This window comes from Camellia sinensis, chromosome 5 (genome assembly GCF_055761805.1).
Source record: "Camellia sinensis isolate YWXY chromosome 5, ASM5576180v1, whole genome shotgun sequence".
NCBI lineage: Eukaryota > Viridiplantae > Streptophyta > Magnoliopsida > Ericales > Theaceae > Camellia > Camellia sinensis.
The window spans coordinates 187,346,177-187,412,559 of NC_138965.1; the positions used below are offsets into that span (position 1 = coordinate 187,346,177).

The 66,383-nt window shown below is 33.6% G+C and overlaps 3 protein-coding genes and 2 long non-coding RNA genes across 18 annotated transcripts; 1 reads left to right on the forward strand and 4 right to left on the reverse strand.

Moving 5' to 3' along the window:
• Positions 1 to 14,805: 14,805 nt before the first annotated feature.
• On the reverse strand, positions 14,806 to 19,399 carry LOC145791055 (enhancer of mRNA-decapping protein 4-like). 14 transcript variants are annotated; one of them, XM_082870811.1, is made up of 9 exons: positions 19,320 to 19,399; positions 18,926 to 19,102; positions 18,629 to 18,739; positions 18,134 to 18,215; positions 17,696 to 17,799; positions 17,439 to 17,606; positions 15,939 to 16,145; positions 15,741 to 15,860; positions 14,806 to 15,103 (listed from the first exon to the last, which is right to left on the reverse strand). In XM_082870811.1, exons 6-9 carry the CDS (start codon positions 17,529 to 17,531, stop codon positions 14,906 to 14,908), a joined length of 618 nt encoding a protein of 205 aa, XP_082726937.1. In that variant the 5' UTR covers positions 17,532 to 17,606; positions 17,696 to 17,799; positions 18,134 to 18,215; positions 18,629 to 18,739; positions 18,926 to 19,102; positions 19,320 to 19,399; the 3' UTR covers positions 14,806 to 14,905. The 14 variants fall into 14 exon arrangements, with proteins under 14 accessions (XP_082726937.1, XP_082726936.1, XP_082726930.1 ...); XM_082870810.1 differs by lacking the exon at positions 19,320 to 19,399 and having other exon boundaries at positions 17,696 to 17,746; XM_082870804.1 differs by lacking the exon at positions 19,320 to 19,399 and having other exon boundaries at positions 15,939 to 16,279; positions 18,926 to 19,096.
• Positions 19,400 to 19,665: 266 nt separating this feature from the next.
• LOC145791056 (uncharacterized) lies at positions 19,666 to 21,200 on the reverse strand. The gene is made up of 4 exons (XR_014330707.1): positions 20,996 to 21,200; positions 20,486 to 20,565; positions 20,021 to 20,212; positions 19,666 to 19,905 (listed from the first exon to the last, which is right to left on the reverse strand). It is a non-coding gene; the product is annotated as an uncharacterized LOC145791056 (long non-coding RNA).
• A 1,821-nt stretch (positions 21,201 to 23,021) lies between these two features.
• On the forward strand, positions 23,022 to 31,813 carry LOC114319267 (abscisate beta-glucosyltransferase). Its single transcript, XM_028266271.2, has 2 exons — positions 23,022 to 23,614; positions 30,690 to 31,813. Exons 1-2 carry the CDS (start codon positions 23,138 to 23,140, stop codon positions 31,674 to 31,676), a joined length of 1,464 nt encoding a protein of 487 aa, XP_028122072.2. The 5' UTR covers positions 23,022 to 23,137; the 3' UTR covers positions 31,677 to 31,813.
• A 4,436-nt stretch (positions 31,814 to 36,249) lies between these two features.
• Positions 36,250 to 37,399, reverse strand: LOC114297097 (uncharacterized). The gene is made up of 4 exons (XM_082872401.1): positions 37,180 to 37,399; positions 36,821 to 36,913; positions 36,578 to 36,718; positions 36,250 to 36,525 (listed from the first exon to the last, which is right to left on the reverse strand). The coding sequence occupies exons 1-4, from the start codon at positions 37,303 to 37,305 to the stop codon at positions 36,250 to 36,252; spliced, it is 636 nt and encodes a 211-aa protein (XP_082728527.1). The 5' UTR covers positions 37,306 to 37,399.
• Positions 37,400 to 40,150: 2,751 nt separating this feature from the next.
• On the reverse strand, positions 40,151 to 45,001 carry LOC145791059 (uncharacterized). The gene is made up of 2 exons (XR_014330710.1): positions 43,463 to 45,001; positions 40,151 to 40,668 (listed from the first exon to the last, which is right to left on the reverse strand). It is a non-coding gene; the product is annotated as an uncharacterized LOC145791059 (long non-coding RNA).
• Between the last annotated feature and the right edge of the window lie 21,382 nt (positions 45,002 to 66,383).

The window sequence follows — 66,383 nt, forward strand, 5'->3', positions numbered from 1 at the left end:
AGATAGCTCCAAGTAAACGAACAGAGTAGGCAATTCAGATATCTTATGGCATGTGACAAATATAGAACGAATACGTACTGAATTACACACTTGGAATCATTAACTTGGTTCTTTCTTGTTTTGGTGTGTTTCTAATTCTTTATTCTCATTATGATGTTTTAAACTTGGCGTAGGTATGCCCAGGATGGAATGAGGATGGAAAAATGCACCTGAAAACACTTAACAAAAATTGCTGAAAATAGGGTCCTCGCTTGAGCGTAACTTCCTACGCTCAAGCGGACATGCAAAATGTGAGTGATCACACGAGCGCAAGATTTGTCGCTCGAGCGGTTTGTAAACTTTTGTAAAAGTGCTAGTTGCTTACTTTTTCAGCTCGATACTCGCTCGAGCGTGAGAGACATGACCATACTCGAGTGCAACTTTTGTCGCTCGAGCGATCTGCAAAACATAAGAACTTCTGGGAGCATCCATTTCACGCTTGAGCAGACCTCTGGTCGCTCGAGCGGAAGTGCACGCACTCAGAGTGGTCGCTCGAGCGTAGGAGCAGAATTCTGGAAATTCCAGAATTGCTCCTTAGTTCAAAACTTAGATTCAAAGTTGTAGAACATGGTCTCTTGAAGAAGCTATAGGGAACACTTATAAATGGTAAAATCATGGTGAATTCAAAATCATTTCACAAAACCAAAGCTCAAAAGCTTGTCAATTATACAAAAAACAAACTTGAAATATTGAAAATATAACTTGCATGTAATGGTATGAGTTTTAACCTCCCAAAACATAATCAAATGAGGTAGAAACATGTGAAATGTGATGAACTTCCAAAATCAAACCATGATCAATGCATGCATGTGAGACTTCCTCAAAATCAAGCTATAAATGCAAAAGAATTTGCATGCAAGTATGATAATCTTCTTAATTCTTCTTCATAAGCTTAATTCTTGGCTTAATTAACCAATTCTCTTGAATTCATGCATTAAAGACTATATATATACAACTAAATCAAGCCTTGAATTCTCACGTATAAGAGCTTAGTTGTCTAAGTTCTCTCCAAATCCTTTTCTTTTCTAGCAATTCCTTTTGTTGAGCTCAAATCTCACAAAATTCTCAAGTTTGGAACTCAATCTCTCTCTCCCCCTCTCTCTCTCTCTCTCTCTCTCTCTCACTTTCTCTCTCTCTTTCTCACGTTTGAGTTCAAAGATGTGAGTGAATGAGAGTGTAAAGTATAAAAGAGGTAATGATGGTGGCCTTACATAGGCTTACCTAGAGGTGGTTCATTAAAGCTAATCAAATGGGCATTAAATTAATCTAATTTAATCGTTCTGAATCGAATTTCAATTAAACCTGCCATAAAATTCTAAAAATTCCAATTAATACATAAATCAAGTCAATTTCTGAATCGGATGCCGATAAGGCCTCCAATTCGCAAACTGAAACGAAAACATGAATAGATCTTCCAATCTTAAACAGATATAAACATACATAAGACAACATATGATGCAAAATTTCACTTTAATTACTTATTAAACATAATTAAACATGGATTAACGTCAATCATAGGTCGAGGTTGTTATAACACCCAAGAAGGGTCACTAGGCATTTTAACCTGCCAAAAGCTCTTGCCTTTGAGTAAGTATGACTTAACCCATTGGCACCACATAGAGCCCTCTCTCCCAGAAACAAAAACCATACATGTTTCGCGATGGCAGCCTTATTCCAAACACCCATATTTTTGAACCTTAAACCCTCTTCATTCTTGGGTTTGCAAATATTGTCCCAAGCAATCTTCGTACTATGTTTCTTCAACTTAATCCCAGACCAAAGAAAAGATCGTAGGAGATTTTTAATTTCTCTAATTACCTTTTTATGAAGGATAAAGACAGAAGACCAATAAACTTGCATCGAAAAAAGCATAGTTTGGATGAGTTAGGATCTACCCGCATAGGAAAGAGGTTTATTAGTCAAACTCCTAATCCTCTTGGTGATTCTATCGATTAAAGCTTGACAATCAGTGGCCTGCTTAGTGGTAATCAATGGAACACCCAGATATTTCACAGGAAGAGTGCCCTCAGTGAACTTAGCAATGTGAAGAATATCCTCTCTAAGCTTCCTGTTGCAGCCAGAGAAATAGATGTTATTCTTACTAGAACTAGGGGTAAGGCCAGATAAGTTCTTAAACTCCTCCAACCCCTGCATAATGAGACTCACAGAAATCAGGATCCCCTTTACTGAAGATCATTAAATCATCAGCAAAGCAAAGATTAACAATTTTAGTTTTCTCGCACCTCGAGTGGAACTTGAACAAAAGATTGCTAGCTTTTTCAATAAGAATTCTAGTTAAAATCTCCATAGCCAAAACAAACAAGTAAGGGGACATAGGATCCCCCCGCCTAAGCCCTCTGGCCCCTTTAAAATACCCGTGAAGCTTGCTACTATGCCAACTCCTTATCTTCTCTTGTGTTTTCCATTATCTAATTAAATCTTCATATCTAATCTCTCTCTCTCTCTCTCTCTCTCTCTCAATTACCTTAAAAGTCGTAACAATAACCATAGTAATTATCAAGTTCCAAATCCAGCTCCCAAAAAGCAAAAGAGCAATTAGGATCAAAAGCTTCAATAGCCTATGTGAGGTCTAATAAATTTAGCAAGGACTTTGAAAATCCAGGTGCAGGAAAGGCAGTTACTTCTTACACCCTCCTCTACCACTGGTAGATTTAACATTATTTTCGAGATTTTGAGTAACTGACCTAGTTGTAGCAGCACTTTCTTCTTCTACCACAAGTCGAAAAGCAACATTTCAGATAAGGCCACCATTATATGGAAAACATAAAAGAGGATGCAGAAGCTAAAAACAACATACCATGCTGAAGCTCTTCATCAAATTTTTTTCAGATATTTATCAAGTTGTTGAACTTGAGCATCTACCTATTTCATAATCACAATATACACTCTAACCAAAAAACAAAATGAGAAAATTTTCAACTCAATCCATGAGATACTTACAACTGATGCAAAAACAAGATCTATGAAATGTTCCATTGCTGCATAAAAATTCAATGAACACATACATTCTAACAAAAATTCATTCATCAAAATCTCACAATGACCATAATGAAATATAGATGTCCTTACACATGCAGGAAATGATATATGGGTAAAAGAATTTAGGGAAATTCTACTTTACACACCCTCTACCATATGCACCCCTCTAAGATATGCCATTTTCTTCTTCACTTATGACCAATTAACTTCTTTAGTTATGATATTATTTTAGTTATGACTACTCTTGAGATCTTTGGTTATGCCTCATGTGTTGTTTGGTTTTTTTTTTTTTTTTTTTTTTTTTTGTGACTCAGAAAGTATGAAGTTATGCCATTGTCTTCTTTAGTTATAAGGTGCATATGAGTGTATATGGTACACACTCTTCATATGTACCATAGTCTTTCCCAAGAATTCAATCTACTTTCAAATAGAATCAGGATCGGTGGATGTCTGGAATGGAGAGTCTATGTGAGACTCAATCCAATAAAGACCAAGAAATATACTCAAGAACAAATTTAATTAAGAGCTTCATTGTAGAAATTAGACATAATCATTAAACAAAGAGTGATGAAATCCCTAGGGGCCCTACTTGTAGAATTGTATGGTGTAGAAAATCAATATATTCCTCAAAAAGGACATGACTCCAGTTATATTCAATAAACAATAGGCAGGTTATAAACAGTTGACTATTACTTGCAGAATAGGTTACAAATAATAAAATACTTGACTACAACTTAAAACATGTCTAAAGGTCACTCTTCCACACGTGGCTTAACTTCATAAACACTTACCCCCTAGGTTAATTGGAATGCTTCCCAAATACCAACTAGGCTTCAAAATTATTATCCAGTTAAAAAAATAAGAAACTGCACTCAAGTAGTTGGGATGTGGCTTTGAATAATGCCAACTAATGACCAATCCATGTAGCCAACCCAAAGAAAATGGGGTTAAGCCTTGTTGAGTTGAGTCGAAAGGAAATTCAGGAACAAGATATCCACTAAGATATTTTAGCCTCTAACAATCAATGAATTAAAAAAATAAAAAAAGCTAAGAATTATGGAACCACGAGATATGCTAATCATCAGTATAACAAATGTGGTCACTTAGCAGAGACAGAATGACAGAGTGTCGTGTTTTGTACCAACTCATATGTTTGAACAGCCAAAGCCACCTTCTCATCAGCAATTTTGATGGCATGCTTTTGCTTATCAAATACCTCATTTGAGAACCTGATATTTGAAGCATCTGGTGTAACGTTACCAGACTTGATTCCCCTCTTAATTTCCTCTATTTCCTATTCACAGTGTAGTTCATTTTGCTGCTGGATATCTGTTCATAAACAAAGTCAATAAAAGCTTGTTTAAGAGTTTTGTGGGGGGAAGACAATATGATCACATGCATTGTCCAAATAAAAATAAAAAAAAAACGAGCTGCATACACTGATATATATGGAATAGAGAAAAAAATAGCTCTAAGGTCTTGGCCCAGGTCATCAACCGGTGGGGTACAGATTGATTAGGGCCCTAGGCTTAAATCTTGCCTAGCAGCATGAGAACAAGAGAGAAACACCAACAATTGACAAAATTATAACTTCATATATGCAATTACTATAACTAATATTGCTTCTCCATATTACACTCCTAAAAAGTTTTATTATCTTTATTTACTTATTTATTATTTATTCTACGTTTTATTTATTTATTTTTGGACGGGTGGAGTTCATCCATCACAGCGCAATCAGTTTGTCAATTGCGTCTCTGGTTTCTTGCTCTAACCCAATATGTTCTTATGTAGTTCAAGTTGCAGCTGCTGAATGCTCTTCACAGAGTAATCAGTGTGGTGATTCATTTCAGTATGGAGATGGAAGCGGGACATCTGGTTATTATTTAATGGATTATCTGTATTTAAAATTTTTACACAAATATGGGGACTTCTTTAGTCGCTAACTCTTCTGCTCCAATTGTTTTTGGGCAAGTTGTTCATGTTAATACTGTTTGACACACATTATGTTATCAACTCAAAAGTCTTAATTTTACCAAATATTACCAAAAATGTTCTTAAGCGTGCCAGTAAGATCAATCAGTCCTTACAGAATTTTTAATTGCCAACTAATTATTAGATGATTGTATTGAAGATCTGTCAGTTTCAATAAAGAGGACTTTTACTGGTGACTTGTTTGAAGAAAAACTTTATAAGAAACAACAAATACAAAACAATTCAGAAATTGAATTTCATTAAGTAAATAGGAACTTACAATGCAATAACCCAGCCTTGAAAAGGTTTATAGCAACGACTACTTGAAACTACTCCTAGGAAACGAAGTACAGTATAGGAATTGGAATGTTGAAATGTAAAGAACTAGAAATGTAAAACTGGAAAGAAATATGAAGTAAATAAACTAGTTTCTGGATCTGAGTTTGGGTCCTTCTGTTTAGCCTTCTCTACTATTATACTTTTTAGTGGTAACCGTCGAAGTGGCCTTCTAACCGTCGAAACACACTTTTACGATCTCTGGTCATGGCTTCGCTCAACTAACTTCCACTACGCCTCTGTTGCAGTTAGGCTTCCCTTTTGAATTTGAATTTGAATTATAGGTAATCGTTAGGTTATGTCATCTCGCGCCTCTTGACTATTCTGATGCCACGAAGATCCGATACTACTAATATGAACTGCCACGTGTCTGTCTTTGATTGAAGACTTGCATTAATTTCCCAAATTGCCATTTAGGTGCCAGGTGTCACTCTGCGATTGGCTTTTACAAATTATACAGCCAACAATTACTTCTCTATTTTTTTACATATTTTTTTAAAAAAATATCTAGTAGAAAAAGTCAAAAAGTTAACTTTTAATCTACTTTCTAAAAACAACCCGAAGAATATCTGTTAAGCAGTTGACCTAATTGATAGTCTCACCACCTTTTCTTTGTCCTTTTTTTTTTTCTCATTCAAAACTTAGGCAGCCACGTATTTGGTAGTCTCTCCAACTACTTAAAAAAAATTATAAATAAATGAGACAGTCATAAAATAATTACACTGTAGATGAAAATATATTTTTAGTATTATTTTAAGATCCAAGAAAGACTTGCACCAAGACAGGAATAAACTTGTATCATCCACACGAGATTTATATCACTATAAAAATGCAATTTCCTCGAAAGAAAATATTAAAAAGAAAAAGTTTCTATATGCATGGAAATTTCTGTTGTGTGCTAGGACCATTAAAAAGTACAAAAAATACTTGGGAACTCTAATTAAGCACTTTTAATTTATCCGTAATGATGTGGGGTGGATCCCACTCTTCACTCCTCATACTTCATCTCTCTATCTCTCTCTACTGTCCCTCTCTTCCACTTCATTAGAAATCGAAATGAAGGTGATTTATCAAGAAATATAGCACCACTCTTGTTGTATGATGTGGCTGGGTATCAATCACGAAAAATAGTTGAGAGCAGTAAAAGTAGTGTTCCAATAGCACCACTAATGATGTGGCAGTGAGTCTATGCTTTTTTTTTTTTGACATTCTCAATGCATTAGTGCTATTAGTGATTTTTTTTTAGTAGTGTGAATCATTGTTGTATCAATCACTTAAGGGTTGGTTTGGGCCTGTTGGCTTTTTTAGGGTCTTGTTGATTTTTTTTATTAAAATAAAAGATGAAAAAAATTGAAGTGTTGGAAATTTCTTTTTAATAAAAAAATGTGCCAAAAATATAGAAAATGGAAAGAAGTTTTTACTTTATTTTATTTTATTTTTGTATAATTTTTATTTTTGATTTTTTGACATTTTTAATAATTTTTTTAACTATATTAACCAATTATGAAATGTCTCAGTTTGATTTTGAGTTATTAAATACAAATTTTAAGTTTTTTATTTTTATTTTTCATGTTTCGTTATTTTTAGTGAAAATTTTAATTTATATATTTTTTAATTTTTATTTTTTAGATGTACTTAGGGTTGTTTGAGATGATTTATATAAGTGCACTTTTTGAATTTTTGGCTAAAAAAATAGAGAGAAAAAGATGCCTGCTTGGTATAACTTTTTGACTTTTTATAAAAAATGTGTAATAAAATATTATATCAAATATCAAAAATACTCTTGTACCCTTTCTAACACATACTATATGCATTCTGTGCATTTCAAAATTTTGTTGACTTTGGGAATTCGTGGCTTACAATTAGCCACGTCAGTCCATTTGGTAAAATGTGTATAGATAGGTACACATTGCAGCTTTGACTGTTGAATTCAAAATGATAAATTCGTAATTTTTTCTTGTGTCTATTCAACATTTTTTTTTTTCTGTCCAAACATGTGAATATTGTTAACTTTTTTTATTTTTTCAATGACTTTTTGATTTTTTCAAGGGATACCAAACATCTACTTAAATATTTTTAAATAATAAAATATTTTTTTTAAGCACGTCTAAATTAAGTGTATCTAAAAAATTTAAAAAGAAACTGATTAAAATATTAAAAATGTTAAATAAAGACATAAAATTACGAAAAATTTAAAATTCAAAATTTTAAAAATTGCATTTGAAAACTTCAAATCAAACGAAATAAATAACGTTCAGTAGTGGGGGTTGATTATTCATAAAATATCCGGGGTACGTGAATCCCGATATCTGCGTCAAAACACACATCAGTCATTAATTGATATCATTGAATATATAACCACGATTGATTGACGTGGGCACATAATAGTCAAATTTTAAGAGCAAGGATCGTCTAAAATGGTTTTTTTTTAAAGTTTCTTAGAGTGTTATATTGTGTGGTTGAGATTTATTTGCAAGTCACATCAGAAAAATTGATGTGACTTGCCAGTAAATCTCAACCACACAATGTAACACTCTAAAAAACTTTAGGAAAAATTCACTCTAGAGGATCTTGGTGACATTTTAAAGATGCTTGACCTGTCCTTTTTCGAAATGAAAATATATTGCATTCACATTGTTTAGAAAATAGTAAAATTTTGGGTAACTCGAGCATTGAGGTGTTTGACAAGGTTTTTTTTTTTAAATTTTTTAGATTAAAATAATATTAAAAGATAAACTTGGTTAGGATTCGTTTGGGATGTAAGTTGATTTTTTAATTTTTTAAATTTTTTAGTCTGAGATTAAAAAATCTTATTTGAGATGAACTTTTTGTTTTTTTAACTTTTGTGAGAAAAAAAATGTAATCGTTATGATTTGAATATGACATTTTGTCTTATTGACTTTTTAGACTATTTTATTTTCTTGTAGTTATTTTAGCCAAAACGTCCCAATTTTCTCTTCTTAAACGAGGTTAGACTTGGTTTGGCATGTTTAAAAAAATTAAAAACTCATTATCCTATTTAAGTCAAATCATCTTATTTAAGTTACATCACATCTCTAACACATCACTTCAAACCCAATCCAAACCTAACCCATATTTCATAAAAAATCAAAAAATACACTTATTTAAATCATCTCAAACAACCCCTAAAAAGATGGAATGTCATATTAAATTCATAATTATTTTATTTTTCTTTTACAAACATCATATCCAATTATAAAAAATCTAACTTTTTTTTTTCTTCCCAAACATAACTATTTTAATTTATTAAAATAACCTATTAAAATAACTAATTAGCAATTGTATCATTTTTTAAGTTTTAAAAAAAATGTGATTGTTTCCACTTTTCAAAAAACACTTTTCAGAAAATTTTACTTTCTTATTTTTCGTATTTTTTTGTTTTTATTGAATTTTTTTAATATTTTAATCAATTTTTTTATTTTTTAGACATACCTAACATAAATACACCAAAAAAGTAAAAAAATTGTAAAAAAAATCTTTTAAAAATTCACTAAATACCAAAAATATAAAAAAATACAAGAATTCGGTACATTTTTTTTGTATTTTTATGTATTTATTAATTTTTTAAAATATTTTTTCACAAATTTTTTATCTTTTAGATACATCTAAGTAAGGTGCATCTAAAAAAGTAAAAAAAAATGTTTAAAATTTAAAAAATATTCACTACAAACAAAAAAACACGAAAACTAAAAAAGTCAATTTTCAAAAAACTTAATCCAGAAAACTCAAACCAAATACACTAATTTTTTAAGTTTTTATTTGATTATATTGACCTTTTTTTTTTTTTTTAATGAAGTTATAACAATCAAAATTAATACAGATAATCGATAAATATTAAAGTAAACAAAGGTATATGTATTTTAACAGAAAATATAAGATAACATCATCTTTTCACATATATGACTCATGTATTACTAATGAGAAAGGATTCATGTTTTATGTAAATGAAAATCTAGAGAGGGACAATATAATTAGGGTAATGTTTAAGTGTGCAACCCCTTAAGGTTGTACACCATATGCAAGGTGTAAATGTAAAAAATGTCGTATAACCCAATATATAGAAGATGTAAATGCAAGATCGTAAATGCCTTGCATACCATATGCAAGGCACACTTAAGAAAAGTCCATATAATTATATTGAAAGTATAAATTTAATTATATTATTTTTTATTTTTAAGGAAGTAAATGTTATTTATTCAAACAGTAATGCTTAGTGGTTCGAAAATTTATGATTCGAATAGTTTGAATATGTCAAAATAATATCGTTTTGATGATAAAAGCAACGTTGTTTTGATACATTTGAGTCATTCAAGCTACACAAATTCGGGCCACCAAGCATTTTTTTATCCAAATATGTTCATAAAAAAATTATAATTAAAATGGTATGACAATAATATTTTTATAATTATGACTCAATAAATTACAGTCACTTTTTAAAAGATGTACACCATTTATTCCCAAAAAAAAAAAAAAGGTAAAAAATATTCACTGTGTTTGGTTTGAGTTTTTTGGATTAAGTTTTTTGAAAATTGAATTTTTTAATTTTCGTGTTTTTTTGTTTTTAGTAAATATTTTTAAAATTTTAAACATTTTTTTTACTTTTTTAGATGCACCTTACTTAGATGTGTCTAAAAAGTAAAAAAATTGTGAAAAAATATTTTAAAAAATTAAGAAATACATAAAAATATAAAAAATGTACTAAATTCTTATATTTTTTTATATTTTTGGTATTTAGTGAATTTTTAAAAGATTTTTTTTATAATTGTTTTACTTTTTAAGTGTATTTATGTTAAGTATGTCTAAAAAGTAAAAAATTTGCATAAAATATTAAAAAAATTCAGTAAAAACAAAAAAACACGAAAAATAAGAGTGTAAAATTTTCTGAAAACTGTTTTTAAAAAATAGGAACCAGACAAAGTGATTAAAATTTCAACAAAACTCTTTTACTTATTTTTAATATACCTTTGTATATTTTGATTTATATATATATATATATATATATTTTAACCATCTTTCAAAATTAATGACTATATATGAAACTGTTATTAGCATTTTTATTCTATTATGATGTCGTTTGGAAAGTAGGTTGATTTTTTGATTTTTTTAATTTTTTTGATTATTTTAACTTGGGGGCTAAAAAGTCTTATTTGAGAAAGACTTTTTATTTTTTGACTTTTTTAGTTTTTTTATGAGAGAGAGTGTGTAATCACTATGGATTTGATGTGATATTTTACTTATTAAACTAAAAAATCTATTTTATTTTTTTGTGACTATTTTAGCTAAAAAAAGTCCTAAAAACCTCTTCCCAAACTGAGGCTATGATTGCTCGTGGGAGAAGTTCACCAAAAAAGCGGTTGAAAATGTTTCTTGACGTAAGTAAATGAGTAATGTTATATATAATTTTAATTTTTTACTTCATTTCCTCACTCTTAAATAAAAAATAACGAAACTTATTAATAAATGCATATAAAACTTTCTCACTTGTGTCTACGAGTGAGAAAAATAAGTAAGAAAATTGATTATATATAGGATTTCAACATTTTCTTAAATAAATGGCAAAGTGTAACCCACATGGGTGGTTACTCTCATAACTAAAAAAATTTGAATGAAATGTTGTATTTCACATCAATAAAGTTACAGAAAGTTAACAGAAAATTTATTTAAAATTAGTAAGTATGACTGAGATTCAATAACTGTTTTGTGGGTTATAGGAACAAAATAAATTAAATGACATATTAATTTTTTAAAATAAAATTTCAGATAAAATTTTTGGGTATATAATATGTTATTTCACGTAGGCAATTTAAGAGGGGTAAATTGGGTTGTTAAATTTTTTTTCACAATATTAAATATAATTATAAAAAATATTCAAATTTTAATAAATAAAAAAAGGGCAATAATATTCAATATAAATGTAAAAAAGATAAGGAGAGAAAATTAAGCACAACGATTTATAGTGATTCAGCATGCCAGATCTATATCCACTCCTCAAAGATCTTCCTCGAGAATTTCTTCACTATCAAAATGAAGTAATACACCACTAAAACTTCACCAAGCTTGTGGATTTTACACAGGCCTTATTTTTATTTGTTAAGTCTCACTCAATAATAAATGTCTCTTATTTACAAAATTCTCTCACAAAATAATCAATAAAGATAAGAGGTATTTCAACTATCTTTTATAATAATTCTTTCACAAAGAGTAAATATGAAAGTGTAAGAACAAAAGCAACACTTAGATTAGAAAGTGAAAGAGCAAAATGAAAAATACAATCAAAATTTCAGAACACGCATATTTTTTTCTCTTCAAATTCTTAATTTGTCTCCAAACACAGCACTTCTATTTATATCAAAAAATATTTCCGTTGGGAGGCAGCTCGTGAAAAAATAAAAGGTTTGAATTGATGTGCCCTGCTAAGTCCATTTTTTTTCTTTTGAGTAATGTAAGAGAGTCCAAAAAATTTATCAAAATTTCTACCAAATGTTTTATATGAGTGTGGGACTTACACCTATGTGAGACATTTGGTAGAAATTTTGATAGAACTTTTGAGACCTCTAGCATTTTCGTTTTCCTTTCGTTAGAACATTTTCAATGGTGTATCTTATTATTATTATTATTATTATTATTATTATTATTATTTATCAAATTTGATTAAAAACTCCATCTGATATCAAGTGCTCTAACGGAGGTTTTTAAAGTTTCATTAGAATGATTTTAACCTCTTTTGAGTCTTATCATCTCTCTATTTTTTTACACATTTAAAAAAAAAAAGTCAAAAAATTAAATTTTAACTTATATTCTAAAACAATACATGTAACGTCATATATACAATATATGCAAATATTTAAACATAATTAATGAAAATCTGATTTGTCATGAGACATGTGCCAACTTTCATAACACTATGCTCTCATTTCATTAGTCATATTTAGCTATATTGATTGAAAAATAATTTTATCATCTCTTTTGAATTGAAAAATATATTTTATTGTTGATTATCTTTGTATGTCTATACATCATCTGCATTAATTTTGTTTATTTTAATCTTATTAAAGGGAAAGTCGATTTAATTATATCAAATTGGTGAGACTTATGTACATATATATATATATACATCTATATGTAAAATTAAGAATAAGAGAGCTTTTGCTTGTATTTATTAAGGAAAATGTCATATATAAATATATCTTTTTAAAGACTTGTTTATTTAAATAATTTATTATTGATTAATTTATTTATTTTTGATATAGAGCAAACATGGTTTTAATTCCAACCAACTCGAGTTATACTGGGTTGGGTTTGATTCACTACTATAAAAATAGTTAAAGATCACACTTTGACAAAAAAAAAAAAAAAATCTCACTTTTATTGTAAGTGTGATCAAAAAAATTAAATTGATATTTTAATCACACTTAATTTGATTGAGTGTGATAATATTCATTTTTTATGTCACTTTTCAATTAAGTGTGATTATATATATATATATATATATATATTTTTAATCACACATTCTAATTAAAGTGTGATTATATATACACTATTACTTTTTAATCACACTTTTTAAATAAGTGTGATTAGATATATATTTTTTAATCACACATTCTAATTAAAGTGTGATTATTTACATATTTTTTAATCACACTTTCTAATTAAAGTGTGATTATTTACATATTTTTTAATCACACTTTCTAATTAAAGTGTGATTATATATACATTACTATTTTTTAATCACACTTTTTAAATAAGTGTGATTATATATATATTTTTTAATCACACATTCTAATTAAAGTGTGATTCTTTATATATTTTTTAATCACACCTTCTAATTAAAGTGTGATTATATATTATATATACATTACTAATTTTTAATCACTCCACTACGAGAAAAAACATCTTTAGCGACTAAAAAAGCATTAGTAGCCAAAAGTAAAAAAATTTGGCGACTAAAAAAATTTTAGTAACCAAAAGTGAGATTTTTTGGCGACTAAAAAAAATTTAGTAGCCAAAACTGAGGCATCGAGAGACTAAAAAGATGTTTAGTAGCCAAAAGTGAGATTTTTTGGAGACTAAAAAAAATTTAGTAGCCAAAACTGAGGCATTGAGAGACTAAAAAGATGTTTAGTAGCCAAAAGTGAGGCTTTTTGGCGACTAAAAAAAAGTTTAGTAGCCAAAAGTATTAATTTTAGCCTGAGAATTAAATTTTTTAACGACTAAATTTTTTAACGACTAAAAAATAATTAGTAGCCAAAAGTATAGAATTGGCGACTAAAATTATGTTTAGTTGCCAAAAGTGGTCTCTTTTTTTTCTAGTAAATAATTTATTTTTATATAAATTATGTTCAATAAAAAATAATTAACTTTATATATATACTTTATATTAATACGGGTCTATGTACTATATAAATAATATATGTTGCATATATAATCATATGGTGTTATAGAGGTGTAGTGGAAAGAGTGTGTTGTATAAGGTTTATGGTGTGAGAGGGTTGATGGTTTGAATCTCCATAAAAGCAAATGAGAAGCTAGTGAGTGTTATATTTTTTTTTTCACATCTAAATATTTTTAATCACACTTAAAAAGTGTGATTTAAATATTTTTAATTACACTTAAAAGGTATGATTAAAAATGACCCATTTTAATCACACTCCCAAGTATCACACTTTAATAAAACTTAAAAGGTGTGATTAAATAACATTCATCACACAAAAAAAAATGTAATCTTTATCTGTTTTTGTAGTAGTGATTGATTCTAATACATGATTGGTTTGGTTTTAGGTTCAAAAATTGCAACCGATTATGATTAGGTTGATTCTAAATTTATGTTTCGTTTCGAAACTGTCACTGCTGGAAATCGCACTTTTAGCGGCGTTTAAAAAACGCCGCCATATGTATCAAAAACGCCCCTAATTCCTTTTGTGGCGTTTAGTACCAAACGTCGAAGCTGCGGCCGTCGCTGTAGCTTTGCGACGTTTTAAAAACGTCGTGATATTAGTAAAGGCGGCGTTTTTTAAAACGCCGCCAAATGTCCCACCACACGCACGCTGACGTCACCAACAATATTTAGCGACGTTTTTGAAACGCCGTCGTATCTGTTTTAAAAATATTACCGTTACTGTTGAGGGATTAGGAGGCGTTTGTAGAAACGCCGTCATATCTTCCTTTTTTTTTTTTTTTTTTTTTGGGGATATTATGCTAATTTTATTTGATTAAATTAAAAAGAATACCTGTAAAAAATATTGAATTTAGTTTCTCATTCAATTAATAAAAAAATACCTATAATAAAACTAACATACAAAATATTAACTCCTATTCAAATATCTGTAATAAAACTAACATTTAAAATAATAACTCCCATTCAAATAACAAATGAAGCATTAATTCAATTTCACATTAAAAAAAAACTAACATTTAAAATAATAACTCTCATTCAAATAACAAATGAAGCATTAATTCAATTTCTCATTCAAAAAAAAACTAACAAACCGTGTTTAAGTAAGAGACTACAATTTGTAAAATTTTGATTCCAGATCTGCTAAAATGAAAAATCCATCCATCTTGTCATAAAACATAACCCACCAAACTCAAATCTTGTCTCAAACTGCTGCTGAGCTACAGTTGCATGTTCAATCATTCCTTTCTGGAAGGTAGCATCAACTTGCTCAAACATGGCTTTGCATGACATCTCAAAGGCAGGAATAACGGAAGCTTCCAAACTAGACTTCAATGCATCCTGCATATTGAATCGCTCAAACAGTCAGATCAAGATTTCCAGATTCATTTAGTAAGGCATACAATCTCCTCAGGTCAGATACTGCTAGAGAGAGAGAGAGACCCATAAAAATTTTGAAGTTATTGAACAACAATTACAAAACATCAATTAATCCCATATACATGCATAACATACTCAAGAAGAACTAGAGCCAGACACTACATTTGAAAAGTTGAGAGATAATGGACTGTCCACCCAAGATGAGTTTATGTCTCTGCAGGAATGCTGCTTTGACAAAATAAAAATGATAATTTAAAATATGACATTCACCAAGTGTCTCATGCACATCACATTAAGAGAGAGAGACAGAGAGAGAGACCTTAATATCTAAAGATTACAAGAAAAAGGGCTCTGAGAATCAACAAAGTCTCAAACGAACCAAAATCCCTCAATAACCTTTAAGATAGTTAATGATATAGCAAGAAGTGAATAACAGATCATTCAGCATAAAAATGAAATCCAGAATTTGTAAGGTCATAATAACATAATAGAAAGAATCACTTCAGCGTCAATAATGCTCTCCATACTGCTCCATAATGTCATCTTAATACATCCACACTCAATCAGTAAAATCCTAGCACTATAAACTTATGCATACCTGAAGAGCTTGCTTGCCAGAAGTTTGAAATTGTGCTTGGATCTGCCTAGCAACAGTAGCTTCAAGTTTTGAATTAACTGATTTCTCCAGTTGATTCACTGCCTTATCACCAACTCCTCTCTGCACCACATGGGCATCAATTAGTTCTCAACAAGACTACATCCCTAGTATAAGACTTGGATCTTTTAGAATATCAACCTGAAAAGCCTCTGTAATAGCCGTAGATATTGTTTTTTCAATGGCCGGAGAAATTGCACGAGCTACAGCTGGTCCAACTGCAGCCAATTCCTTCTTCACTGTTTTCTCCACCATAGCTGGCAAGTCCTTATTTATGCAGTTAGTGATCAAACTTGTTATTTGCTGTGTACGCTCTCTAACTAATTTCTCTTGTTTCGCATTCTCTTCCTGAAAATGAGCCCATAACGCATCAGTATTGGCCTTGACAGCTTTTTCCATGCTCCTCCCTAGGGCAGTCTCCAGCCTTTTACCTTCTTTAGTGACTAGGACAGTAACCATCACCGACATCTGCTTCTGCATTTCTTTTTGCATATAAGATATAAGAACTGAGCTAACCATGAAGGCTTTTTGAAACCGACCATAATCATTCGGTTTGGTCCAAATTGGTCGGTTTCATCCAGTGATTCAGTTTTTTGAACACCCCTAGCATGCTTAATTTGTTTTGTCAATACTTAAGGCATCAATTTTCTTTTGATGAAAATTTTAGACATGCATGGTATGTTCCTACTAAATTCCTTCAATTTTTGTGCTTGACTTGCAAATGCCGCCTATTAGAAGCATATGCTTTCATAGATTGCACTTTTCTAGTTCAACCACAGGGAACTTGAGGTTATCCTCAAACAACATCAATTAATGGGCTTCAAGGACTCCAAATAAATCTCAATGGTAAATGATTATCTGCATGAAGCAAATTACTTTATTCTAAACCGAGGAATAAGTCATCCACATGGATAGAGGAACCTATATAAGTTACCCATGGGTGGTCTAGCTTATCAGAGACAAGATAATTTTGTCCACACAAAAACTTCCTATGAAAACAATCCAACTTGACAGAACAACTTCAACCCCAAGGGAGCAACATTAGTACATTACTAAAATGCAATGAAGAATGAAATGAAGAATAAGGAAGTTTTAGGGAAGTAATAATGCACTGATTTGAGTGCATCCAAAGTTGATTTTTGAGTTATCTCTTCCAGACCACAAAATTAAAAGGCTCAGATTTTAGCCTTCTAGTATATATTGGAAAACAAACTCGCAAAGAGAAAAAAAAAAATTAATAGAAACATAATATCCATGTCATGACTGATCTCCATATTAGTGTCTTATTTTTGGGTCTTCAGGATATAAGAAAAACAAACTAGATTAACCCCTTGAAGCAATCTACAGGCAACACTTGAAGGACTTCTATCTCAATACTGGATTGTATTACCATTCCCATATTATTGTTTTGATTCTAGGGCATTCAGCATCAGATCCTATGCATCTATGCAGGATAGCAACACTCTATGGACCTTGACTCTCAGGTACAAAAGGCAACACAGCAATCCACGATAAAAATCTTTCAAAATTGAGGTTAAAAAAACAAAAAATGTGTAGCCTCTGCACCTTAATGCAAAGGTGCCAAATACAACACACACACAAGACAATGAAACTCTTGGCCTCACAAAAAGCTTCACTTACCTGAACAGTCTGCTCATTGGTCTTGGAATGGGTATCAAATCGTTGCAGTGTCATGCCATCAGTCCACTTCTTCTTGTGCAGGTTCAGTAGCATTTTCTCCTCAAGTTCATTCTTCCTGTAATTAATGGCTATTGAGTAATAATGCCTATTCAGCCCATGGATCAATGCCTGCAAAACAAATTGCCATTAGAGGATAAAACTCAGGGGTGACACCTCAGCTATCAGAAACACAAAGGCACCACTCATTCAGCACTCACTTGAATGGATGCCTTCCTATGGGACTGACCAGTATAGAAATTTCTTCATATCTTCAGACATAACATTCAAAATTATTTACTCCACATTGAATGCAAAAGGTAAACTGCCCAAGAATTTCTTGCAAGTATAACTTGAGAAGGAAACAAATCAACAACAGAAAACGCAGAATAGGAGAAAAAAAAATTGCTCATACAAAATGGAAAATTACAAGTTAAATTTGGCAAAGAAAAAGCAAAAATGTTTCTTTTATACAACCAAAAAAGGTCATAGGAAAACGCCATCATAGAATAATGATACTAACGATAACGAACACATAAAAACATAATAGAAGAATAAAGTACCATGCAAAAATCGCTATATAAATTAATAGTAGTAAAACAACTACATAATTGTACCACTACTACCATCAACAACAACAAAAGAAGATAGAATACAACCTGTTGAGTATTGATGTCCACACCAGAGAGCCAACAGCCAAATCCAGGATGTGAATGATACCATCCTACCACCATTTCCGGCCTGCAATTCCAAGCAAAACAACAAGCTGACTAAAACATCTACGAAAATGTTCAAAACTATTCAAATAGTAGATAACTATTCAAATTAAGTTCAAAACCTGCCCTAATTCAGTAGCTGATGGTAACTATTCAAAGATTGGGTGAAGTTTGTCAACTGGTCATGGAAAATAAATTATGCTTTCTTAGTTGTCTTATAGATAACCAATGAAGCGGAAAATGGTGACCAGTAACAAAGAAGATGAAGGGGGAGGGGGTAGCAGAAGAACATAGCAACAGGGGAAGCATTCAAAATATCCAGTTATGATAAATACATGCAAGAAAATATATAAACATTGAAGTTAACAACAAGAATTGACTTCAGAAAAAAGGAAGGAAAAAGAAAAAAATAATAAACATTGGCTCCCAATCTGAAACCTGCAATACCGCTTCCTCCACAAATGGTTTTACATTTCTCTGTCGGACTGATTCCTCTACGTCCCTTTGCCAAAACTCTTTAAACATTGGCTCCTCTATCAAAGCTCTATCCTAAATCAACATTATAATGAACATCAATCAATCCTTAAGTACATCGCAATCTGAATCATAAATAGCCAAAAATCTAAATTTTAAAGAAAATATTTGAGATCAAAGCAGGAATAGTGATTGACTGGCATTTGGCAACATGACTTGCCCTATTTCCTAGCGATAATGATAGCCACTTATCTATCTGACCATGATTTCCAGACAAGAAGCTTCGCCGGTAGAAGTAAGCAAGAAAACTAGGAAATCTCCGAGCTAAAAAGTACATTAGTTTCCTTCGTGGTGTCCAATTTCCCCAGCTTCTATATCTTTCTTTCTTTGTCATGCTTGGTTCAAATGGATTAACCATTGGAGCAACCATGACTGCACCTGCAAATTCAGCCAAGGATGGATCAGAGATAAAAAGCATCAACAGAACAAAAATATTCACCTCTTTATTTATTATGTGGGTGACACTGAAGCATCACAATACTTTCTGAAACATATCATAAGTATTTCAGTGGCAAATAATGGTCGTGCAGTTGCACAATGTCATGTATGTTCATAGATATTTGAATCTCAGTATAAAGGAATAACATATTATTACCATTTGATATGTGGTCATATCAGATTGTTTGAAAACAGCTAGTTAACAGTCCAATTCCTCGAGGATTTATTAGTTTCAGCTCCTCCTAATTCCAAAGTGACTATTACAGACCAATGTTCAACATAATCAAGACATGAACATGAATTACTCACAATGAAGAAAATGCAGATAAAAAACCAACATAACCCCCAGGGGTAGAACATTTAGTCAGAATACAGCCTTCTAAATTGCAAGTCATGGGTCCCTAAAGGCTAACATCTTATTTAGAGAAATTTACTAATTAAAAAATAAAATAAAATAAGCGAGAGAGAGAGAGAGAGAGAGAGAGAGAGAGAGACCAATATACCTATTACTCTGTCAAGAATGTATCTGAGAGTACATCCCAAGCATGCATGCTCTCTCCTGAGTATCCTACCACCCAGAACTTGTCAGTGACCCCCACAGCATATGATAACTGTAACATATCCATAGCTGATGACTCAAGATTCCTGTTGGGATGGGGATCACTTAACCCAAAACCTGGAAGATCATAAGTTACCAGGCGAATGCCAATTCTTGCAGTAGTGAAGCCCTAAGCCCGGGTATTCTTATTTGCACAAAACAAATAAATGTGTGCAAAACATCAGCATGAATAGTTATTACTCATTAAGTTCCCCTATTTAGTTACTTTTCCAGAAGATTTGAGAATGAGATTATTGTACCTGCAGGTCGGGATGAAAGAAAAGGATGTGTACTGATGATAGAAAATCTAGCTCTGTCGCCCGGAACACCTTGGTCCTAATAGGCCAAGTGTCTACCATCCGGTAGTAATACACGACTAGCATCAGGAGGATGTATATACAATCTCTTTAACAATGAACTGCTAGTCTTATGTCCAATATTTACACTCAGTGCTGCAGATTCAAGAGCTGTGTCAGTGTTACAATTAAAAAAACGCATTGCATGTGTAGACAATTGTTCATTTATTTTCCAATTGGAACTCTTGCAGATAATATGGAACACTTAAACACCATACAAATACTATATGAAGAAAAAAATAAACACTGGAAAATTATTTTCTTGACATTTTGTAGCTCCACTTCTTTTGTAAATCGGATCAAGAAATAATGGTCTCTAGATATGCATATATTAACCAAACAAACTACTTATTCTACATTGTATATTACCATATGTCAATTTCAGGTTACTATGTTGGTCTCCACTGAATTGGCATCCACTTTTAGTCCTTCAATTCTATTCAGTCCTTCTGAAAACCAAATTTATAAAAATGTAAAAGAGAAACATCAGCCAAAATAACACATGAATTTATGGGACAACTAAATTATGAAATCAACCAAAAGAAACACATATATATACTAATATATAAAGGCAGCAATCCAATTTGATGTAGACCTCATTTTGAAGCTATGTCATGCTAAAAATGAATCCATATTAATTACTTTGGAAAAATTAACATCATCCTGAAAACTACACCCACCCCACCCATAAATCTCTAATGTCTCATATAACTCCTTCCAATTACACTGTCCAAAAAAATAAAAATAAAAAACTCCTTTCAGTTATAACTTCATCAATCCAAACTGATGCTAATTTAGGGTAATAAAAAAACAGAGATTAAAATTCAACATGCTAATTTAGGGAAAAAAAACAAGAGAATCTGAAGCGATGGTGCTCACCTTGGTAGATGATGGTGCTCACTTTCCTCACTGAACGAATCTGAGATTGAATCACCGAGCTTTGAAATCGAGAGAGAACTTCAAAATCGCCGAACGAATCTGAGATTGAATCACCGAGCTGAAGAAGGTTGAACTTCGAAATCACGTTCAATCAATCGATAGATCTTCAATCGATCGATCTGATCTAGATAAAACCTAGCAAACCTGAATCGAATGATTCCATCAGTAAGTATCATCTTCAATCGAGCTTGACTGTGAGAAGATAGAGATAAGACTGATCAACACTTACCATGAAGAAAGACCTGCGAACTCGAAGATCTGCGAATCGAGAGAAACGAAAGGGTTTGAAGCAAGAGAGAGTGATTTAAGCTTCGATGGATCTGAATCAGGTTTTGTTCAGATCGGGGCTTCGATCTGAATCTTTTTTTATTTAAGCTTCGATGGAGAGGGTTGAGAGAGAGAGATCTGTGCGCATGTGTTAAGGGTTGAGAGCTCTGATTCAAAATAAGGTTTTCACAGAAAGGGGCGCGTGTTGGTCACCACATTCGGAGGCGTTTTTAAACGCCTCCCATTATAAAACGGTGTCGTTTTGTTTAATAGAATATGCAGCGTTTTTAAAACGCCGTTAAATACTAATAACTGTGACGTTTACAGAAACGTCGTTAAAAAAACGCCACCAAATCACCCTTTTCCTGTAGTGTGTGTTAATTTTTTGGTTTTTTTAGTTATTTTAGTTTGGGACTAAAAAAATTGTTTAGGTTGGTTTTTTAAAATTTTTTGACTTTTGTGAAAAAAAAAGTAAAATAATTATAATTTAAATGTGATATTCTTTTTAATCTATTTTATCTTTTTGCGACTAATTTAATTAAAAAATCAAATTAGCGAACACGCCAAACGATATCTTAGGCCTCGTTTGGGAGCAGGTTACTTTAGTAACTTTTTAAATTTTTGGCTAAAATATGAGTTAAAAAAAACTAGTATGTTTGGGATGACTTTTTTGGCTTTTTACGAAAAGATGTGTAAAAAATAGAGAGAAAAGAGAATTTTTGACTTTTTGGTATGAGTTGTTGGCTTTTTAATTTTTTTTAGTGATTTTTTTACTTTTTAACTAAACGAGTCGCTTCCCAAACGAGACCTTAGTATCAAACCAAATCAAAACCAATCCATAAACATCCAACCAATAGAACTTTTAACCAAGCATCAGTGAATGGACATTTTTATGCTCTTAATTGTTAAGGGATTGTTTGGAATGATCTAAATAAGTACATTTTTTAATTTTTTATGAAATATGAGTTGGATTTAGGTTGAGTTTGAAGTGATGTGCTAGAGAGGTGATGTGACTTAAATAAGATGATGTGACTTAAATAAGATAATAACTTTTTGACTTTTTTTAAACTTGCCAAACCATCCCTTAATGGGTAATGATAGAAACTACTAAAAGTGGTGCTCTAAAGTAACCATTAATAACGTGACAATTATTTTTTTATTTTAAAAAAAAAAACAGACACAACAACATTGTAGCAGTGGGTGGGACTCGCTACCACATCATTTGTGGTGATACTAATTAGTGCTCTCACTCATTTTTCTTATTTAATAAAAGTGAATCATTATTAATTCATTCATGATTATTTTTATATTTATTTTATGTCATTGATTAAAACTACTATGTCAAGATGATACCCCTATAATCTAATTACAGGATCGGAATGGATAGAACTCTCTCATATAAAATAGTGCCAGAAATATATTATGTGAATTACTATTTTAGTAGATTATTTTAGTTTTTTTGGTTATTTTAGTAGGTTAGAATATTTGTGTTCGGAAAGATGGTTATATTTTTTTTGTAGTTGGATGTAATATTTGTGAAAGAAAAAGTGAAATGATTATGAATTTGATATAACATTTTGTCTTATTAACTATTTTATTTTATTTTTTTGTTGTGAATTTTAACTCAAAAAAAACAAAAAAAATTAACTTTTGCCGAACCAGACTTATATTTGATTTTGTAATCGAATTTTGTAGAATTAAAAGAACACTCCTTATAAATCCCACTGCTCTTCAGAGCAACCAAATGTGAGCTTCACATTTCTTACACACTAGGTCTCTCTCCCTCTGTATGGTCTTTTGTTTCTTTCTCCCTGCATGGCTTCTTCAGAAGATGAGAAGGTGGAAATGTTCTTCTTGCCATGGATAGTAGCAAGAGGCCACATGATTCCAATGATAGACGCAGCCAGGCTCTTTGCTTCATATGGTGTCAAAGTCACCATTTTGACAACTCATGACAACCTCCAACTCTTCCAAAACGGTGTCGACCGAGACCGATCCCTCGGCCGCGACATCGACTTCCTCACCTTCGAATTGCCCGAGGGATGCGAGAACCTCCTCTCTATCTTCACCATTAATTGGAACGAAGAGCAGCTGTTCATCGAGAAACTGAGAGAACCGATCGAGCAAATTCTACGAGATCGCCGCCCCGACTGCCTTGTCAGCGACATGTTCTATCCGTGGACGGCGGAGTCCGGTGCACGGCTCGGGATTCCGAGGATCGTCTTCCATGTTACCGGTTTGTTCCCTTCATGTTGCGAAGAGGCCACGAGGCGCCATACACCCCAACATAAGGTTTTTTTTTCTTTTTTTTTTTTTTTTTTTTTTTCTACTTTTTATTTTTCAAGAACACACGTCGATAAGTCATTTTTAATTGGCCGAAAAGTTGCTGACGACAGCCAGTAGTCTGGATTCTCGGCCGTCCTTTCCGGCCGCCGTTCCATCAACCCCCAAAACGACGTCGTTTTGGGGGTTTTTTTGATTTTTTTTTTTTTTTTCTTTCTTCTTCTTCGTTTTTTTGACAGAACCAGAGGGAGGGGAGGGGAGGGGAGGGAGAGAGAGAGAGAGGGAGGGGAGGGGAAGGAGAGAGAGGAAGGGAGAAGAAGAGGGAGCACCGGACTGGAGGGGGCCTAAATCACCGGGGGAGGAGGAGGAGGAGGAGGAGGAGGCGGAGGCGGGCCGGACGCGGAGGCGACGGCAGATCGGGCGACGATCGGACGGCTGGCGAGCTCGACGACCTGCGACGGCGAGCTCGACGACCTGCGACGGCGAATCCGGACCCCTCCCCTCCGGCGAGCTCCCCTCCCCTCCCCTCCCCTCCGCTCTGGTTCTGCGAAAAAAAAAAAAAAAAAAAAAACGAAAAAACCCCCAAAACGACGTCGTTTTGGGGGGGCTGCTGGGAACTGCCGCCCAAAAGGGCGGCCGAGGATCCAAATTCGTAGTGAGGTGGACATTTAAGTAAGACATATATAAATAATGAGATATTTGAATATATATATATATATATATTTTTTTTTTATCAGCAAACAAAAGAAAATTATATATTTGAATAGATGATTATACAAATATATAATACTTGTATAAATATGTGATATTTGAATAGATAATTGAATAAATATGTAAATTTTGAACAGATATATGTCCTTTTAAGCAAATAATATTCTTTTGATCTAAAAAAAATATGAACTTAGGTCTATTGAGTTTAAAAAATGAATATCTGAGTGCCCATTCCTTTTTCTTTTTCTTTTTTTACAAAAAAAAAAAGAAAAAAAAAAAAGAAAACACCACTCCTTTGATGTCTCAACTTTGAACTTCAATTTTTTCTCTCAACTTCTGCTAAAATATGTGTATATATATACACGTGAAGTAGTTATTAAACGCTGCACGCACTAGGATAAATAGAAAAGAGAAGAAAAATACATTTTTTTTCTTAAGGGGTTGTTTGGGGTGTCTTAAATAAGTGTACTTTTTGTCTTTTTTAACTAAAAAATTGAGGAAGAAAATATAGATGTTTGGATTAACTTTTTGACTTTTTATGAAAAAATGTGTAATAAAAAATTGTAAAAATTAGTTTGTAAGAGAAAATTAGAATTGAGAGTTGTGCAACCGTAATTGTTGACTTTTGATGAATAGTGTTAACTTTTTAACTTTTTAACTAATTTTTTGACTTTTTAACTTATTCTAGACTTGCCAGACCTAAGAAATGTATAATATGAGAGCCACGTGACAACTTACTTGGAAATTTAACACTTAATGAAGGATAAATTACATGGGGTCTCTACATTTTATTCTTTATGTTATTTTTGTCTTTATATTTTTAATTGATTTGATTTTAACTTTTAATTTTAAATTTTATTTTAATTTAATCCAATTGATAATATCATTTATATTTTTTAAGAAAAAAATATTACTAAATTAGTTAAGTTTAACTCACTGAGTTGGATAAATTTATAATTTTACCCTTCAAAATATGGCATATGACATTTATGTACATATTTTTTATAAATAAATCTTAAGAGTTGTAACTAATTGGATCAAATTAAGACAAAATCATAAAATTATGGTCAAAATCGAACCATTTGAAATTATAATGACTAAAATAACACAAGAACAAAAATATAAAGAGTATCGTCATAATTTGTCCAATAATGAAAGAGTTATATTGTGACAGGAAACTGAAAACTTCAATCATGCTAATTATCAATCAGTACATGTATTTTATATTACAAGAGTGGAACCGACTTACTAACTATATATCTACATTCTCTACAATCTATACAACCTATACATTCATATATCACTAAAACTAATTCTGTTACAATTCTGTTAGAGCTAGACTATAACTAATTCTGTTACAATTCTGGGAAAGTATCCTCTGGTTTTGAACTGAAGTTGGTGAAGTAGTTAAGTAGTTGGGATAATCTTATCAGGCCCCCGCAAGCGAATGGGTAAGGCACGCACCATAAGCTTGGGAAGAAGATAAGAAAAATGAGCCACGGGAAAGGGGCTTGGTAAACAGATCAGCCACTTGATCAGAGGAAGACACATGTTTAACCACAACTTTATGAGAAAGAACTTGCTCCCGGATAAAATGATAATCCACCTCGATATGCTTTGTGCGGGCATGAAGAACAGAATTAGAGGCACGAGATATGGCAGAGAGATTGTCACACCATAAAACAGGAGTTGCAGAAGGAAGAGAGAGCTCTTGAAGAAGCATACGAAGCCATTGAAGTTCTGCAGAAGCTTGAGCAAGAGCCCTGTACTCAGCTTCAGTGGAGGACCGAGAAACAGTGGATTGTTTCTTCGCAGACCACGAAATCAAGTTAGAACCGAGAAAAACACAATACCCAGTGGTAGACTTACGATCAAGAACATAGCCGGCCCAATCAGAATCAGAAAAAGCATGCAAATTCAGAGAGCCTGGAGTAAAGAATAAACCATGATGAAGAGTACCCTGAATGTAACGAAGTAACCGCTTGACAGTGTTAAAATGAGCAACAGTAGGAGCATGCATGAACTGAGCGGCATGATTGACAGCAAAAGAGATGTCCGGTCTGGTAATAGTGAGATATTGTAAGGCGCCAACAATACTTCGATACAAGGATGGCTGAGAAAATGGTGCCAAGGTGTCTGAAGGAGGCTCAGATTTAGAGGCCATGGGCGAAGAACATGGTTTACAATTGATCATACCAGCCTTGAGGAGAATATCAGTAGCATATTTATGCTGAGAGAGAAATAAATCAGAGGCAATGCGAGTCACAGATATACCAAGAAAATAAGAAATATCACCTAATTCTTTCATGGAAAAGGCTTTGTGCATATGATGAATCAGAGAGCTGATATGAGCAGCACTATTGCCAGTAATTAAGATGTCATCCACATATATCAAAAGAAAAGTAACAGTGGTAGAAGTGCGCTGGATGAACAAAGAAGAATCACAACGACTATTGGTGAACCCAATAGAGAGAAGATAAGAAGAAAAGGTTGAATACCAAGCTCGAGGAGCTTGCTTAAGGCCATAGAGAGCCTTTTTCAGTTTGCACACATGGTGAGGAGAAGAGCTTTCAAAACCGGGAGGTTGCACCATATAAACTTCTTCCTGAAGAAGACCGTGGAGGAAAGCATTTGAAATATCCAACTGTTTAATAGACCAATTAAAATGAAGAGCAATACTAAGAAGAACTCGAACTGTAGGCTGCTTGGCAACAGGACTAAACGTTTCATGATAATCAATACCTTCCTGCTGGAGATAGCCCTTAGCCACAAGACGAGCTTTGTGGCGAGCAATGGAGCCATCAGAATTTTTCTTTAAGCGAAACACCCACTTACAGCCAATTGCTTGCTTGTGAGAAGGAAGAGGAACAAGAGACCAAGTGTCTTGGTCTTGTAAGGCTTGAAATTCTTCTTGCATGGCTTTAGACCATTCAGGAGTTAAAACGGCTTTAGAGAAACAAGTAGGTTCAATAAGAGGAGAAATAGTAGAAAGGAGAGCAGAAGAAGAAGACTTGGACCTGGTAGTCATGGGATGAATATTGAGAGAAGAATGAGAAGAAGTAGCAGAACTAGGCTGCATAAAAGGAAGATCAATAGTGAGAGAGGAAATAGGAATAGAAGTAGGGACAGCAGAAGATGGAGAGAAAGCAGAGGCGGGCAAACTAGGCAACACAGGAGCAGCAGCAGGAGGCTGTTGAGCAGCAGTAGACTGAATAGCAGCAGGCGGACTGGAAGAAACAGGAAACTGAACTGGTGTAGGGAAATCAGAAACAGACGAAGCATAAGACTGAACTGATGGAGCAGAGGGTGAAACAGAAACTGCAGCAGGTGGAGAAGAGGACCAGAAAAAGGAATGTAATTGAGGAAGAGTAGGTGAAGAGTGAGGTGGAGAGGTAGAAATAGATGAAGTCAGAAAAGGAAAGAGTGATTCATCAAAAGTAACATGTCGTGACAAATAGATTTTGCCAGAAATAGGATCAAGGCAACGATAGCCCTTGATAGAGGGATGATAACCAATGAAGACACAAGGAATGGACTTAGGGGCGAGCTTATGAGGAGCATAGGGTTGAAGCCAGGGAAAGCACCTACAACCAAAGCTTTTAAGAAACGCAAAATCAGGAGAATGATGAAACAGTACCTCATACGGAGTTTGATGTTGAAGTTTAGAACTAGGCAATCTGTTAATAAGAAAAACAGAAGTAGCAAGAGCATCAAACCAATAAGCAAGAGGAAGACCTGATTGCTGTAGCAAAGCAATAGTGGTGGTGACAAGATGCCTATGTTTTCTCTCGGCAACTCCATTTTGGGAAGGAGTGTGTGGACAACACATTTGATGAATAATACCATGGGTTTTAAGAAAAGTTTCAAATTGAGAACTAGTGTACTCTCCACCACCATCAGTGCGAAATATTTTAAGCTTAGTCTCAAATTGAGTTTCAGCAAACACCTTAAATTCCATGAATTTGGCAAACACCTGACTTTTATAACAAAGAGGATAAACCCAAGTAAATTTGCTAAATTCATCAATGAACAAAACATAGTATTTAAAACCAGAAATAGATGGAGAGAAGGGGCCCCAAACATCACTATGAACAAGAGAAAGGGGCTTATTTACAGTGGAATTAGACAAAACAAAAGAAAGTCTGTGACTCTTGGCCACACTACAATGAGGACACAAAGTCTTATTAGAAGATGAAGTAGTAGGCAGCTGAAACTTATTAACAAGATATTGCAGCTTTTGTGGAGATGGATGACCAAGTCTGGTATGCCATGTAGCAGTGGCCAAACAAGCAGAAGAAGAATGCTGGGATGATGAAACTTGTGAGGATGTTGAACCTTGTGAAGAAGATGAAGGCCACTGATAAAGGCCATGACTATACATACCTCTGAAGAGAGGTATCTTGGTGGTCTTGTCCTGAACCACAAATGATTTATCATCAAAAGTGACAGTACAATTATTATCAGAAGTCAATTGATGAACTGAAAGAAGATTAGATGATATATGTGGTACATGAAGAACATTAGTCAATTTGAAAGGAAAAGATGGAGTTGGAAGAATACCATTACCGGTGTTGTGAATAGGAAGTTGACTACCATTCCCAACAGTCACATGGTCTTGGCCATGATAGGGACTATGAACATGGAGATTAGTAAGATCAGGAGTGACATGATTTGTGGCAGCAGAGTCCACATACCAATTAGGTAACGCAGAAGATGAAGATGTAAGAAAAACAGGTTTATCAGCTGAAGTTTGTGGTGAATAGGAAGTATAAGTTTGTGGTGAATAGGAAGTATCCAGTCTGTGCCAGCATTCAAGAGCAGTATGATTCGGTTTGCCACAGATCTGACATACCAAAGAAGAGGAAGAGGAAGATGCTGATGGATGATGAAAGGATGAAGATCTTCCTCCTCGACCTCGACTGAAAGTATTTCTAGAGAAATATCTACCTCCTCCTTTATGAGAAGAGCCTCTGTATGATGATCTATTTCCACGACTACCAGCCTGATAAGAAGATGACTGGTTAGAAGTCTCATGTCGAGTTGCAGAATAAGCAACAGTGAGATCTGACGAAGAAGATTTATGATCGGCTTCAATATGCAAAGCTTCTGAACAGAGGAGAGAAGCAAGATCCTCCATAGTAATGGCCTCTGATCGAGCTCGAATAGCTACTTTTAAAGCATTATATTCAGATGGCAATCCATTTAGAGTAATCAAAACAAGATCCTCATCCTCAATAGGAGAGGCAGCAAGTGCAAGCTGATCAGCAAGACTTTTGATCTGAGCAAGATAGTCTTCCATGGACTCAGATTTCTTCATGATACTACTGAGTTTGTTCTTGAGTTGGTGTATATGAGATCTGGAGAGTGATGTGAAGCGTTTATCAAGATATGTCCAGATTTCTTGACAGCTTTTGCAATGAAACACAGATGTGAACACCGTGGGAGTTAGAGTTGCTGTAATACAACTTAACAAATGTGCATCGATCTGTGTCCAACTCAAAAACTCAGGATTGATAACATTTTTGCCTTCTGAATCTGTGATTGTTGCAGATGGACAAGCACAAGTGCCATCCACATAACAGAGAAGATTTGTAGCTCTAAGTATATTTTGGAGATGTGTTTTCCACACAATGTAGTTTGTAGAATCCAATTTCACAGTGACAAAAGAATTGAGATTTGAAATTAGAAGCGTGAGATTAGGAGGAAGAGAAGCCATTGAAACAGATTCAAGAACATGAACTCAAGAATTCAATGTGAGAAAGAAGATGAAGAAGGATCAATACTCGTTGGAGTAGAGATGCTCTGATACCATGACAGGAAACTGAAAACTTCAATCATGCTAATTATCAATCAGTACATGTATTTTATATTACAAGAGTGGAACCGACTTACTAACTATATATCTACATTCTCTACAATCTATACAACCTATACATTCATATATCACTATAACTAATTCTGTTACAATTCTGTTAGAGCTAGACTATAACTAATTCTGTTACAATTCTGGGAAAGTATCCTCTGGTTTTGAACTGAAGTTGGTGAAGTAGTTAAGTAGTTGGGATAATCTTATCATATTGTACCTTAACCAAAAGTATAAGAGATCTAGTGATACAATTAAAAAATTATTGAACAAAATGAAATTTAATCTAATTTTTAAAAATGTAAAATATAATTCATGAATTAGAATATCAAAGGCAGGCCTTGTGAGGTCCCCACAAGGCGATGATTTTGCAAACGGTAACTGAGCGTAGGATTAGAATAGAAAAGGTAAGGTTGTGCACTTTCATACTACATTCTCATATATGAAATAAAAATTGATAAGATCGTGTGAACACAATTATTGGATTAAATTAAAATTAAATTCTTACAGGTAGATTCCGATAAGGCTACCTTTGCTCTGCCAGGTCTTCCCAATCCCAATCACAACATCGAATTCACAAGGCTTAAGATGCCAAGCTTTCATACCACTGAACCCAAAGGAGCCAAACTTGCTGAAGCCATTGTAGATGCCGAGTTGAAGAGCCATGGAGTTATAATCAACAGTTATTACAACTTGGAAGCACCTTATGCCGAGTATTTCAAGAATGATATGGGAAGAAAGCTATGGCTCGTAGGACCGGTTTTTCTCTTCAACAAAAACTACGAAGAAAAGGCCCAGAGAGGCGAAAACAACTCCATTGATGGAGTTACGATTTTGAACTGGCTCGATACCAAAGAACCTAAGTCAGTTCTTTATGTTAGTTTCGGGAGCCAAGTTCGCATGGCTCCTGAACAGTTCTTTGTGCTCGCTGAAGCTCTGGAAGCTTCTGGCCACTCGTTTATTTGGGTGGCCAGATATATGCCAGAGAGCGGCGAGCATGAAGAAGAAGGCAGTGGAAGGAGAGTGCTTCCAGAGGGATTTGAGGAGAGGATGACGAAATCGGGAAAAGGGTTGATAGTGAGGAGTTGGGCTCCACAATTGCTGATTTTGGAGCATCGCGCTATGGGAGGGTTCATGACTCACTGTGGGTGGAACTCGACAGTAGAGGGAATATGTGCTTGTCTTCCGATGATTACGTGGCCGTTAGCAGCAGAGCAATTCTTTATTGAGAGTTTGGTGGTGGATGTGTTGAAGACGGGGATTCGGGTGGGGAACGAGGAGTGGATGGCGTTGCATTGGGAACCCAAGGTGACGGTGACGAGGGAGAAGGTGGAGACGGCGGTGAAACGACTGATGGGTGGTGGTGGGGAGGTGGAGGAGATGAGGAGGAGGGCAAGAGAGTTGAGTGAAAAGGCTAATAAAGCTGTTGAACCAGGTGGGTCGTCCGATGCTGATGTTGTTGGTTTGATCAATGAGCTCAAATCTTGCCGTAAATGATGATCCTTGGATCCATGTTACCAGCTTCTGATGTAACAATTGTTGGGTTCTTCTTGTTATGTGTAACTTTAGTGGTATTATCATGGATGTTTGCATGACATGTTTTTAATAAAAATAAGGCAACTTTTGGTCATTAATCTCAATCTGCCAGTCAAAAGGATAGAGGATATATAAAATATTGGGTTAATTATATCAATCAACTTTAATTATTGAAGTATGTTTCTTTTTGCCCAACAGAAGAATGCATTCATAGTTTGATGGGTTAATCAACTTTACGCCTTGTATCATTTGTTTCAATATTTATACATTGGCTACCAAATTGATACAATTTAAATATTGAAATTAAATTGAAACACCAAATTAACACAATTTAAACATAGGAGACTAAAATCCTATCTTGGGGACAAAATATAATTAACCCTAGTTTGATTAGCTGTGTTTTTATGACTGCCAACTTTATGGTGTTACATAGTCACTAAGTCACCAACAACCATGTGAGTCTTTTGGACTCTGTTTAAAGCCTTACTTGCCTGAGAAGATAGAAGAAAGATTTTATTCAAGAAAGCATACGAATAGGAAAGTGATTTACAAACATAATTTGTATATATAAATTGCATCTAGAATGATATGGCAATGGCATATTTGTCGTTATGAGAAATAATAGTGGGTGTTAGAAATGAAAGAATCACAAACAACCATATCTTTCTGTACAAAATTTCTGTACAAAAATTCTTTTTGTAGCCTTTGAAATATAAGACCACATGCCTGATACACCTCTTGTTAGAGGGAAAGAAGAACCAAGAAGTTAATTCTACTGCTACGTACTATGATAGCTGAATTCACATTAACAAGTACATGTAAAATCTGTTTGCTTATGTCCACTGGTGTAAAAATTTGGCCTTGCGGAGTTGGGTTTTGATGCTGTCAAATGTAGGATCACTTTTGGCAACAAAAAAATTGGTCGCTAAAAGCTCATTTTTAGTCAGTAAAAGTTATCCGCGACCAATTTTTTTGATCGCTACTTTGGTCGCCAATTGAGGGTCGGTAAAAGTAATTCGCGACCAAAATTTTGGTTGGTCGGGAAAAGTTGGATTTGCCGACTAAATTTTTGGTCGCTAAATATATCATTACTGCGACTAATCTATTTTGTCGCAAAAACATTTTGATCGCGAAAAGTCACCTTTTTCCGACCAAATATCTTAGTCGCCAATTATCACATTCAACAACCAAAATTTTTGATCGCCAATTGTGACATTTCACGACAAAAAATTTTGATCGCCAATTGTGACATTCTGCGACCTCTTAGTTTGGTCGCCAATTGTCACATTCTACGACCAAAATAATTAGTCGCCAATTGTCACATTCCACGACCAAGCATGTTTGTCGCCAAAAGAAATGTTTGCGCAACTAAAACTTTATTCGGCAATAGACCTATTCGCGACCAAATCCTTTAGTTGCCAAAATTAATAATTTTAACGACTAATTATTTAGTCGCCAAATGTGTTTGGTGATACACCGACTACTTCATTTAGTCGGCAAAAGTATAACTTATCTTTCTCGACTAATCAATTGGTCGCCAAAACTATAAAAACAAAACCAAATTTTGGTCGCCAACATCCAACAAAATAAACTTGTAATTTATAATAATCCATCCAATTTATTCAATATAATCTGTAATTTGCAAAAATCATTCAAACCAACAAATAAATTGAATCATCAACATTCAACAAAATACATATATCAACTATTTCTGAACCTGTTTAATTAAAGTCAACAACTATTATAAGTTTACATCCACAAATAATTCCAAACTACATATTTCATCTAGCATAAAAATTTAAAACATAATATGTTTTAAATTTTTATCCATGTACATCAACCAAAAAATATAACTAGTAGTCTACCAAATATTTTCTATACACTCATCCAAAAATATAACTAGTAGTGTATCCAAAAATATAACTACTAGTCTACCCTAATATTTTTCATATACATCTATACAAAAATGTATAATCCTTCCAAAAATGCAAAAAGTGCCAATTTGTCCTGTACAATTTAGCTTTGTGCACGAGTTCATCCATCTGTACCAAAAAAAAAAAAGAGAAATAATGTCAGGTAAAATTGGACAAATAATGAAAAATGTCCATGAAAAGCAAAGGTCACATTAGCAAATTAAATTACTATCATTATCAAATTGTAAATAAAACAATAGCATTCTTATGTCTATAGAATAAATTGGATCAGCCACTATTTCAGCTCCAATATAGTGCCACACAGCAGAAACCAACATGGCAACTGAAATTGATCCATATTGTCAATAATTCCTATCTTCCTCAATGAACCTTTCACGTGAATTAAATTTCAATCCAGAACCAACCACAATCAGTACCCCAGCAGTGTGTGCTGCTATGTGATAAAATAGCTTTTCAGAAGCCTTCTGATGAAACTAGTATTGCCAAGGCTTCTGAAGGCTCCTGATCTGTCATGTTGTGATGAAACGAGTGTTACACTGCTGCCACAGTGTTACACAGCAACATGTAGACCACCAAAGGAAAAGAAAGAAGAAAAAAGAAGTATCTATATTTTTTAATCTATATATGTAGATTGATAAATAATGAATGAATGGATGATGAACAAGTTTCATTACATGGCAATATCGGAGCAGAGGCAAAGGGAGATGCCAATGCCGGAAGATCGGATAAGGGGTGTGGCACTTGACTACCCAGAATATAATTTGATTGCCTAACCCAACCAATTCACTCCTCAAAGGGGAGGTAGGTAGTCTACTTTTAAAATGGAACTTTTTATACTTGGAAAAAAGTTAAGTTTGTGACTATTGGGTGGTTTTATTTCTAATCGTTTTTATTTAGAGATAAGTATTAGAAAAAGCAAATACTAATATATTATATTATATTTATCATGCATGTATTGATCAGTGATATAAAAAAATGTTTAAAACAAAAAATAATTTCTTGCAGCTCTCTAATAAATTTGATACATCGATGATTAATATAAATACAAACTATTAATTGGTGTTGATATTCACCACCATATATAGTTGACTATTAATTTGTATTCTTTCTTCTATAACGATGCCGTTTGACATCACCACCTGAAGATCATATTCCATCAAAATAAATACAAACACTAAAATTTTCATACAATAGAATGTATTATGTTCTCAGTACTATATTATCTTGAATAAGGTCCACAATCCATGATGATGATTTGTAATGTATTTTTGGGAGAGTTTCTAATGTGTAGCATTAGAAATTTAGAAATTTCACAATTTTTTAAAATCAAGATGTTTCTCAATTTCTATACAGAAAGTGTGCACTTTTGCAGTTTCTTAAACATTGTAATTTTTTAAGTTTCTCAATTTGAGAAATTGTGAAATTTGACATTTTTTCGAACAAAAATTGTGAAAATTTCTAATTTCACAATATAGACCACCAGTTTACTCCAAAAACAAGCATCCAGACAGATCAGGATGATTGACAGATCAGAAAAAAGCCAAACAGATCTGGAGCACACACTGAAGCCAGACAGATCATGCAAACCATCCAGACAGATCAGGATGATCTTTCTGAAGCCAGGCAGATCATGCAGACCACCAAAGGAAAAGAAAGAATAATTCCAAGAAGAAATAGAGTGGGGCAGACCCACACTGCTGCCATAGAGTTACACAGCAACAGAGCACAATGCACCAATCTGTTGCTGATGAAGACATAGCATACACAGCTCCAAGGCAATGAGATCAGCAGCCAACTTACAGACATAGTAGCAAGCACAACAGACCCCAAAAACAAGCATTGAACTTCACCTAACAAGTATTGCCAATCAAACATACAGTACACCTAACCAACATCTGATGCAGACCACCAGAATTGATCCAGATCAGTCCACCTTCATGACTAATGCAATACTTCACCATGCAGACCACCAAAGGAAGAGAAAAGAAGGAAAAAGAAGAAATATAGAGGAGCTAATTCAGAGCAGTTTTAGACCCCAAACGCCCCGATTTTGCCTACTTTGTCACACTTTTATGTCCTACATAACTAATCATGCGTCCTATCGAATGCTTGCTTGCTTTCACAAGTTTGTTTAATCTAGGCCGAGGTGACCGCTACAATCTCGGGTTGTCTCCAGGCTGTTTCCAACTTTTTGCCCCAACCGGCTCGTTTTTGCCTTTTTTTTATCACATTTTGGTTTCCATGGAACAGTCAAAAATTCTAGTTTAACTATTCATCCTTGGATCAGTGGAACATTATAATGCATTAAAGTTTCTTTTCTAGTCAACATAAACTAAACTGTAAATTCCATCTTTTAAATTTTGAACTAAGATTAGTTTAAAGACAACCATTTCTCTATGATATTCTCATCAAACGTTTATTTGCCTTTACTTTGAACATAAATATAATCAAATATGGTTTAACACACTTACCAATTACTATGACTATCTATTGTCGAGAATTTGGTGGATTGCGATTTTCCAAAACTTGCACCAACATGCTCTGAAGTCCAAAAAGCTGCCGCTGCATCTCCTCACGTTGTCTTGTATTCTCTGCCTCTTTCATTTGTTGCTCATCTTCTTTTTTTTTTGTTGCTCCTCACGATTGCTCTGCTGCTCCGTACGTAGTATCTCCAACTCAGATGTAAGCCTTTTCAATTGCTCGTCACGTACTTGTGATGCAGCAGAGAACCCAGAATCACAAGAAGAAGGCTTTGGTCCAACCCCAAATCCTCTCAAGTATCCCTTCTTCTTACCAAAAACCACTATTGATATATCCTCTTGCCTTATCGGAGTTCCAGCCTCGATAGACTCATCCCACACCCTTGTCATTTGCTCCTATAATTGTAAAATATAAATATTGTTAGTATAAGACAAACACAAAAGTTGCATGTATAAGTGTCCAAATGATTGGAATACTTGCATGTAAATCACTGCATATAGGATCAATCCACTGTTTTGTCTTCTTGTTTTGATGAGTGTCCTTGTAGAAATTACAGAGATCTGGCAACAATCCACCATTTTCCTTCACCTGTGATATGCCAAACACCAAAAAGAACACTCCTTCATGAATATGGTTAATTCGTTAAATAAGTGTGGATAAAGTTAATAAAATCAACGAAATACATCTCACCGCAATACTCATCGCTGCCGGAAAAGATCGCGACCCACTTGTGTGATTGTAGGGTAGCTTGCTCCTATTATTTTTGCCGGCGTCGTAGTGACGCTACAAAAACCCACATTGTACGGGTTTATTACATATATAGTTAAAGTACTAAGTCATTTTTTTTTTGGGTCATGGTTAGATACAAAAATCCACATTGTAAGGGTTTGTGACATATATAGTTAAACAATGATAACAGTACTAAGAAGCCTTGTGAAGGTGGTCGAATACTTTGCATTTATAGATAGATAATTTGATCCTTCATTCTATATGATTTCACAGAGCTTGTTAATAATACATTATTATTATATAACTAAATTATAACATACCTTGTTTGCAGGATCTAACCATACTTCGTCAATCAAATACTTCCAATCATCTAATCTGATTCCTTTGTATGGATGAGCATAGGGATTAGTTCCCGCATCCACAAGCTTCTCCCATTTCTTCTTCATTCTGCACTTCCAATCTTTATGTAACACGTTACACTTCTTTTCCACAACTTGCTGGGATAGTGCATTGTCCTCATAATTATCCCCTATTTCAAATTTATCCTATAATCAATGCAAACCAAATAAGAAACTTCCAATTATGTAATGTGAATGCTGAAAATATGTAGTTACAATGATATTTAATTACAACGAGGTGCAAAATTTAATGAAAAAGAACATCACTTCATAAAAGAAAGAACACATTTAATAAATGAAAATCACTTCATAAACCTTAGGTGCAAAATTTATCAACTCCTGGGCAAGAAAAAAATCAATCTCTAAACAAGTCCTCCCAAGGACTGCAAAAACCCACATCCACAACAAAACACATTCCTAGGGATCAAGCAATGGCAACAATCAAAAGCTTGCACTATTAAAATATCCACAACAGGAAAACATGACCGAACCAACAGTATGATAGATTATGATGGATTATGATGGATTTGAACCAACACTATGATAAATTATGATGGATTATGCACTTCATCAATCAACTTATACTATGATAGATTATGATGGATTTGAAAATATCTATGTAATAATACTTATTTGAAATCTTTCATGCTAAGAATTATAGTTGTACAAAGATCATAATAAAATAATTTAGTCAATAAAATAATTTTGAACTGATGTTTCAATGGAAATATGGGTTCTTGAAGGACTAATATTCATCTGCTTAATCTATGTTGTATGTACTCAGATTGAACATCAAATAGAGCAACTAGATTCAAGTGTTTGAATTTCCAGTTATTATTAGGATTACTTTTATAGCAACATCAAATTATTAGCAACATCAAATAGAGCAACTAGATTCATATGTTGTATGTACTCAGATTAAACATCAAAAAATTTGTTTCATATATATCCGAGTGTGCGAAACTAATGATTAATTTGAGAAGATTACTTAATTTTGAGTATGCAAAACTAATGATTAATTTGAAAAGATTACTTAATTTTGAGTTTTATATGTTTTTTTTTTTATAATTTTAAATTGGCCAATATTTAGTCAATACTAATGATTAATATATATATATATATATTTTTTTTTTTTTTTGGTTTTTGACGTACAAATGTGGATATGACTTTTTTTGACAAGTACGGAAGGGCATTGTTTTTATATCTCCGTCCGTATATATAGTGGTTCATACAAATTTGTTTTTTGGCGTGGTAAATATGGCAATTTGGCATGATAGAAATTAGCATTGGACGTGGTACAAATTAGTTTTTGGGGCGGTACATAAATTTTTTTTGATGTGGTATAGATTTCCTTTTGGATATTAAATTTGGTTAATCCTCTATTATGTATGGAATTAAATTATTGGGGTTGGATTATACTTGGTTCGTATGGAATTTGTATTACATTTAGAATTGGACGTTGAATATAAATTTTTTGAATGGTTGGAAGTGAAATGTGTGCACGTTGTTGAATGGTTGATAATATATTCAGTATTGATGGATTATATTGTTTATACAGGATGCATGTTGCACTAATAATGATATAGGTGGTTCAGAAATAACCAAAAAAAAAAAATTAATATAGTATTTGGTGGCTAAATATGTTGGTAGCCAAAAATGTAAGCAAATGTTTTGGCGACCAATAATTTAGTAGCAAAAAATAACCAAATGGCTTTTTGTGACCAAACCACATAGTAGCTAAAACAAATCAGAATGAGGGAAGTTTAATTGTCGACTAAATATTTTAGTCACTAAAAACATGACATCCTTTGGCGACTAAAGTGTTTGGTCGCTAAATGTACGTATTATATTAGTGACTAAAATTTTAGTCTCTAATAATTTAATTTAGTTTTATGTGAGAACTTTAGGCGACTAATATTTTAGTCGCCAAAAGATACCTTTGCCGACTAACCAAAGTTTAGTAGCCAAAAGTTCAATTTTGGCGACCAATAATTTAGTCACCAAAAGATCACCTTTCCCGAATAACCAAAGTTTAGTAGCCAAATATTTAACTTTCAGCGACCAAAAATAGTTTAGTCGCCAATACTATTGCCGACAGGGTATAGACGACAAACTTGGGGACAAAAAAATTTAGTTGCTAATTACATTTGGCAACCAAAAATGGGACTTTTGACGACCAATATTTTGGTCGCCAAAATTGTCATTTCCTGTAGTGATGGTACTTTTTTTTTCTTTTTCTTTTGTATATGAAGTTGTGGGTGAATTTGTATATTTTGAATCTGACCTGATAGCATATCTTAAATTTTGCTCTTTAGCAACCACCTAACCTTTTTAAGCCAATTTCCTTTTATTTTTTTTTCTTTAGTAAATTTTTTAAAAACAATTTGTCAAATTTGTGTACTTTTTAGGTGATTCAAGACTAGAGGCTGCTAAAATTAAAAAAAAAAATCCCATTGAAGACAAAAACAAGTCGGTTTTCTTGGCTTTTTATTTGTTTATTTATTTATAATTTGATCCATTTTTCAATTTTAGGATTTTTTTTTTTAAATTTCAAATTTGGTCTTCTTCTTTTTTTTTCTTTTTGTTTTATTTTAAAAACATTTAGGAGCTTCTAGTCCAGAATCACCTAAAAAAGTACAAAAGTTTGACAAATATTTTATAACAAGTTCATCAAAGACCAAAAAAAACACAAATACCTTAGACATTGGTTGACATAAGTTTAGGCCTTTATTGTGGAAAGTAAGACTAACCTTGGGCCATTTATAATTTGATTATGCTTCTTGGCATCTTTGCCCAATTGCATTATAACACAAGTGAACTCAACATTTTCTGAGAAGATATAGAGGTCCCAGTTGAGCCCAATAATAAAATTTTGAAGATACTAGCCCAAGCCTATCAGGGAAAGCAGACAATGTCTGGTTTTGCCTACATTGCCTAGCTATGAGTATATATATAAGCCCACAACATGAATGTCATGACTCAAGTCTAGCTATGAGTACATCCACACCCAAATATATGTGAAAATCCCAACAAAACTATAGCTGAAATTCACTTACTAGTAAACTAAAACCAGTCACTGAAGCAAAGGAAGTTCCCAAAGAAGCACTGGAGAGAGGCAGCATGCCGAGATGGCCGACAAACATGATCCAAATCATTTGTAAACAGTACTGCAACAAACTAACTACTATAAGAGGTCCTGCTAATCCTAGCTGCTTCTTTGCTTCTTCAAATATTTTTGCCCCACAACCTACTTGATGTGCCTCTCCATCAGAGTCATGGTCATTTCTTTCTTCGTTTGGAATTAAAGGAGATTGACTACTTGAATTTTGTCCTCCTTCCATGCTCTTTGTTCTGCCAAGTCAATGTTGAAGGAGGAAGAAAGAGCATCTCCACCACCTAACATATTAGCCCCTTCATATAGATATGGCACATTAGTCAATAGTAGAACAATGATCTGTCACATATCAATGAAATTATTTTGGAGACGGTTCCCACCTATTAATAATTTATTTTAGATATGTGTCTTTCAGATTGTGAAGCTAGGTTAAATACAAACAATAAGTGAAGGAATAAACAATTGGCCCAATTATATTAGTAGGGTTGGGTACTCTAGGAATAATTATTTTATTATTTTAGATATGTGTCTTTCAGATTGTGAAGCTAGATTAATACGAACAATAATTATGGCTTCGCTTGAGAACAGGCTAGTAACTTTTTGACTTTTAACGAAAAGATGTACAAAAAAATAAAGAGAGTGATGTGACAACCTATAATGACTTTTTTACTGGGATTGGATACTCCAGGAATAATTATTTTATTCACCCACTTATCAATGGGTGAACAATACTCTCCTCTCCGACTGGCTAAAACAGTAGGGTGGGCCCCATTTAAAGTAGTGTATCCCACTACTTTAAAGCATCTTCAACCCAATTCTCCCGCTTTTGCTCTCGCTCCCACTTCACAAGTCGGTTACTTGGATCATAATTGATATCATTTAAGGCTACTAAATATAATGTTCACAACATTTTTTTTTCCGAATTTTATGTACCTTTTGGAACTAACCCAACTAAAGGACATCACAGTTGTATTTTTTCAATCAAAAGGATAGAGAAACTTTCTTGAAAGAGAAATATTTGTATGGCTTAACGGTACAGAATATTGACCAATCATATCTCACGAACCAATTATTCCAAACTAGATAACCATATGATAAAAATGTTTTGTCAAATAGAAACCCAAAACAAAAGTAACAAGAAAAAATCTTGGGTGTGTTTGGTTTAGTTTTGCGAGATAAATTTTTAAAAAAAAAATTTGGAGAGAGAGTTTAGAAATTTTTTTGGTTCGTTTGGTTGTATATTTTGGAAATAGTTTTGGAATATGGGTGTGACGCCCCGAATCTACACTATTGGTTGCAGTCAAGAGAGAGTCACTAATGAGTCCTATGGTCAATAACCAAGTAAGATCCCAGATCGCTGGAGGAGTCAAATTAGCCTCCCTTCTAAGTCCGGCTTTCTTAGGCAGCGCACTACCCTTTTGACAGATCTTAAAAGGTATTGTCACAAGGTCTCATAAGCAACGATAAGGTGTATACATATAAATATTATAATATAAGTACATAACAACCACGAATACCCTTAATTTCAAAAGCTTGTTCCATTACATTACATCCCAAAAGAAAGTTTAAATCTTCATATGAACCTTACAAAATATCAAAAGGGTAATATCTATTTTTCTAAGATAGCCAAAAGTCTTCGAAGGTTTCAGGCTCGTCGTCTCCAGCTATAAGCTCCTCTTCGGCACCTGGCATGATACGCCGTGAGTTTTAAATGCCCAGTAAGCACACACACACCCCGTCCCATTTTCCCAGTCCAATACACAATCACAAATATAACATCAAGTAGTAAAGCATGATACTCAACTAAATAAATAAAGGTTTACAAGTTAGATGTTAGTAAACTAGAAATCCCCCAAAGAGACTTCATCCTCCCAACCAAAAGAATCGGACGCAGATTATTCGGTATGCCCCCTCTTTTGCTGCTTTGTTGCAAACCTTGCCTCGGATGCCTACCAACGGTTATGTACCGCATAGCGCCAACCGCAGGGCCTCATAAGAGACGGTAAAATAGAGTCTTGCCCAAATCCCTCCTCACACCAAACTACCTAGGGTCCGAATACAACCGCTCCGTTCAAGGGTTCTGAAAACCACTTGCGCAAGACTTTAACTTCCAAATAGGGAACGCATCCCAACAATCCATACATTACATATTATCATCTTTTCATTACTCAAGTGATCGAAAACCCAATACCATCCCAATTACGTTTTCCGTGGAGTTAAATGTTTTAAATTAAGGTTAGATCAACTTAACAAGATAATAATATCCACATAAGCAAGCATCATTAAGATGAAGAAGACAAGGAACATAACCATAACACATACAATATCATGCCAAGATATGATCATAAGCTAATAAGCATTTTCATGAACACAAGAGCATAAAACACCCATGCGCAACAGAATTTTCAAGTTTAATACCACATAAGGATTAGAATGAAAGGACTATTTTAGATTTTTCACCGGACTCGGCCTTCCTATGGTTTGTAGAGAATTTAATCTAGTTTCCAGAACATATTTCGGAAATGGGATAGCTTTTCTAGATTTTAAGTTATTTAGAAAACACTCCAGCATTGTCCAGATTCGTCGACCGTTACGAAAATTTGATTTTCTTGCAAACCGCTCACTGTTTTTCAATAAAACCAATTTTAGTTGAAAGATAACTCCTTAATGGAGATTTTGACATAAAACAGAGGTCCAGAATAATTTTCTACATTTTTCTAAAAATTTTGAAAGTTGGCTGCGAAAACAGAATTTAAGGCACAATACCCAAAGCAAGAAGATTTGTGAGAAAAGGGATCCACTACGGGAAGATTTTTGTTTCTTTTGTGATGAAAAAATGCTAACTAACATATATTAAACTCAGAAAAATTTCTTGAAGGTGTGCCTTTGGAAAGTTTGAGAGATTGGTATGAAAAAGATAGTTTTGTACTGAAATGAGGGAAACTACAAGAGAGGTAGAATCATGGCTCAACTCTTATCATTTTTAACACAAGGAAACCATTAATAACACATCTGAAAACAATGTTTAGAACCCTTAAGAACATGTATTTGAAAAAAGAAAATGAAAGAGAAGGTTGTGTTGTGGCATACTTGCTAGGCTTGAACAAGATGGCTTTCCTCTTCCTTCCTCCCCCTCTCCAGACTTCTCTCTTGCTCTCCTTTCTCTCCTCTAGGCCGAATGTGTGTGTGAGTGTGTTGTTTGTGTTTGCCATGCTAGGGGGTGGTGGTATTTATAGGTAATTTTGGTGTAAAATGACATAAAGACCCACTAGTTTGAATTGGATGAAAACGTTTGTATTTACTTGGAGTCTAATGAAATAGGGAGTGATTGGGGGACTTAATCATGGGATTAGACAATATCTAGTTGGTCTCTAGTTGGAGTGAAACTAGTGTTAGGAACCAAACCCTAGGTTTAGGGGTACTAGGTGTTAAGGTTTCTAGAATATCATAATTATAATTTCTTGAAAATAAGCCCCTCACAATCTCCTAGGGTGGCCAGCCATTGGGAAGGGAGATAGGGCATTTTTTTATTCATTCTAGGTACTATAGACATATTTCCCAATGTATATATATATATATATATATCTCAAATTGATTGATGGTACCTATAGTATAAAAGTACATGTACTAGTTTTGGGGTAATTCTAGAATTTAATAAAGAAATGAGGGTTAGGAATTAAACTCATGTATTGGAACCTTACTTATGTAGAATTAAATTTAATTAGGCTAAGGAACCTAATTCGGCTAGGATATTCCTGTTTCAATAAAAATAAAAAAATGCTAACCGACAAGATTCGAAATAATTCAAGGAACTGAGGAGCTTTAAGGAAATAATTCAAACATTAGGTTTTTTAAAGACAATACATTTTTCAGGGGCTTCACAATGGGAGTTTAGGATGATTTGATATTTTGTTGTAGTTGAGTAGATGTATGTAAGAGAAAGTGATTGAAAATGAGAGATGAGAGAGAAAAAGTGATTGATTAATTGATGTGTAGGAGAGAGAAAGTGTTTTTGAATTTTTTTTTTCCAAAATCACTAAACCAGACAAAATTTTGAAAATTTTTTCTCCAAAATTACTTTCTAAAAAACAAACCAAACAAGGCCCTTATAAATTTTTGTAATTTCAAACGTAAGTATAAATTGAAATGCACACAAGTGAGGAAAAATGGTGTCGCCAATGAGTGTATTTAGGTAATCCCAACCACCATGGCACTCACATTTGTAGCAACCATCATGAATATGTAGAACCAATGCAAAACTTTGAAGAGGAAATTAGTCCCCCTACACGCAAACAAGATGGTAATTTTTAATGAAAATACATAGGCGCGCACACCATATGTACACGGAGAATTAAATCCAAACACCCTCAGAGAAAGGGACTGTTGGAAAGTTGATAAGTATCTCCAACAAAAAAAACATACCCTGAAGCATCTAATTCTGAAGACATGCATGAGAGATGTTTTTGTGCAATATGTCAAAAGAAAGCTGGTTGGGTAGCAGTGACGGAAGAAACAGCCACAACCATTTCTGAAAGCCATGGGACAAACAAGAGAGATTCAGCATAACAAAGCTGGGCATTTCCTATTGGATATCAAAGGGTCAAGAGTTGAGGCAGCCCTTCAACCAGCTAAATGGCACAGCCTAAGTAATAACTATTTATGAAAGATTCATTTGTTAACGCTAAAAAACATAAGAATATAAAGCCAAATAAACTTTACACACAGACACACACAAATCATTGTTAATCTGCAAGTCATTAGTTCCAAGTAAAATATAGTTGCAATACCAAAGGTTTGAAATCCTTTTTCCCTTTTTTTTTTTTTTTTTTTTTTGCAGCCAACAAATCCAAGAAATCCACAATTATATTCAAACAATAACTTCGAGCAATTTGCTTCCCCGAAGCTGGAATGCTTCTCGCACATATAGGCCCCCATTTGGTAGCACTTATAAGTCAACTTATTTAGCTTGTTTGTTTAAAAAATTGACTAATGGTGTTTGTTACAATTCAAAACTATAATTAATTTGAATTTTTTTAACTTATTTAGCTTGTTTGCAATTCAGGGGGAAAAAAAAAAAAAAAGAGAAAAAAATTGAAGATTTTCTTAAGCTACAATTTGTAGCTTTTTTAGTTTAGTTGAAACTCTTAAACATGGACAAAAGAGCCACATCTATTTTGTTTCAAACAAGACTTTTCAGGGCATTTCAAATATTTGCACAACCCAAAAAACAAACTACATGATATCTTATTTAACCAAATAGATTCAACCTTTTTCACATATTATCAAAAGTTACACCAAACATATTTACACGTTGTTTTAATTCTTTTAAGCTAATAATTTAAAGGTTAATGCTATACAAACAAAAATGTATACAAAAAGTCTATACAAAATGATATGTCTCATTTCATATCCATGTCAAAATATTTATCATTATGATTCATAATTGCAAAAATGCCATTGTTATGTCATTCTAGCCTTAAATTTTGTATGAATATCGTTTTTCTAATTTAAAAACAATAATCATGAAAATCTAATTACAAACAATGGGAAATAGGGAAAATGTTTACCAAAAGGTGAGGGTGCAACTTATGATGTGATTTTATTGCACAGAAAAGTTGCACCCTCATGTATTTGTAATTATTTGGGGAATCACTCAATTGTGGGATAGAAAACAGAAAAATAAAAATCCACAAATATGCAATAAGATGCCTAATGTCATTAGTTAATATAGTTGCAATACCAAACGTTTGAAATCCTTTCTTTTTTTCTTTTTTTTTTGGCAGCCAACAAATCCAAGAAATCCACAATTATATTCAAACAATAATTTCGAGCAATTTGTTTCCTGAAGCTGGAATGCTTCTCGCACATATAGGCCTCCACTTGGTAGCACTTACAAGTCAACTTATTTAGTTTGTATGTTTAAAAAAAATGACTAATGGTGTTTGTTGCAATTCAAAACTATAATTAATTTGACTTTTTTTAACTTATTTAGCTTGTTTGCAATTTTTTTTTTTTTTTTTTTTTAAAAAGTGTAAGATTTTCTTAAGCAACAATTTGTAGGTTTTTTAGTTTAGTTGAAACTCTTAAATATGGACAAAAGAGCCGCATCTATTTTGTTTCAAACAAAACTTTTCTGGGCATTTTAGATATTTGCACAACCAAAAACAAAAACAAAAAATGATATCTTATTTAACCAAATAGGTTCAACTTTTTTCACATATTATCAAAAGTTACACCAAACGTATTTATCCATTGTTTTAATTCTTTTAAGCTAATAATTTAAAGGTTAATGGTATACAAACAAGAATTGTATACAAAAAGTCTAGTACAGAATGATGTGTCTCATTTGATATTCATGTCAAAATATCTATCATTACGATTCAAAATTGTAAAAATGTCATTTTCATATCATTCTAGCCTTAAATTTTGTATTCATATCATTTTCCTAATTTAAAAACTATAATCAAACAATGGGAAATAGGGAAAATATTTACCAAAAGGTGAGGGTGCAACTTATGATGTGATTTTATTGCACAAAAAAGTTGCACCCTCGTGAATTTGTAATTATTTGCGGAATCACTCGACAGTGGAATAGAAAAAATAAAAATCCACAAATATGGAGGGTTGCACCTACACAGAGTAAGTTTGAGTTGCACCTCCCATGTTTGTGTAAATATATATATATTTTTTTGGTCTGATTCCCGCTAATTATTTTTGGTCTTTTACTGGATTGTAATTTTTCCTTTCTTAAATACCATTGTACTATGTTGACATAAATTGCTACAATGAGTATGACAAAACCAGCAATTTGGTGTGGATTAACTATCTCCCACCCAAAGTGCAATTCTTTGGGTGGTTAGCTTGGAAACACAAAGTCAAAACCTCTGTTTTCTTACAAAGGATTGGTGTTTTGGATGGTAATGCATCTACTTTGTGTATATTTTGGAAAGCTAATCAAGAATCTATTGAACATGTGTTGATTATCTGCCTTCTAGTATGAAAGGTGTGGACTGAATTGTTGCAGTGGTGGGGGGAATTCAAGGGGCTCTGCCTGGTTCAGTTGAAGAACTGCTGCAGTGGTGGAATGGTATCTGCTTCAAGAAGGCTGCAATGAGGATTTGGAAGGCTATACCTCTTGTTGCTCTTTGGTCTTTTTGGAAGTAAATGCATATTTAATGGTGTTCATCAAAGGTTGGGGGAGCTAAAGGAGTTCATAATCATTAGATTAGCAATTTGGTTAAAAGCTGCAACAAAGGAATTCCATTACTCTATCAATGCCTTCCTATTCAATATTCAGCAGATTAGAGTTTGTTTGGGTGGGATTGTTTTGAGGGGACTTGAGTTGGAACCTCTCTAACTCCTATACTAGAGGCTCTGGGGATCTACATGATTAGTCTTGTTTTGCTTTGGGTGCCAACATAGTTGGGATGCTTCGACAATGATATGATGCAACTTTTTCCCAAGCTGTTTGTTCTGTTATCAGTGTTAATAAAATTATTTTTCTTGCCGTTCAAAAAAATGTTGACATAAATTGCCGAATGCCTAAACCGTAATTCATCATTTTCAGCAAATGGTCAGTATGGTATTTCTCTCATAATCATTTTGTCGAACACTTTGTGGGCAAAGGGAGTCACATAATTAATGGCAATGTAATACAAAATCACTGAATTGTTCACTCATATCATGACCATTGCAATCAAGTTGTAAAACCCAAATACAAAAAAGCAAATGGAGTTACCTAGCCAGTAAAGCAAGTTTCTAAAATATTCCGAGAAGCCATCAATCAGTGTAAAGACTTCTGATTTTATACTTTTTTATTTTTTATTGATTTCAATTATTTGTTCATTTTGATTGGGTATATAGACAATATCCACAATATTCAAAATATTTCAATAAAATATTATTTTTTAAATAATTTTATTTCACGAAAATAGACCCAAAAAATTTAAATAAAAAACAAATTAAAATGTTAAGATTTAAGTTGACAAAATTAAAAATTTAAGAGTTATTTTGTTATAAAGTTTAAATATTGAATTTTTTTTTGACAATTTGTTTTCAAAATTTAATTACTCATTTTTTTTTTTGAAATTTTTAAAAATTGTATTTAGCACAAAAATAAATACAATTATTTTTTTAAAAACACAACCAAAAAAAATCAAAAATCAAAAAAAAAAAAAATACTAAACAATCACACTTATGTCATTTTGGCATTGAACTTTTAATTATGACAATTAACAACTTAAATTATTGAAATTATTTTACTTTTTCCAAATCGTCAACCATATTACAAATTACAAATGTTTGACCAAAAATTGTATTTTACCATTCAAACAATCACATGAAATTTACCCAATCAACAATCAATTTTAACAATTAATATACTTAAATTATTACAACTAATTTACTTTATCTCAAATAATTAATCACATTATAATTTTTAGGGAACTTATGTCTAGGTCATAATAGGCGAACTTTTTACACAATAAGTCTTATGATAATTAATGGCATTTTTTTTATCAAATACAATAAAAAAAAATAAAAAAAATCACTAATTGTTAATTTTAAACAGGCTTCTTTTTATCCTTTTGGCTTTGCCAATATGAAGATTTTAGAGAGCATATGCTTTCAGGGTGTTTTCCTATTGCAAAGGACCTATGTATATTACAGCAGTTTAGTTGGTTATTATATCTTGAACATGTGTCACTTTCTTGAGATCAAGCAGCACAGACCAAAACTAACCTGAAATGAAGCAGACAGTCCCCCAAAATGAGTTTGCAAAAACTTGAATGATCACCATTTCTAGTTCCACAAAACTTGACTTCAACTCTTGTTGTAATTGCAAGTTAATCCAAACATATGTCCACATAGGCCGAGAATAAATTTTTTGATACTTAAATGCACACATGCGTATGTTGTTCACTTATTCTTCTTACTTATGTATAATTGTGGGTGTTATTTCTAGAGTCATAAGGTGCATTGATGTTCATGAATTGTAACAGCCTCGACTTCTGATTTACGTTAATTCATGGTTAAATGAGCCTAATCAATAATTAAGAGAAATTTCGAATTAAATTGCATGTGTGTGTTGCATTATTATGCTTATATCTATTTATCGTAGAAATATATGTTGTCGTTTCTGTTTCGTTTTGTGAATTGAAGGCTTTATCGGCATCCAATTGCGAAATTGACTTGAATTAGGTGTTAGTTGAAATTTTTAGAATATTATGGTAGGTTTAATTAAAATTCAGTTCGGAACGATTAAAATAAGAAAATTAATGTCCAATTAAGCCTAATTAGTGAATTACTTAATCCAAGCTTATATAAGGCACCTTTTTATACCTCGACTCATCGTTTTCCTTTAGTTCAACACATTTTTGAGCCATATACACACATAAACGTGAGACTAGGAGAGTAAGGAGAAGATTGAGCTCAACCAAGGGATTTGCTAGGAAGAGGAAGAATTGAACTTAGAGATTCAAGAATTAAGCCTCTAGCTCTCATCTTGGGAAGTCTAGGTAAGGTTTCAACCTTTAGATTGTTTACATATGATGTATAGGACATGAACTCTAAAGAATTAAGTAGGTTAATACAAGAGTTGAGTTAGAATTAAAGAGAAATGAACCATATCATGCATGCATGCTCATTTCATTGTAATTTGAATTTGTTTTCAAAGAATTCCCTCTTGCATGTCCTCATTTTGACCTTGGTTTGAGAATTCAGCATATTTTTAAGTTAGACACCTCATTGGATCATGTTTTGGAAGCTTGGAACTTACACCTTTACATGCATGATGTATATAGTTATGTTTTCAAAGAATTGGGTTTGGTTTTGCATACATCACATGCTCTTGAACCTTGATTTTGTGGAATTGATTTTGAATTCACCATGTTTTCCAAGTTTACAAGAGTTTTCTCAAGTTTTTGGCCAAGAAACCATAATTTGCAGCTTTGGGGTTGAATTTGAAGCTTGGAAGCAAATCTGGAAATTTCAGAATTCTGCTTCCATGCTCAAGCGACAGATCCTGCGCTCAAGCGACCAAAAGTTGGCTAGAGCGTAAAATGCATGCTCTTAGAAGTTTGCGTATTTTGTAGACCGTTCGAGCGACAAAAGTTGTGCTCGAGTGACGGTATGAGTCTCACGCTCGAGTGAGCATCGAGCGGAAAAATCAAGCAACCAGCACTTTTGCAAAAGTTTATAGACCACTCGAGCGACAGAAGTTGCGCTCGAGCGACCACTCACATTTTGCGTGTCTGCTCGAGCAAGGACCCGTTTTCAGCAAGTTTTGTTAAGTGTTTTCAAGTGCATTTTAGTATCCTCATTGCATCCTAGGCATTCCTAGGCCAAGATTAAGATACAATAATGTGGATAAGAAATAGAAACACACCAAGACAAGAAAGAACCAAGTTAATGATTCCGAGTGTGTAATTCAGTACGTATTCATTCTATATCTGTGTATGTCACGTGCCACAAGATATCTGAATTGCCTACTCTGTCCGTTTACTTGGAGCCATTTGTTATCTGTGAGTAATAACTTAGTAAAGCTATGTTCAAGTTAAATTATTTTCTATATGTGGAACAAGAGCTGTTTTACGAAATTTTATGTTTTGTACTATGAATGATTGTCCAATTCTGAAAAATATTTGTGACATTAAATTTGTGATTCAAGTATGCTATCTGTACCCGGACCGGAGGTTCCTTTATGAAACTGACAAGTTATCTGTACCCGGCTGGTAATTCCTCTATAGAACTGACAAGTTATTCGTTCCCCGTCCGGAGGTTCCTTATGGAACTGACAAGTTATCCGTACCCGGCCAGAGGTTCCTTATGGAACTGACAAGTATGACCTTTGATGTTCAGTATGAGATCTATTAGCACTAACGAATAAGCCATGTAAGATTAAGCATAAACTTTGATTTCTGTATATGCTCAGAACAAGAATATGAATGTGGATCTATTTCGATATGAACTCTGGTTTCTGAATTAGTTATGGGACATCATTCATTTAACCCTTTACTCTGTTATTATTCATTGGGCTTTCCGCTCACTATATTATTTATGTATGTAGGTGAGCAGGCGCGCGACCAGGCTTAAGATAATGCCTGAAGAATTTTATGTTGTTAGCCACCCTTTTGTGCCTTCCAAGGAGGTTCTGGATCATGTCAAGTCTTGTGGCCTTGTGTTGTAAATGTTTAAGTCTTTGTTCCTTTTGGTTTGTTTTGTGAACAAACCTTCTATTAATTACACATGAAGTGGCGTATGGCTACTGTAACTTTTGACGTCAACCCCTAATTATATGTTATTCTGTTAAGAGGCCTTCGGTAATTCAAGAATTACTAGCCGGTTACAACGCTAAACCTATAGGGGCGGGTTGGGGTCGTGACATGAATGAAGTTTATTCATTTCTTTAGAACCATAGACATTCATAGGTCACTACAATCATGATTTCAGCTAAACTACTTTATGAATTATGTTACCAGCATTGAAAAAAACAATGAATTGTAAAAGTCAATACTTTATTATTTCGCTCTACTGCTGCCCATTTTCTTGGCCTTTTCTAGGGCTATAATACCGGGCTACAAAACCCCCAAATGAGCCCTTTTTTTTTTACCTACAAAATAAACGTTTATAATGTTTAGGGTAGTTTATTACAAACCACAATTTATATTTTGTGGAAAACTTCGGGTTATAAGGACATCACCTAGTGCTTCTTAATACTTTCTAAGTTAGGATGAATTTTCGAACATACCATTTCCTAACGTACAACTCGCCAATATGCATAAATTGTAGTCTTCTCTATAAATTGAGCCTTATATTTTGTAGTTTCTAACATAGGTCTAATACTTTATAGATTAGTTTAGATACATGGTTGTCTTTAACCTTTCAAATGGCCCAAATAGACAAGGGTTTGATAACAATAAAAAATAGATTAAGTAGTAGGGAGTATCAAGAAGGGGTGAATTCATTTATTGAATTTGTGAAGATCAATGTAGGCTTCAAGGATAAGATTTGGTGTCCATGTATTGATTACCTGAACGAAAAAAAATACATACGTGCCACGTGGTGAAGATTCATTTGATTCGAAGAGGGATATCTCTTTCTTACAAGACTTAGGTGCACCATGGGGGACTGGCTCCCGTAGCTCAACCTTTCATACCGAATGAAGGTCACCATGTCATATATAGTGAAATTGTAGGGGAAGATCAGGATGACGGGGATGATTTGCCTACAATGTTGGAAGAGGTTTGCAGAGGTTTTACAATGGATGAAGAAGGGGACAAATTACTTGCTAGTTTTGAGAGTGTGGAAGGGCGAAACTTTGATGAGTTATTTGAAAATACTCAACGTAAACTATACCCGGACTGCAGAAGGTTCACTGTGTTGTCATTTGTTATTAAGATGTTTCATATTAAGGTCTACAACAAGTGGAGCAATAACTCATTTGATATGGTTATGAAAGTTTTCAAGGCCACTCTACCCGAGTGTGATGAGACTATTCCATGGACCATATATGCCGCCAAAAAATTCTTATGTGACTTGGGTTTGGGCTACGTTCTCATTCATGCGTATAGGTATGAATGTGCATTATTTTGGAAGGAGAATGCAAATCTTCATAGTTGCTCCAAGTGTAAAGAGCCTAGATAAGACAACAGAAAGGGTAAGAAGATCCCTCATAAGATATTGAGGTACTTTCCGTTGACACCGAGATTGAAGAGATTGTATATGTCCAAGAAAACCGCTACAAATATGAGATGGCACAAGGAGAAACATCTGGATGATGGAATATTGAGGCATCCGGCTGATGTTGAGGCATGGAAAGAGTTTAATCGGCAACATCCTATGTTCGCTATGGATCCACGAAATGTAAGGCTAGGGTCGCCATTGATGGTTTCAATCCATTTGGAAATATGAGCACATCATATAGTATGTGGCCCGTTATCCTAATGCCTTACAAGCTCCCACCGTGGAAGTGTATGAAAGAGCCTTTCTACATGATATCATTGCTTATTTCTGGACGATCGGCACCTGGAAGAGATATCGATGTTTACTTACGGCCATTAGTTGATGAGTTGAAGAAGTTATAGGGGGCTGGGGTGCAAACTTATGATGCCAAAAATGAACAATCATTTACAATGCATGCTGCAGTGATGTGGACCATTAACAACTTCCCTACATATGGTAAAATGTCCTGGTGGACTACCAAAGGTTATTTGGCTTGTCCCACTTGTAATGAGGGCGCATCATCACAAAGGTTAACAAGTAAGATAGGGTACATGGTTGCTCGTCGTTACTTGCCCGAGAATCATAGATAGTGAAAGAGCAAGTTGTTTAACAAACAAAGTGAGGTCAGGTGCAGACTTGTGGAGTTATTAAGGGAGCAAATATTAGAGCAGATTGAGACTGGGACATACAAGCCCGTTTGGAAAAAAACCAAATAACAGGAAAAGACAAAGGGACAAAAATCCAGTGTTCAATTGGACAAAGAGAAGCATTACGTTTGAGTTAACTTGCTGGAAGACACTTGAGCTTTGACACAACCTTGATGTCATACACATAGAGAAGAACATTTGTGAAGGAGTTTGTCACGACCCAAATCCGCCCCTATAGGCTTAGCATCGTAACCGACCAGTAATCCTTGGATTACCAAAGGCCTCTAAATAGAATAACGTATAATTAAGGGTTGTGGAAGCAAATATACCAACAATACATAGTCCATAGAGCCATGCAGACATACATGGGATAGAAATTTAAAACCTTATGTAATATGTTTACATAAATGTGGCATCAAAATGTAGTAATCTTCGTCACACATAATACAGTTGTAGTCAAAAGGGGTATAGCCCAATATGCACATAACAAAGACTTGTTCGTATAACTAAAAAAAAAAATACAAAGTCTTAACTTCTGCCGTTTAGACTTGACTTGTGCACAAAAAGGAACCTCCTCGAAGGCACAACTGCTGGCTGACAAAACAAAGATACCAGATCCTCAACTTTGGGTCTGGTCACGCGCTTGGTCACTTACATACATAATATAAATAGTGAACGGAAGCCCAGTGAATAATAACAAAGTAAAGATTTTAATTAATGATGCCTAGAACATATTTTAACTCTCATAACAAATGAGGTTTATAGCGGAAACAGAGTTATAGTCTTATTCATATTCAAATCATGTATGGTACATCCATTAGCATAAACATGTCTCTTTGGTCAAGCATATCAAGTTCCATAAAGGAACCTCCAGTACCGGGTAACATATCTCATACATTGGCCACGGTATTGGTTCCCCAGGGCGAGGGCCTAGGCCACGGTATTATCTCCCGGGCTAGGGCCTCATGACCATAAGCCACAGTATTATGTCCCCTGGATGAGGGCCTCTGCTAAGGATTCCATAATTACGTTTCAAAGAAAATTGGACAATCATTCATTCATACAAAACATAGCATTTCAGAAAACTGATCATTTCATATCATCAGAAAATAATTAAAGTCAAACATAACTTTACAGAGTTATTACTCACAGATAACTTTGGGAGTGAACAAATGGATCAACCGCTCACAGTGTGTAACCTACACCAAACGTAATAGACACATATCATGAAACACATACTCAGTTGATACTTAACTTCTTTCATTTCATTCTTAGTGTGTTCGAAGTCTTAACCTCTTATTGAGTTTTAATCATGGCCTAAGAGTGCCTAGGAATGCTTAGAGTGACATGAGGATGCAAATATGTACTTAAAAGAGTTTCTCAAAATTAGTAGAAAGCAAGGTCTCCGCTCGAGTGTAACTTTCTTCACTCGAGTGGGGGCTCACAAACAAAGGTGGTCGCTCGAGCGTAACTTTTGTCGCTCAAGCGGTCTGCAAAAGTATTGGTTACATGAAATTTCCGCTCGATGGTCGCTCGAGTGGAAGACTGAGAAAAAAGGGTCCTCGCTCGAGCGCCACTCTGGTCGCTCGAGCGGACTGTAAAATTTTGCAAAACTTCTGGGAGCTGGATATTCACGCTCGAGCGTGGCTTTCCTCGCTCGAGCAGATAAGCCAAATTTTGGAATTTCCAAAACTGTGTTTGAAGTTCAAACATGGTATTCAAAGCTTCAAATCTTGTGTTTTTGGTACAAGAACATGGAGAATCATTATATACATGAAAATGCTTCCAATTTGAAGCCATTTGTTCGAAATCATGGCAAATTCTCAACCATTAAACTTCAATTTCAAGTTATAAAATAAGTTTAATTCAAATTGGGTGTATATTTGTTCAAAACATATTCAAAATATAATCAAGTAACATGAGAAGCATGAAAACATGAAGGATTCTCCAAAATGAGGTATAATTGTACCATGCATGTATGAATTTCATGAATTCTAACTCAAATTATGCATGCATGTACATGTTTAACTCTAAACTTCCATATTCAAGGTGGTTGAAGCTTTTATTTAACAATTTCATGCAAATGAACTCAAAACTTTGATGAATACAACTTTTACATGACTTGATTCCAAGAATTTAGGATGAATTTCATACCTAATATGTGAATTCAAGTGTATTATGGCTCCAATCTTTGAATCTTCCACCAATTCTTTACAAATCTCTTATTTCTCTCTCTAAATGTTGAACTCTCCTGCTCTCTCTCTCAATTCTCAGCCAAGTGTGTATATAAATGAGCTCATAAACTTAATTAAGGCCATTTATAATGTGTGTTTAAGTTAGTCTAATCACATATGATTAAGGTTAATTAACTATGCTTAATTCTAATTTTCAATTAAAGTTACCATAAAATTCTAAATATTCTAATTAACCCATAAATCAAGTCAATTTCTGAATCGGATGCCAGTAAGGCCTTCAATTCGCAATCGAAACGAAAACATGAATAGATCTTTTTACGTTAAACAGATATAAACACAAATAAGGCAAGATATGATACGAAACTTCACTTAAATTCCTTATTATGCATAATTAAGTATGGATTAACGTTAATCATGGGTCGAGGTTGTTACAGAGTTACACCTTAAGAGGCGTGGAGATGGGTCATTTGTGAAGCCTCCAGCTGAGTACACATTATCCTTGAAAAAAAGACAAGGCTTATGTGCTTTTTTGAAATCAATCAAGTATTCTGACGGTTATGCAGCAAACATTTCCAATTGTGTGAATATTGACAGTGGCAAAATCTTAGGCCTCAAAAATCATGATTGTCATGTGCTTCTACAACGACTACTTCTGGTTAGGATGTGTGGGTATCTTAACAATGCAATTGGTACGACTCTTTTTAAGTTAGGAAATTTCTTCCAACAATTATGTTCAAAGACATTGAAGGTGACATACATAGAGAAGCTACAGGATCAAAGCATGCTTGTACTTTGCAAGCTTGAGAAGATTTTTCCTCCAGCTTTCTTTGATTTCATGGTGCACTTGGTTGTTCATTTGCCGCGTAAGGCTATACTTGGAGGGCCAATGTAATATCGATGGATGTACCCAATTGAATAGTAATTATTTATGCTCTTACCATATCACGATCATTAACCTTTAATGGTAGTCCATACTATTGTTTAGTATGGACATAATAAAATTTCCGCGTCTTGTAGGTTACTTGAAATTCTAAAAGGATTTGTTGCCAGTAAAGCTCATCTTGAAGGTTCAATTACGGAGGCGTACATTTCCAAAGAGTGCACAACTTTCTGCTCGATGTATCTTGATGGAATTAAAATAGTGTTTAATTGAGAAAAAATGAATCATGACGGTGGTGACCACAACTCAAGTTTAGCCATCTTCTCTCAAAATGTTCGCCCATTTGGTCTAATCAATAGGGCACTGGATGTGTTTGTCAACGAACGAGAGATGGCTCACTAGTTTGTCTTGTACAATAGCTTTGAAGTGGAACAATATGTAGAGTAAGTTTTCACACTATAAAGAATTTACAGAGAAAATTTATGTTTGTCCAATTATTCGTACTTATCTCTCTTACTTATTTACTCTTCTTATTAACTAGGGAACACAAGAACATTTTGCAAAATGGAAGTACATGTGATACCATAAAGAGGCAACGGGATGAATTTCCTAAGTGGTTCGAAGAACATGTAAGACATATCTATTTATCCAACATTTGAGCACATTATGCTATAATCACCTTCAAGAAAGTAACATAACAAGTATTGCTTATGTAGATAAATCAGTTGCGGAATCAAGAGTCGTCGGAAGCAACCAATGAATTGTGGTCGGTCCTAGTACAATAGTCAACACATATTCGGGATGCATTTCTAATGGTGTTCGATTTCATACCATTGACCGTGATAACCGTCGTCAAACTCAAAATAGTGGGTTGGTTGTAAAAGGGGAGCATGAGGGTCGTTCAATGCATTTCTACGGTTACTTGAGCAAAGTGTGGGAAATGACATATTTGTTTAGACATCGAGTCGTTTTGTACAAATGTGAATGGTATAACACCAGTAACCAAAAGACTTGTCTCACGAATACACATGTCACAAGTGTTGATGTAAAAAGTCGATGGTATGAACATGACACCTTCGTATTCCTAGATTAAGTAGAAGAAGTATTCTACGTTAATGATACCAAATTAGGTGGAAATTGGAATGTTGTAGAACGATTCCACCATCGAGAAAAATGGAATGTGCCAAAGATGGATGGTGTACTTGATGATGCTGTTAATAATGTGTTCCAACAAGACGAAACCACTGAGGTTGTAACAATTGTGGATGGAAACAATATGCAAATTGACGGTAGTGGCAATGAAGGGGTTTTGTGTAAAGATGATATTGAATGTGAAATTATTCCAAATACAATGGGTTTCCAATCTCATAGTCAAACACAAGTCAAGGGTGTTGATGATGCTTTCATTTGTGATAGCGACAAAGATGACTTCATTAAGGATGATGATGAGCAAGAAGAAGACGAATTTGAAATTGTTTAACTATATAAATCATGACGTAGAACCTTTATGTACTTATTTAGGACATACTGATTGAGGATATACTACCACAGTTTTTGTTATGTATGTCGTCAATATCACTTGCAAATTTACATAGATGGATTAATATATATATATATATATATATGAAATTAAGATGCTTCATGGATGTTCATTTCTTACTTAAATGTGTGTTAATTATCAGTCTTGATGTATATGTCTATATGCATTAAAAATTTGTACTTATTCATGTGCTCATTGTGCTCTATGTAAATTTGTGCTTATCCATATGCTCATTATGCATTTAGCTTTATTAACTAAATTTATTTATCTATAAGTTCTAACTAATAAATTTGTCACTGTAAATTTATTCACTAATATTCATCATCTTTACTCATATTCACTTACTCACTTATAAGAATTCACCATCCGCTTTCACATAAATAAAAAATAAGGGGCTGATACATTTATTAATGAAAAATAAAAGTGATGGTGATATGATAATTGTGTAGATTTATAACAGTATGAATCCTAATTTATTTGATATACAACTTAAACTGTTCTTCCTTTGAAGATTTATTAGTATCCCCTTTACATCCTCTGGATTATGTTGAAAACCCCAAAAAAGTTTTCAATTGATGATATGCACAAAATCCAATTTAACGTCATCAAAGATGAACATAAACCATTTTGTGCGGATTCAAAATGGATTGAACTTTTGACTAGTGTTAAGAAGCCATGTGCTCTTTTGGTGGTGTGTGACACATGGTAGCCCAACCTCCTCAGTCTGTAAGGAACATAGATAACGACTACTTTGCGATTTCTAGGCACATCAATTTGACAAACGAGGATGGTGGTTTTGACTAACAACCACGACGACAGTGGTGGGTATCGGTAGACGGCAACGATGATGGTGGTGGGTGAATAGTGATGGCAATGATAGTTGTGAAATTTTTGAAAAAATAATAGAGAAAAGAAGATGAAAGAGCTTATATAACCAATAATTTAATGAGGGCAAGATATTTATAAGAAATTAGTCAAAACTCCTCCATTGGACCCTTGTTTGGTGAAAAGGATAGCCCAATTTATTTTTCTTCATAAACCTCCTAAGGAGAAAACATATAATTGAATAAGGACAAAGTAAAATATATATATATATATATATATATTTTAGAGTAACATGTTATTATGAGACAGAGAGTAATCGTCAGAGTAACATATTACTGTCAAACATAGTAGCATATTACTATTACTGTTTCCATCAATTTTAATGGTAATAATTTTTCTATTTTTTAAAGAATTTCATAGTCAATATAGATCTTATTTGATATATCTTGATAAGAGAATTCTAAAAATATTAATTTTATTAAAAATCGACATCTACATCAAAAGTTATATTTTTTTAAAATTTAATATTTTAATAATAATGATATTTGTTGGACTTTTCTAACAAAACTTTTTATGCTTGTTCTTAATGCATTAAAATTTTATTATGAGAGGGTTTTAAAAAAATCTCCCAAGATTTATTGGTGCATTAAAAAAAATCAATAACACTTAATCACCTTGTTTGGTTATCCCTAGTTTTCAGAAATTTGAGTTTTTTGTTTTCCGTATTTTTTTCTTTTTTCTTTTTTCTTTTTTACTACATTTTTTTAGTATTTGAAGTAAATTTTTTACTTTTTAGGTACATCTAATCTAGTTACACTTCAAAAGTATAAAATTTGTGAAAAAATCTTTAAAAAAATTCATTAAATATGAAAAATACAAAAAAAAATTACAAAAATTTAGTATATTTTCGTATTTTTCTTGTATTTATTGGTATTTTTTTAGATTTCTTCACAAATTTTGTACTATAAGTACATCTAGATTATGTGCATCTAAAAAATAAAAATATTTGACTCAAATATGAAAAAAAATCCACTAAAACATAACTTATACGAATTCAAAACTCAAAAACTGTTTTTGAAAACTCAAAACCAAACAGGATGAATGATATTTAACTCTACTTAATGAGATTATTTGGTAATTAATCCACACACAAAAAAAAAAAAAGATGCTCAATTCGACCCATGTGCATTCTAATACTGAGCCCAAGCCTGGTCATCAAAGATTGGCCCATATTCAAAACGATGAAAGAACTATGCCATTCATCGGCCCAAACTAGTAAATTAATGGGGAACTGACCCAAAGGTCCAAGCCCAACATATCATACCCCATTTAGGCCCAAAACAAATTTAATACTCCATTAAGTCCTCAAATTATCAATAAGACGAAAATACCCACAATATATCATCCAATTTACACGCGCGCAACCATCACCCACGATCATCTCAGTCTGATCAATACACTGTCACATCTCCGCTGCTCGAAATCGAATTCTCAGTCCTCCATCTCTCCTCCATTCGACTCCATTCCCTCTGAAACCCTACCCTAACCACAAAACGAAACCGTTCATCTTCATCACGCACGATCATCTCAGTCTGATCAATACATTGTTACATCTCCGCAGCTCGAAATCGCATTCTTAGTCCTCCATCTCTCCTCCGTTCGACTTCATTCCCTCTGAAATCCTACCCTAACCACGAAACGAAACCGTTCATCTTCAACACAACACCAAGCCGTTCACATTCTTCAATCGGCGACTCTCAACAACACGAAGAACCATCACCACTCTGAAGAAATTTCATAGTTCCTAACTTCTGATTCATAGAAATGGGGAAAAAAAGTAACATCTCTCTTCACCTATTCTTCATTATTTTTCATTCAAATTTGTACATTATTCTTTCATATTTCGTATATACATATTTTACATACTTCAAAATGTACAAACCCTCTTTTATATATAATCCACTATTTTAAAACATTATACTCCCCTGTTTTTAAACATTCTAATCCACTGTTTTTACACATAAATCTCTGTTTTTACACATTCAACACCTTATTCTTATTCTTGTTGTTCAATATTGGCTTTTCTTATTATTATTGTTGAATACTTAATCTTCTCGTTGTTATTGTTGCTGTTTACAAAATACAATGGGCTGTTCTTATTGTTGATATTGTTTATAAAAACTGCAACATCATACAGTTTTATTTCATCACTCTACAAGTAACATATCTAAATTTGTTCAAACTGCAAATGAAACTGCAAAATTGCACAGTTTAATCACTACTCAAAACAAATAGGTAACTTATTATAAAGTGCAAATCAAACTGTCAAATTATACAGTTTCGTAACTGTTACCAACAAATACATATAACTTCATATTAAACTGCATATAAAACTTCAAAATTATACAGTTTTGTCACTATATTACTCATACCCTACTGTCGCTTTCATTTTTTCAGAAATAGCTGTTGGAAGATATTGGAAGAAACAAACCCATATGCCCAAAAATCCAATCAGGGATTTAAGTATCTCCTCTTTTGAAAGTCCTTCTCCTGTATCCACTGAAATGCCACCAACATCTCCCCCTCCACAAAAAACCCAACCACCACAACCAAAAACAACCAAACACCACAGACCCTACCAAAAAACCCACAAAACAACCACACTACCTACAAGAAAAAGCCCAAGAACTACACCACAGACCCCACCTACACAATAAACACCAACCACACCTCCAACCACAACAAAAACAAACAAAAGAAAGCCAACAAAAAAACAAAAAGCTCCTCCAACCAAAAAAAGAAAGCTCCAAGAAAGCCAATCAACTCCCAAAACAAAAACCAAGGCATCAAAAGGGAAAAAAACAGCAGTCCTTGCAAAGAGAGTCCAACAATTTTATTACCGTTCCAACATCGGAACAGTAATCAAACTGTTGAAGGGGGTCAAATTCACAAAAGCCCAACAGACAAAGCTGGAAAAAAAACCCCTTTTAGGCCCATTATAAAAGCTCTCTCCTCAACACAACTGAAGGCCTCTTGGTGTAGATGCTACAATTCCATTGTAGCAGAAATGACAACACTCTACAATAAAAGAAAAAAAGCATTTATACTTAGCAAAAAAGAAATGAAACTCAGAAACAGTGATGCCAAGCTCATTTTTGGCATCGACTGTGGAGAAGACAATATCACCACCAAATTCTATGCAAGACCAAAGGATTTTGAGCTTCCATTTTACAAACAAAGATGCAAATCAGTAAAGAGATTGGATGGCAAGTCTTTGACAAAATGTTTCAACAAACAAAAAAAGGAAAATCAACCGATGATCGTCAAGATCTTGCAAGGGTCATCACCCTTTATTTATGCTTGAAACTTCTCATGCCTACAACAGGCCATACACTCAGTTGGAGTTTCCTCAACTATGTTGACAATCTCAATAACATCAAGAAGTACAATTGGGTTGAGGCAATAAAAGACACACTGATGAATTCAATGGCAAATGCAAACAACAACCCAAGGCATGTCATTGGATGCGTCATGTTACTCTTGGTAAACACATTACTCAACTACTTCACACAAAAATATCAGACATCCACCTATTTCTAACTATCTAACATATTTCAATTTTTTTTTACAATACTGGTACTGTGAGCACAGTAAACTCCTCCGACCATCCAACAAAGAAGGCTTCCCAAGGTTTATGAAATGGAACCTTGGCAAAATGTACTCCAAATGGAAATACATCAGCCTTGCTTACTTTGAAAAGGTATTCAAACTCTTCTATACTATCATAGCACAAATCTATTCAACACTCCTTTCACAGTCATTATAGTAAAAATCATGTTATGAAACTTTCAAATTCTTCAGTTTCAAACAACATATATTCAACACCAGACTCACATTATTCACAGTACAAACCATATTATGAAACTGTAAAAGTTTACAGTTTCAAAGAACGCACTTATTTAACATCACTCATGTTATGAAACTGCAAAACTTTACAGTTTAAACGCACAAATCTATTTCACATCACTCATATTATGAAACTGTAAAATTTTTCAGTTTCAAGAAACATATTTCGACACTTAACCCACATTACTCACAGTACAACTCATCTTATGAAACTGACCAATTTTACAGTATTACTGATATATGCCACATTGTTCCAATGCAGGTTAACCAAAGTGTTTTAACCTCAACTGAACAAGAAATACAGTTATTGCATATCAATCAAAGCACATCAACTAACTCTTCAGCAAAGAAACATGACCACAAAAAGGACAATAAGCGGGAAAAAAAAAAACAAAAGCAACAAAAAAAAAGACTTCTAGACAGTGATGAGGAGGACTTTCTCAAAGAAGAACATCAATCAGAATCAGAATCGGAACAAGAAGAACAACGAGAAAAAAAGAAAAGAAAGCAAAAACCACAAGAAGAACCAGAAAGTAATGAACAAGAAGAAGAGAGTGATGATGAAAAAAAAACAAGTGACTGATGAAGAAAAAACTGACGAAAAAGAAAAAGAAGAAGAAGAAGAAACTAAAGAAGAAGAAGAAACTGAAGAACCAGAAGAACCTGATGAACAACAAGACAATGATGAAGTAGAAGAAAGACAAGAAGCAAAAGGTGATCAACAAGAAGACACTGATGAAGAAGAAGACCAACAACAAGAACAAGAAGAACAACAAACAAACCAACAACAAGAAGTCAATGAACAAGAACTGACAAACCAACAACAAGAAGTCAATGAACAAGAACTGACAAACCAACAAGAAGAACTCCAAGAGAAATCTGACATATTTCATACACAAGGTAAACTATTGTCTAATACTAAAGCAAACTGTAAAATTTAATTAAACTAACCAAAACACAATCCAACATTTTTATAGGTCATGACCAAGCACAAACACCAACCAAAGAGGACAACAAGGACAAGCTCATATCAGCCATACGAGCACAAATGCAAGATATGGAACAAAAATTCATGGTTGAATTGCGTAAAAAAGAAGATCAATTGAAGGAAATGTCTACCAAAAAAACTGGCAGTCCCCAACAAAGATCAATACAAAAGTCAAGAAAACAAGCACATGACCCAGATTTTGAATACCAACCAATGACAAAAGCCAAAGAAGATGCAAGGAACAAGACACAAACTACTGCTAATGTACCCAAACCAACAGAGGGTACCGATGAAGAAAAAGAGAAGTGGAATGAAAAGAAAAAAGAAGAAATCGAAACAGAGACAGAACCTCCTACTGAACCCGAGCAAAAAGAGGGTGATCATGAAGCAAAACAATGGCAGAAAGAAAAGATGCAAGAAGATATTGGCCAACAGAAAGCAGTTGCTGCTGAAACCAACCCAAAAGAGGATGCCAATCAAGAGAAGACACAACTTCAAGTATTGGAAAGTGATGATGATTTCAAGGAAGAATCAATCCAAAACAAACCACTCGCCATTTCATGCCGCAAAACAAACAAGGTTTGGCATAGCCTATCCAAAAAAGACCAAGACCAAATTCAACTCATCAACAACACACAATCAAGTGCTTGTGTCTAGTCTGGCAGTGAAGATGAAAATTGCGTATACTTTTCAGATATATGCAGATTGACCAACAGGGAACCCTTATATGAGAATGTAGGTCTCCAACTGCACAATTTTACAGTTTATGTTCATATTCAATAACCTATTCCACAAACCTAGCACGTTCTCATATATAACATGTTTTAGGTCATTAATGCCTTCTCAGAAAAGAAATTGGCACTCCAACCAACCATTGAAGAATTTGAGAAGAATGATCTAGCCTTTGCAAGAAGTTTATACGCGGGAAAATCTTACGTTTTCTCAACACTCATCAATGTAAGCAAAACTTAACATACCTTTCAATATTATTCAAACTGCAAAATTTTTTACTTTCTTAACATGTCTTACTACATAGTTTTATAACATATTTCAAACATATATATAACTTACAGACTCCACTACAAAACCAAGATCAAGCACTGAGAGAAAAAATGATAGACAACCATTTTCCAGAAGCAATGAAAAACAGATATATCCATTTCCCAATCAACCACGACAACCATTGGACAATTGCGGTGTTTGACAATGCTAATGGGATATGGAGACACTATGACTCTTTGAGACCAGCAAAAGATTGCCACAACAAGCATTTTAAAATTGCAAAGGAAATTGTAAGTTAAATAAAATTTCCTACTTAGTTCTATTCCTTTAAAAACATCTCAACTCATCACTATAACTAACAAAAACACCCACTAACTATTTTGTAGCAACAACATCAACTGAGATGGAATAAAGCATTACTCAGCAATCAAGGAAACATGTTATCATCTCAAGAGTACGAGACAATAATTGCATCAATTAAGGAATGCACACAACAAACCCTACACTCGTAAGATACAAAATCAATAAACTAATCTTCCAATATGCTAAATTTTGCAGTTTTACCTAACTAATGAACTTCATCTAAAACTTTGCAGGAATGATAGTGCAATCGCCGTCTGCAATGTTATCAACCAATAAATCAATTAGCAACCTATGCAGAAATCACTTCGACCAACTGAGTGGGTCAAATTTTGAGCAAAAATCATCAGTCAATTCCTCAATGATGAGAACCGATCTTGGAAACTCGAGCACTACCAAATGTTGACAAAACATACCAAACCATAGAAACAATGAACAAACTTCTTGACAATACAAATATTCAAGTGAACATATCTTTGTACTTTTTTTTTTAACATGTGACAAGTACTTTATATACTTTTGAAAATGATCTTCTTCTGGTTATTATGGTGAAAATGATTGTTGTCATTGATGTTGTTGTTGCTCTTCTTCTTCTTATTATTATTGTGGTTGTTCTTCTGATTGTTTGTGTACTTGTTTGTGGTTGCATATATTTTCATACAGTAAAGCTTGTTTCTAATAATTCTTCAAACTGCAAAATTATGCAGTTTCATCAGGTTGTTTCTAATAATTCTTAAAACTGCAAAATTATGCAGTTTCATCATGTTGTTTCTAATAATTCTTAAAACTGCAAAATTATATAGTTTCATTACTCAAAAAAAAATTATGCTACACAATTATGCATCCAATTTCATGACTCAACAAATAGATGAGCTACATTTCAAAATTGAAAATAAAACTGTAAAATTTTATAGTTTTGTAGCTATGAAATATGAAATAAATGAATCA

What these genes read in the sequence shown, in the direction of transcription:
- LOC145791055 (XM_082870800.1), bottom strand. Translation starts at nt 18,208, where the DNA reads ATGGTGGTAGGATGGTATCATTCACATCCTGGATTTGGCTGTTGGCTC. An exon ending in CTATTACAGAGGCTTTTCAG is followed by an intron (nt 15,861 to 15,938) that starts GTTGATATTCTA and finishes CATGTGGTGCAG; the next exon opens with AGAGGAGTTGGTGATAAGGC. An exon ending in CTGGCAAGCAAGCTCTTCAG is followed by an intron (nt 15,104 to 15,740) that starts GTATGCATAAGT and finishes TTCAATATGCAG; the next exon opens with GATGCATTGAAGTCTAGTTT.
- LOC114319267 (XM_028266271.2), top strand. Translation starts at nt 23,138, where the DNA reads ATGGCTTCTTCAGAAGATGAGAAGGTGGAAATGTTCTTCTTGCCATGG. An exon ending in GCCATACACCCCAACATAAG is followed by an intron (nt 23,615 to 30,689) that starts GTTTTTTTTTCT and finishes AAATTCTTACAG; the next exon opens with GTAGATTCCGATAAGGCTAC.
- LOC114297097 (XM_082872401.1), bottom strand. Translation starts at nt 37,305, where the DNA reads ATGAAGAAGAAATGGGAGAAGCTTGTGGATGCGGGAACTAATCCCTAT. An exon ending in GGTTAGATCCTGCAAACAAG is followed by an intron (nt 36,914 to 37,179) that starts GTATGTTATAAT and finishes GGGTTTTTGTAG; the next exon opens with CGTCACTACGACGCCGGCAA. An exon ending in CGGCAGCGATGAGTATTGCG is followed by an intron (nt 36,719 to 36,820) that starts GTGAGATGTATT and finishes GGCATATCACAG; the next exon opens with GTGAAGGAAAATGGTGGATT.